This window comes from Phyllostomus discolor, chromosome 5 (genome assembly GCF_004126475.2).
Source record: "Phyllostomus discolor isolate MPI-MPIP mPhyDis1 chromosome 5, mPhyDis1.pri.v3, whole genome shotgun sequence".
Lineage (NCBI taxonomy): Eukaryota > Metazoa > Chordata > Mammalia > Chiroptera > Phyllostomidae > Phyllostomus > Phyllostomus discolor.
Window position 1 is genome coordinate 45,987,923 of NC_040907.2, and position 66,860 is coordinate 46,054,782.

Consider the following 66,860-nt stretch of genomic DNA (forward strand, 5'->3'; position numbering starts at 1 on the left):
TGGCTACCTCCCCAATGTGCCCCCACCAGGGATGAACACACAACCCAGGTATGTGTCCTAACTGGGATTGAACCTGTAATCTTTCGGCTACTGGATGATGCTCCAACCAACTGAGCCACACAAGCCAGGGCTATATGTGAATCTTGATTGGCTTCTGGATTTAAAAAATATATAAAAGAGATTTTGAGACACCTGGGAAAATGTGAATGTGACCAGATATTAGATGATGTAAAATTATTATTAATTTTCTTTGGGACATGCAATTAAAACATTGATGAATAAAGTGTCATGATGTCTGCAACTCACTTTCAAATGGTTTAGCAAACCACTTACACAGAGAGATAAATGAAGAAAGATATTAACAATTGGTGAATCCAGGCGAAGGATACATTATGGTTATTCATTGTACGCTTCTTTCAACTTTTCTATAGGTTTAAAATTTTCTAAAGTAAAAGTTGTTTTCTTAAAGACTGTTGACAGTGTGTCCCTTTCAAGGTAACTCATGTTCCATGTCTCCACTCCCCTTCAAAATTTCCTTGGAAAAAGTTGTCTATACTCAAAGTTTCCATTTCCTCTTTTTCTGTACTTTCTTAATTTTCTCCAAGCAGGGTAACTCCCACCTCTTTACCAAAACAGATCTTGGCAAGGTTGCCAAAGACATTCACACAGGCAAATCCAATAATCAATTCTCACTTCTCATCTTATTCAACCTATCAGTGGTGTTCAACACACTTGATAATTCTCTCCCCGTGAAACACTTTTTTTACTTGACTACAACATTGTTCTCTCTTGATTTTCCTCCTACTGCACTGACTGCTCCTTATGGTCTTCTTTAGTGGAACCAACTCATCTACACAATCTCTACCACTGGAGTCCCCCAAGTTCAGAGATGAGGCCTCTTTCTTACCTAGGCTCCTTCTCTTGATGATGTTATATAGTCCCTGGTCCATAAACACCATCTATATAACACTATGTGGACTTCTATCTTGAATTCCTACGCTCTTACACCAAATACCTGTTCAACATCTCAGCTTGAATGCCTAATAGGTATTTCAGACTTAACACCTAACATTCATACTTGATTGAACTCCTGTTAGACACGGACCCAATCTTTGAGAACATGCTCCTCTCAGTCTTCCACATCTCAGTAAGTGGCAACTCCATTCTTCCAATTGCTCAAGTCAAAACCTTGGAGTCACCTTTAACTCCTCTCTTTTTCTCCTATTTCCAATTCTTCAACATATTTTGTTGGCTTTATCCTCAAAGTAGACACTGGATCTTACACTTCTTATTGTCTCTACTACTACCACTATAGTCCAAGCCACCACTTCTCTTATCTGGCCTATTGTGGTAACCTTCTCAATGGTCTCTCTCCTTTACTTTTGCCTTCTCTATTTTATCCTACAAAAAAGCAGCCAAAGTCAATCTTTTATTTATTTTTATTTTTTAATTTGTTTGTTGTTGTTCAAGTAGAGTTGTCTTCATTTTCCTCCCACCACTCCTCCTCACCCCACAGATCCCCACCTCCCACCCTTGATCCTAACCCCCTTTGACTTTGTCCATGTGTCCTTTATACATGTTCCTTGATGGCCCTTCCCCTTTCCCCCCCAGTAGCCCCTCCCCCATTATTGTCAGTTTGTTCTTTATTTCAATATCTCTGGTTATATTTTGCTTGCTTGTTTGTTTTGTTTAGGTTCCACTTATAGGTGAGATCATATGGTATCTGTCTTTCACTGACTGGCTTATTTCACTTAGCATAATGCTCTCCATATCCATCCATGCTGTTGCAAAGGGTAGGAGCTCCTTCTTTTTTTCTGATTCATAGAGTTCCATTGCATAAATGTACCATAGTTTTTTGGTCCATTTATTTACTGATGGGCACTTAGGTTGCTTCTAATACTTGGCTATTGTAAATTGTGCTACTATGAACATTGGGGTGCATAGGTTTTGAATTGATGTTTCAGGATTCTTAGGGTATAATCTGAGCAGTAAAATTGCTGAGTCAAAAGACAGTTCCATTTTTAGTTTTTTTTAAAGATTTTATTTATTCATTTTTAGAGAGAGGGGTAGAGAAGGAGAAAGAGAGAAAGAGAAACATCAAGGTGTGGTTGCCTCTCACATGCCCCATGGTGGGGACCTGGCCTGCAACCCAGGCATGTGCCCCGACTGGGAATCGAGCTGGTGACCCTTTGGTTCACAGCCCATGCTCAATCCACTGAGCTACACCAGCCAGGGCCATTTTTAGTTTCTTGAGGAAATTCCATACTGTTTTCCACAATGGCTGCACCAGTCTGCATTCCCACCAACAGTGTACTAGGGTTCCCTTTTCTCCACAACCTTGCCAGCTCTTGTTGTTTATTGATTTGTTTATGATGGCCATTCTCACTAATGTGAAGTGGTATTTCATTGTTGTCTTCATTTGCATCTCCCTGATGGCTAGTGATGCTGAGCATCCTTTCATATGTCTCTGGGCCCTCTGTATGTCCTTCTTTAAGAAGTGTCTGTTCAGGTTCTTTGCCCATTTTTTAATTGGGTTGCTTGTCTTCTTAGATGGAGTCTTGTGAGTTCCTTATATATATTTGCAAATGATACCTCAGATAAGAGTTTGATCTCCAAAATATAAAAGTTAGTCTTTTAAAACATGTCAGGTCATATCACTCCTCTCCCAAACTCCTCCAATGTCTTCTTATTTCACTTAGGAAAAAAACATAGTTCTTGTTTAGAGAAATTAAAGACCTAAAGAAATGAAGACAAATAGATTAAAAAACTTTATATTGTTAGGATGTCAATATTCCCCCAAATTATCTATAGGTTAGACTCAATCACTATCAAAATTCCACTTGGCCTTTTTATAGAAATTGACAAGCTAATAATAAAATTAATAAGGAAATGAAGTTTTAAGGAACTCAGAATAGTCAAAACAATCTTGAGAGAAAAGGAACAAAGTTCAAGGAATCACCTTTCCTGGTTTTAAAACTTGCTATAAAGCTACAGTGAATTAAACTAGTATGGTACTGGCATAAGGATAAACAATGGAATTGTTTAAATTGAGAGTTCAGAAATAAATCTATGGTTAATGATGTTTGGCAAGGATGACAAAATAAGTCAAAGGAGACATGAGAGTCTTTTCAACAAATGGTGCTAGGTCAACAGAATGCCCACACACACAAACATGAAGTTGGAACCTCACCTTGCATCACATACAAAAATGAATTAAAAATAGATAGTAGACCTAATTGTAAGAACTAGAACTCATTAAAAATATATATAAGCATGAATTTTCATGACTTGGGGTTAGGAAGTAGTTTATTAGATCTAATGCCAAAAGTGCCAAGTGACCAAAAAAATTTAAGACAAAGATAAGTTTGGACGACATCCAAATTAAAAACTTTTGCCCTTCGAAGACTACAGTCGAAAGAGTGAAAAGACAACCCACAGAATGGGAGAAAATATTTCCAAATCACATATATGATAAAAATTATATCTAACATATGTAAAAGGAACTTATAATTCAACCATTTACAATCAATTTAAAGATGGGCAAAGGATTTGAATAAACCCTTCTCCAAAGAAAATATATGAATGGCCAATAAGCACATGAAAAGGTGCACAAAATCATTAGTCATCAGAAAAATGAAAATCAAAACCACCATGAGGTTCACAACCACTAGGGTGTCTGTAATTAAAAAGATAGATAATAACAAGTGTTGACAAAGATCAGGGGAAACAGGAACCCTCATTCAGTGTTGGTGGGAATCTAAAATGGTGCAGCCTCTTTAGAAAATAGGCTAACAGTTCTTCAAAAGGCTAAACATTGGGCTACTATTTAACCCAGAAATTCCAATCCTAGATATACACCCAAGAGAAATGAAAACATGTGTGCATGCAAAAACTTGTACATGAATGTTTATGGCAGCATTATTCATAATAGCCAAAGTAGGAACAACCTAAACATTCATCAGCTAATAAATAAATATAGAAATGTAGTATATACCTATAGAATGGAATGTTTTTTGGACAGAAAAAGGAACAAGGTATTGACACATACTACAACATAGATGAACCTTGAAAATATTATGCTAAGTAAAGAAGGTAGATACAAAGATCACATATTGTATTATGTCAGTATAGATGAAATGTCAAGGATAAGCAAATCTACAGAGACAGAAAGTAGATGAGTGGTTGCCAGAAGCTGGGGACAGGCAACAATGAGAGGTGACTGTTAATGGGTCTGGGGTTTCTTTATGAGGTGATGAAAATATCCTGGAATTAGACCATCGTCAAGGGCATAGAACACTGTTACTATTCTAAAAACCACTGAATCATATACTTTAAAAGGGTGAATTTTATGGTATGCAATTATATCTCAATAAAGTTGTCTTAAAAAATACAAAATTCTTACCTTGGTCTAAAAGAGTTTTCATAATCTGGTTTTACTTCCTATCACTTTCAGCACCTCCACTTTGTTCCTCCCTTCTTGCCATTTCCCAAACACTCAACCACACTACTGCCACAGGGCTTTTAAACTTGCTGCTCCCTGTGACTAGAATATTCTTCCTCCTCTAGGCCTATCATCTCTGTAGAGTTCTCCTCAAATACTGCCTTTTAGAATCCATGTTATAAAAGTTCTCTGGAAATAGCTCAATCACCCCCACTTCCAGCACTCCCTACTGCCCATACTCAATTTCCCTGTTCTGAGCACTTTTCACTACCTGACACACTTATTTGTTTGTTATCTGTCTGCCTATTTTAATATAAGCTCCATGAAGATAACATCTTTGTCTCTTGTATTCACTGCTACTGCTGTACCTCTAGAATTTATAAGTGTGCAGGGCATGTAGCACATGCTCAAAGTGATACAAGTGAATAACAGTGTGTTTCAATTGGTAGTTGCCCACTTTCAAGGTAGAAAGTCCCTGCTCCTAAGAAGATTATTAATAGCTCCATTGGCACTGAGCTCCATACAAGAAAGGCAATATACTACTACAAGCATGAGTTATCCAAATTATTGGGAGTAGACCTGGTAGCAACCCTAATAGTATCTATATTAGAAAGAGAAATATCCCAAATATTGAGATTAGAGATAGGAGTGTTTGAGTTGATGGGAATGAGATAAGAGATTATAAAATACACTCTGCCACTTTATAAAATCCTCCAAGCATCTCCTGATGGTCCTCTTATCTTTCTGATGGTTTTCTCTGCTACGTTGGTAAAGAAAAGTGAGGAGACAGTGGCAGAGGATGATTGCCGAAAGGGCAGATATGTAATTACCTTGGGAGAAAGAAGCAAAGAGAAACTTTTACCCTCCAATATCCCAAGTCTTTTTCCTCTTCAAGCCCTGGAAATGGCGATATATGTTCTATGTGCATTGCTCCACAGAGACCATATTACTTAACACAGAGCACACTCTAAACCCTAAGCTGCTATCTCATCCATTCCAACCCTTTGGTTATAGAAGGGGGCAAGAAAAGGTGTGGGTGTGCAGAGCCACAACTATGCAAATATAATGCAAAGACCTCCCAACAATGGTCCTGGAACATTTGTGCACCCATATGCAAAAAAAAAATTTGATCTATCTCATGCCATACGCAAAATTAGCTTAAAATCATCATAGAACAAAGTGTTAAACCCCAAATAATGACACTTCTAAAAGAAAACAAAGGAGAAAATATTGCTTATCTTGCATTAGCTAAATATTTCTTAGATATGACACCAAAAATATAATCCATAAAAGAAAAAAATGGTAAGTTTGACTTCATCAACAATGTTATTTGAGAGATACTGTAAGGGGAATGAGTAATACCCACAAGCCACAGACTGGGAGCACATATCTGGAAATCATATATCTGATAAAGAACATGTATTCAGAACATAAAAAGAACCCTCAAAAATACATTCACTGTACTCTCCCTTACACTAAATGGGCAAAAGAGTTGAAGAGATGGTTCACCAAAGAAGATATACAGATGGCAAATAAGCACACTGTATTAGTTTTATAGAGCTGCCATAACAAAGTAATGCAGACTGGATGGCATAAACAAAAGACACTTATTTCTCACAGTTCTGAAAGCGGGAAGTCCAAGATTAACAATCCTGTCGCCAGGGTTGGTTTCCTCTGAGGCCCCTCTTCTTCGCTTGCCAGTGGCCACCCATTTGCTGCCTCTTTCTGTGGTCATCCCTCTGTGCATGCATGCTTCTGGTGCATCTTCTTCTTAAAAGAACACCAGTTATATTGGATAAGGGACACACCCTAATGGCCTCATTTTAACTTAATTGCCTCTTTAAAGATCTTATCTCCAAAAATGGTTACATTCTGAGGTGTTTGGGGTTGGGACTTGAACATACGAATTTGGGTGGGGAGCACACTGAGATACCACTACATATGTATTAGAATAGCTAAAATTAAAAGACTAATAACAAATCTTGATGAGATGTTGAGCAACTAGAATTCTCATACATGGCTGGTGCAAATGTAAAATTGTTTTCCTGTTTTCTAAAAAGTTAAAATCACCCCTACCCATGTAGCTCAGGTTTTGGACTTCTTAGTATTCACCGAAAAGAAATTGCAGCACGTGTCCACATAAAGATGTACACTGAGGTCCATACAGCCTTATCAGCAGTATCCAAAAACTGGAAATGGCCGAAATGCTCACCAGCAGGTGAATGGATAAACTAATTGTGGTATATCCATACAATGAAATATTATTCCACAATAAAGAGGAACAAATTATTGATACACACAACAAAATAGATTAATATCAAATAATTATGTTAAGTGAAAAAAAGCCAGACACTCCCACCCAAAAAAGTACATACTGTTTGACTTCATTTACCTAAAAGTCTAAAAAATACTACCTGATCTATAGTAACAGAAAGCACAGGGGCAGTTGCCTGAGGGCAGAGGTGGAGGGCAATGAAGGGGCCAGAGAGGGTGAATTACAAGGAAGCACAAGGAAACTGTTGGGGGTGACAAATATACTTGTAATATTGATTATAGTGATGGTTACACAGGTATATTTATGTCAAAATTTACCAAATTGTACTACATATGTCAAAATTTACCAAGTTGTACTACTTAAATAATATGCATTTTATTTTATGTCAGTTTTACCTTAAGAAGCTTTATGTATATACACATAGTCCAAAAAACAAACCATTCTGATATTGAATTAATGGCACCCCAATGACTTCATCAAAATTACCTTTCCCATGCCAACCTGTTCTTTGCTCTGCCCCCAGAATAAACTTTTAAAAACATATAGTATTCCCATAACTCTTCTTCTTAAAAACTTCCATTGCTCCTCACTGAATATAATTCTCAGGACATTTTTCTTCATCTAATGTCAATTTCCTTTCTAGGCTCATCTTTGTCTGGTTTCCTTCAGGCTTTTCTATACCTATTACAATACTTTTCTCATTTAGTCTTTGACATTCAGTTTCTTTTGCTTAGAACGTCCTTACTCTTCTATGGCCTGCTCCTACCTCTCAGCCTGGAGAATTTCTATTCAACCTTCAGGACCCAGTTCAAGCAGAGCCTTTCCCATTTCCTCCAGACATGTTCTTACTCCTCATTGTTTTCAGGACTCTATACTTACTCTCGTTAATAGCTTTTATATTATAGAGCTTATTGTTGTTTGTTTTTAATTTGGTAAATTGAGATGTAACTTACATATAACATTATATTAGTTTCAGATCTACAACATAATGATTCGTTACTAGTATATACTGTGAAATGATCACCACAATATGTCTAGTTAACATCTGTCACCATACACAGTTACAAACTATTTGTTTTCTTATGATGATAACTTCTGGTAAAAGGCAAAAGATTTGTATGATTTTAAGAGAAAGCAGAGTATTGTGATAACTTTTAAGATCTACTCTCAGCAGCTTTCAAATATACAATACAGTATTATTAACTATAGCCACTGGTGTCTGTTTTTATATCTGTCTTCCCCATTACAGAAGACATGTGTCTCTTAGTTTTCCAAGAGCTTAGCAAAGTAGCTGATACATCACAGGAATTCAGTAAATATTAGTTAAATGAATGAAAGTACAGTGGTGCTTTGCATATTTTATGTTTTAACATTTTTAACAATAAAAAATTAGCTTTAATAAAGCATTTGAAGAATCTCCTAAAATAAGCACATAAATATTCTATGCATATAATGAAAATCATTTTTATAAAATGAATAAAATAAAATGATTTTGTGCTCTACTTAGGATTTACCACACAAACCAACTATCAGATGGTCAAAAATTTACCAAGAAATTCTGAAGTCATCTAGTAGGAAAACCTAGAAAGAGAAATGTGGTTAATTCATCCCTGAGACTAAAAGGTATATTCTCATTTTGATGTTCTGCGATTTATATATGCAACTCCCATTAATGCTAATGGGAATCGTGCACATAAATTCTCACAAACGGAGATGAGAACACATCCCTAAATGTGCAAAGCAGGCATACAAGCAGACACTGTAATTCCAGAGCCTAAGAAACTAAGCTCATAATTAAAATGTGTGGATCTCTTGGTGGCAGCCAATTGAGTTGCTAGCACACTTACAGGCCCAATTCATCACACTGTTTCTACAGCCCTCCAACCTCTCCCAGTCCTGGAAGCAACGGATGCTGGTGAGTGGCAGACTGCCTTGTCCAGGGGAAAGGTCTGTCAGCTGCAGAAGCCTCACAAGGCCAAAGGGGAAAGGCAATGACAAGGTAGAGCACTTTCTGGGGAAGTTGAAAACTTGCCAAAGATCCTTTTGTTTCCAGCTTCTACAGTTTTGGTCCTTTCACTTGACAGTAATATCTGCTTAGGAGAGAATTTCTGAAGCTAAAACCTTTGAATGAAAGCCAAATATTCTGTTCTGCAAGAGGCTATTTATAAATCTGGTCTATTCACAACATACCATACAAATGCTCTGCTTGGGAGAATCAACTGGTCAGTATTTCTGAAAATCCAAATCAACTCCAAGGGGAATTCAAACACATGATTTCACACGATATGTGCTCATAATCACTAGGTCTTTACAGACTCATTAAAATTTCCACAAGTTATTCTACATACTGCTGTAAATTTACATCTGATTTTAATCCTACCAAAAGCAGTAAGAATCTATATTGAATTTAGCCTAGGGAAAAGCACACTGAACTTGGAATTCAAAGGTTTGAATTCAAGTTCCACCTACTAGTGCTGAATAAAAAATCCCTATGAGCCACAGTTTCTTCTACTGGAAAATCAGAGGCAATAATCCTTGCCCCACCCATCTTTTAGAGCTATTATGAAGCTCACATCACATTCTTTTAGCTTTTTTGTAAGCATCATGGTCCTTCTCCTACTACACAGTCTCCTCCTACTAGCCTTTTTAACATGCTGTTCCCTCAGCCTTTGCACCTAGTTGACTCCTCCTCATCTTAGCTCAATCAGTACTGCCTGAGGGAAGTCTTCCCTCTCCCCGCTTGGTCACATCCTCCCTCCGCCCACCTTTACATTCTCATAGCATATGAACATCTCCTGAAGACTGGCACTTCTTACTTCAATGTTGGCTGTCTCCTTCAATGAACCATGAGAGCCATAAGCTCCATAAGAGCCAGGTTTGTGCCTGTTTATGCTCACCACTTTTTCTCAGCACCTGTCACAGTGCCTGACACATAGTAACTGCTCAATTAATATTTATTGACTAAATTAGCACATTAGTCATCTTATTCTAGTCATGAATAAAGCAAGTTAGCAGGCATTTACATCTTAGTAAACAAGAGGGTAAACTTTGAGAAGGAAGGGATTTTTAGCTCTTTTATTCACTGATATGTTCTTAGTGCTCAGAATAGTGCTATTCTGAGCACTATTCTGAGCACTATTGCTTGGCAAACAATAGTCATTCCATAAATATTTCTTGAGTAAATGAATGAAGAGATAACATATCTATAAGCTCAAGAAATGATGATAACATAGCAAGGCTCACTGGCTTACTACATATTCTTTCACTTATTTCATATCTACTTCATTAGGCAAAATCATAGAAGTCATCAACACAACCATTACTTCCTTACTGGGTGACCTTGGGAAGTTACATAATCTCCTTCAGATTCGTTTCCTCATCCCCAAAAATGAAAATAATATTACCTGTCCTGCCTTACACCGTGTAAGATTCAATGGAAATCATGAAAACCATAAAGAGCCAAATAGATGAATAGAAGTAAACTAGTATTTTTGAGGACCTACTATACAATAAGCACTAGACTAGGCATCGTGCTTAAGAAATGATAGAATAGTGGGTCCCTCCATGCTGATCTCCACACAGAAACCCCTAAAAGCTCATGCTTTTCCCTGTTCATCATTTTCCTACTTTTCTATTTATGATCATAAATTAAGACCACTCACATTCTCTCTTGCACTTTGAAATACAAGAATTCTGGAAACGACAAGGCACAGCAGGAAGTGGCCAAGACTGGATAAAGTAGAACTTAGAACTTCAACAAGAGATTCGGCAAAACTCTAAATGTAGAGAAGGGACAGGCAGTGAGGCATCTGAGATTATTCTCAGGTTAAAGGACTGAGGTCAAAACTCTTTGGGTAGTGCCACTGGATTTGGGGGTCAAAGACAAGCATTGCAATTTTGATGAACATTCTTTTGTGAACCTAGGAGACATTAATTGTTTGGCAGAAAAGTGCATAAGGAACTGTGACGGACAGTGGCACTATTGCTGCCTTTTCTTTATTCTACAGAATACTTGTAGATAGTCTTGAGCTAGTGGTGTGCTGGCATGCTGGGAGTAATCACAATATCTCAGGTGTGCCTACCCTAGAAAAAGAAAAGCCCTGTTCTCACTCTCCTCATCACAATCTACATGTAATGATCCACCAACCCCTCTCCCTCTCTACTCATTATCACACTACCCATTGAGGGCCCAACCAAAGCCCTCCAGACAGACCGTTGGCACAAGGCACTGTGGTCAATGTTTTCCATGTAGAAATAGGTCTGTTTGCCGGGGTGCACTTACATGATGTGATAAAACAAACCTAGAGGACTAGGCATGACTAACAGATGCTCTTATTTCATAATTCTGGGTTTCAGAATTTATTTACTACTTGAAGAGAAGTACACACATTTAATTACACACTCATATCAAGAGATTCTCATTCACCTAGGTTTGCTGACTAATCTCTTAAAGGGAAACCATGAAAATTTCTCCCTTTTAAGGCCGTTTTAGCTGGTGTATTCCCTTGACTCTAATCAAAAGAGCTCAAGTTAACACTCTAAGGGAGTCTCCAAAACCACAGCAAGTTTATTTTCTGAAAAAACTAGATTTAGAATGAGATTTTCCACCAGATCTATGAACATAGGGATTTTCAAAAATATTTCTGAAAAGAATGATACATGGTTTTCACAGGAAATGAGGCCTTTTTCTTCCAGTATTCAATGTGTATTTTTCCTGAAGTACAACTTGTCTTCTGTAGGTATGCAATACATATTTGCACTCCTATAAAGTTCATGTTATTTAAGAAGTGATTGTAAAAACTAATGGTTTTAATGAAGGGAAAAAGGGTTTGCAGAGTTTCAAGACCCCAGCAACAAGGAGAAATGAAAGAATTTATAATGCATAAATACATTTTAGTTTTGTAAGTGGAAATTATATAAGCTGATCAAATCATCATTAAGCAAATTCTAAACACTGCATAAAACTAGATTTTTAAAAATGATATTTTAAATCTATTATTACAAATGAGAGATAGGGCATGCATTTTTAATGTTATTATTTTTTAAAGCACAAAATCAAAATAAACAGTAGCACAGTTCATAACTGCCAAAAAGAACCACAAAAATAAGTTGTCACCCTGGTTGGTGTGACTCAGAGGACTGAGCACCAGCATGTGAGCCGAAAGGTCACCAGTTCAATTCTTGGTCAGAGCACATGCCTGAGTTGTGGGCCGGGTCCCCAGTTAGAGGTGTGTGAGAGGCAACCAATTGATGTATCTCTCACACATCGATGTTTCTCTTCCTCTCTTTCACCCTCCCTTCCCATCTCTCTAAAAATAAATAAATAAAATCTTTAAATACACACACACACACACACACACACACACACAAGAATAAGTTGTCAAATGAACAGCCAGCCACTCAAAACAAACATGCCTGTGTTCCCAATGCTGCGTGAATAACAACCTTTCTCCTGCAACTGATGTATAGCCAACAGCTGCATGTAATACAAATCATGTTCTCTAATTACTCTCCCTCCATGTATTCTCCGTGTACTGTGAAAACGCTCACTGTAAGAGAAATGCCTCTTCATTATACCTGCCGGTCTCTACACAAAGTTCAATCAGGAAACTCGACTACAGCAAAACTAAAATATCTCTTTGCTCTTCAAGAAACCTTAAATATAAGGTATAGGTGTAGTGGTATGTTTGAATTCTGGCTCTGTCAATTTACTAGCTATGTGATTTTAGCACATTTATTGAGTCTCCCTGAGTCTTGGTTTCCTCATCTATTCAGTGGAAATAATGATGCCTCTTTAGGGGGCTTGTGAAAATTGAGATGCAATAAACCTTTAAGCACAAATATTAAGAATCCAGTGAATGATAGCTATCAAACAAGTGATTTCACGAAAAACAGAAGAAGAAGAAGGGGGTGGGGTGGGGCTGAATCATCCAAAAAAACAATACAGAGTGTCCTTCAAGAAATTAAAAATATGATCTAACAATTCCACTTCTGGGTGTAAGGAAACGAAAGCATTATTTTGAAGAGATGTCTGCACTCCCATGTTCACTGCAGTATTATTCACCATAGCCAAAATGAAACAACCTAAGTGTCTGCTTGATGAATAAGTGGATAAAAAAATTGTATACGAGGTCTGTCCAGAGGTATCCAGCCATGTAATATTAAAAAAATCATCTGTTGAAGAAGATACAAGATACAAGAAACATTGTACATAGGCTTATGATGCGTCAGTCCACTTCAAAGTAGGCATCTTGGAACCTCACACAGCTCTCCCAAATGCCATAGCTGCCCCGTCGTATTTTCCTGAATCTCACTGATGGTCTGAAATCTTTCCCCTTTCAAAGGTGATTTTAGTTTTTGGAAAAGACAGAAGTCACAGGGTGCCAAATATGGGCTACAGGAGGGCTGAGTCACCTGGCTGATTTGATGTTTTGCCAAAAAACTCTGCACAGGACGTGATGCATGAGCAAGTGCATTGTCATGATGAAGCTGCCAATCACCAGCTGCCCAAACCTGCAACCTTCTGAATCATCTGAATCATTTCAATGGAGGAATGTTCAAACTTAATACAAAATTTAATGCAGATTCATTGCTCTACTCACTCAGTCATTTTGAATGCAACAGTCACACAGTACACATGCTCACACAATGGCACCTACCGCCCCCACTGACTAATACAGTGAAGCTATCATTGTTCACAAATGTGCATTCCAGTCCTTTCACCTAGGTTGCCAAGTTACATCGATGTTGTACAAACTGTTCTTGTTATATTAATGACAGCTGGACTTCTTCAGGGCAGACCTTGGACATATATAAGGAATATTGTGAAGCCTTAAAAAAGAAAGAAATCTGACATTTGAGACAACATGGATGGACCTGGAGGGTATTATGCTAAGTAAAATAAGCCAAACAGAGAAAGTAAATGCTGCAAGGTATTATTTATACATGGATTTTTTTAAGGTGAACTCATAGAAACAGTGAGTAAAATGGTTATTAGTATAACTGATTTTCTAAGTCAAAATACCAAACAATCTTTTCATTCCCCAAAGACAAACTTAGACAGGAATGTCACTAAAGTGTAGGTAGTTATTCTATAATAATAATAAAAAATATTTCTTTCAAAAAGACTTGGCATTGCTTTGGTCAGCACCAACTTCATGATTTATGATTCGGATTCATAATGTAATTAGCATGTTAACTATTGTTGCATAGGTGGGAGTGGGTGGGGCAGGGGAAAGTGGTGGTGGGGAAATGGAGACAACCATATTCAAACAACAGTAAAAAATCATAAAAATTTTTAAATAGAAAATTTTTTAAAAACAATGTTTAAAAAATTACCTTGAAACTAGGCAACTTAAAACAATAGTAATCATATACCATCTGTTGCGGTTTCTACAGGTCAGGAATTTAGATGGGGCACAGTGGGGACAGCATCAGCTCCATGATTTCTGTGGCCTCAACTAGAAGACTTGAAACTTGGAATCATCTAAAGGCTCATTTACTCTCAGCTGGTGCCGGCTGTTGGCTGGGCATCCAGCTGAGGCCGTGGGCCAGAGCACCCACACATGGTGTCACCTTGTAGCCTGGGCTTCCTCACAACATGGTGGCTGGGCTCCAAGGGCAACTGTCCTGAGAGAGCCCAGTGGAATCTGTGTTTTGTGACCAGTCTCAGAAGGAATGCAACGTCACTTGTGCTGCATTTTATTGGTCAAGGCAGTTCCAGATTTCTGTGCAGGTTCAATGCACAGATCCTACCTCTTAATGAAAAAAATGCCATCATTACATGGCAAGAAGAACATGTGCGGTGGAGTGTGTATTGCTGCAACTATCTTTGGAAAATATAACATGCCACAAGCAAGAAAAGAAAGACAGAGTTCTTCCTGCTGCCCAAAGCTTTAGCTGCCTCTGTCTCCATGTTAACTGAGGCTGCCATTCATTCGAGATCTTGTATAAAACACATTTTTCAAAGAATTTTATTCAGTTATTTTTTCAATAAAAGGGGAAGGCTGATTTTGTAAGAAGGCAGACAAACATGGCAAAATTTAGTTAGAACCATCATGGTGAAAATTATAGCTGAGATGGATTGACAGAGAGTTGGATTGTTTAGTTGGTTGGTTGATTCAAATCCCAATTTCCTTCTACCATGGATTTGAGGTGGCTTAATCCTATAATTGTAACTTTCATTGCCATTAGGTACCACTCTTTTTTGGTTTCTCTTTGGTTAAAATGGATTTTAATTCCCACCTTTCTAGTTTTATTAAGCTATTCTTGCCACCTAAGATAGTACATCTATATTTGTCAAGCTCTTTTGTTTCAAAGAATAGATATTTACTACATTGAGTTCATTTGTAAAGGTTGAAAAGGATAATTTTCTGACCTAGATATTGATAAAGCTATTCTTTATATAAACAAGAGCTAGAAAGAAAACTTTTAAAAAATATCAAAAGTTTCTTCTCTTTTGGAGCTTGTACAGTCTTTCTCACTTCCACTTCCTTCTGTGTTCCTCTGTCTCTTCCTTTGCCTTCCCTTCCCTTTTCCTTTCTTCTTCCCTTCCCTCTCACCCACCCCCAACCCCATCTTCTCTCAACAAGCTTCCTCTGGGTGCACAACACCCTACATGGCTGCCAGCTTCAAGTCTGTATCTGAAAGGTCCAGCACCTACCAGTGGTACAATCTCTGTGTCCCAGGAAGAATTCTTGAGAGAGAAAATCAAAGTGACCACCCACCTCCACTAATCATCTGTGACCAAAAAAGGCAGGGTGACCTGATTAAAAATACCATGTTGCCAAATCTTGCACATCAGCAGGGACTCTGTGCAGGGCAGGCACCCTCAAACATTGTTCTACACCAACTTCTTTCTTTCTTTTCTCCTTCCTTTCTCCCTCCCTCCCTCCCTCCCTCCCTCCCTTCCTTCCTTCCTTCCACAGTGCTTTTAATTTCCCCCTCCAAGTGGTATTCTTTCTCCCTTGTTCTCTTACTCTCCTTTACAATCAAGTTTCATGAAGGAATTATCTATGCTCAATGTTTCTAATTCTTTCCAGCTTATTCATTTCAAAAACAAGTGAATGAAGCATCTGACCTTACCATTCTGCTGAGACTGCCCTTGCCACTGTGTACTTCTCATTCATTCAGAAGGACGCCTGACAGTCCTCATCTTACAAGACATCTCTGAAGAGAGCGACTCAGTGAGCCATTCCTGCCATCTTTTTTCTCTTAATAAGCCCCTTATTGTTCCTGTCGAAGGGCCATCTTTTCCTTGATGGATTTTCTCTATTTTTATTATTTAATTAAGATCTTTTTATCATTTTTTCCTTCTCCCTTTTGGGGACTTTATTCTGATTCTAACTTGAACTAAATCTTCATCAAATTTTTTAGAAAATGTTTTATTGTGGTAAAAACAGATGTGTATAGCACAAAATTGGTCATTTTAACTACTTTCAAGTGTACAGTTCAATGGCACAGAGCACATTCACGCTGTTGTGGAACCGCCATGGCCATCCACCTCCAGAACCATTGCATCTTTCCAAACGAAATTCTGCACCCGCGAAACACTGACTCTTTGTTCTCCTGCCCCTGGTCCCTGGGAACCACTACCTTACTGTCTCTGATTCATTCATCCTTGATATTTTATTTACTAATATATGCATTTCAGCTATGGATTTTCCTCTAAGGATGTCTGTACTGCTATATGTTTTGATATGTAGTGCTCTCACTGTTATTGAAATATTCCATAGTTTCTATCACAATTTCTTAGATCTGTGTACAGGGTGAGGTGAAAGTTTACAGTTGTGGGTACAAAAAACAGAGTTTATTCTTATATAATATTATTTATTTATTGTTGTATTTTTTCCATACAAACAACTGTAAGCCTACTTTTGCCCAACCCTGTTTTTAGAAGCATTTTTGTAGTTTCCCAAGTGTTAAGAATTTTTATACTATCTCATGATATTCATTTTACAATATAACATAAGTATATTTGTTATGTTATATTGTACTGTGTCACATTACATCACTAGAGTATATGGTTTTCGTTCTTTAGAATATGTTAAACTTCCTGTTGGTGCAGTATGGATCGGTGTTTGCAAATGTTACATGTGTGCTTGACAACAATGCAAAATGTATCAGAAAACCCCGTTGTGAGTGACTTAAGCAACAAAGACCTTTAGCTGTCTCATAAAACTGGAAGTCTGAAAGTTAGGTGAACCAGAGTTGAAAGCTTAGAGCCGTGGCTTGATGGTGTCACTTCACACACAGGCTCCGCGTTTCGGTTCCTCTCTCGCTGGTCCTCGTGCTTGGTCACAGCATGACAGAGAAGTCACAGTCCCGAACCTCACACCCTCATGTCATTGTTACAAGCACAAAAGAAAGGGATAAAAAGCTTTCTTCTCATCAAGCTCTTACATTATCTAAGAACTTTCCCATAAAGCTCTGTATCAGGCATTGCTTTACATCTCATTGATCAAAACGAGTCTCATGGCGGTCCCAAACTGCAACGTCACGGGAAAACAAGAACAAGGAAAGAGGGGACAGGAAAGGCGTGATGCATCCTCCGACATGTCAGGAGCTTCCTTACCACAGGAAAGTGGCTTCCTTGGCCAGCAAACAGGAAACAAGCACCATCATTTCTTACATCTGCGACTGAAGACTTCAAGTCTAAACTTGACTTCATCTCCAAGTCAGCAAGCCAGAACTAGTTACACGGTGCTGCCCAGTCACAAGGGCGCTGAGAAGTATGGTTTCCATGTGCCCAGAAAACAATATTGCTGAATACAGTCATGATGACCACACCATCCGTGCAGCTTTTCATTTCTATAAATTCTAGTATGTTCTTTTTTTTGAAATACCCACTTTTAAAAATAGACCATTTTTAGAATCCTTTCGGGTTCACAGCAAGATTGTGGGGAAAGTAGAGAGAGTCCCCATATACCTGCTGTCCTTCCACATTCACAGCCTCCCACTATCAACACCCCAACACGAGAGGGGTGCATTGGTTACTGTCAATGAATCTGCACTGACTCACCATTATCACCCAGCATCCATAATTAACATTACAGTTCCCTCTTGCTCCTGTACGCGCTGTGTTTAGACAAATGTCTAATGACGTATATTCACCATTACAGTATCATGCAGAGTAGTTTCACAGCCCAAAAATCATCTTTGCTCCAACTATTCATCCCTCCCAACCTCCTTACCTCTGTCAATCTCTGACTCTTTTACTGCTTCCAAAGTCCTGTTTTTGTCAGAATGTCATGTAATTGAACTCACATAATAAGTATGATTTTTCATATTGGTTTATTTCATTTAACAATATACATTTAATATTCCTTGGTATCCTGCTGAGGATCAATTGACCATATACTTGAGGGTTTATTTCTGAGCTTTCTAATCTGATCCATTGGCCTATGTGTCTGTCTTTATGCCAACACTGCACTGTTTTGATTACTGTGGCTTTATAATATGTTTTGGAATCAGGAAATGTGAATCCTCCAAATTTGTTATTTAAAAAAATTATTTTTGCTATTCAGGGTCCCATGAGATTCCACATGAGTTTTGGGATGAGTTTTTCTATGTCGACAAAAAAAGATATCATTGGGATTTTAGTAGGGATCACATTGAATCTGCAGATTGCTTTGGTTGGTATAAACATCTTAACAATATTAATTCTCCAAAACCATGAACATGGGATTTTTTTCAATGTTTATCTTTAATTTTTTAAACAGCAACATTTTATAGTTTTCAGTGTACAAGTCTTTCAACTCCTTGGTTAGGTTTATTCCTAAGTATTTTATTCTTTTTAATGCTATCATAAATATAATTGTTTTCTTCATTTCCTTTTCAGTTATTCATTATTAGTATATAGAAATGTAACCGACTTTTGTGTTCTGATTTTGTACCTTACAACGTTGCTGAATTCATTTATTAGTTCTACTTTCATCAGAGTTTTGTAGTTTTCCTCATATACATCTTATACATATTTTGTTACCTTTCCATATATCTTTTGTATATTTTCTATACAATGCTCTTACTTCAGTATGGCTTCTGCTCTTCCTTTTATTGTGTATATCATTAGAAACATAATTATTTTACAACAGTTTTCAAATTAGTCCATTATTTCTGGTTCTTAGTATGATGATTCCGTTGGTTGCAACAGCTGATTCTCCTTCATGGAAGCCCTTTCCCTTATATGGTTTGTAATTTCTATTCCACTTTCGAAGGAGTTTATTCATCTTGTCACAGTCGTGGGTGCCCTGGGTTGTGAAAGTATAGGAGATACACAGTGTTTTCAGGCTCATTTCTGCAAACATGTTTTTCCCAATGGTGTCGGTGGTCCTGTACTAGTTCAGAGATTATGACTCCTATATCACACAAGTTGCATAAATTTGGGCAGCACACATACACATAGCACAAGCTTGGGGCTTTAATTTCCTTGTCAGATGACAAGCTTCTTTATCACACATCTGAGCCAGAGAGGCAGTTTTTGTAGTCTGTGAATACAAGAACTTCTAAGTTCTAGGCTCTACGAAGGGGCATCAATTCTAGCTTCCCTACTTTGTGTGCACTTCTTAGACAAATTCCTCATCTCTCTTTGGGAATCACAAACCCAACCCCCTGCTCATGGGTCTATCAGCTTCCCCAAGTCAACTTCTTCTATATAGGCAATGGGGTCATGCAGTGCAGCTGGTTTACAGGTACTGAAACCTCACTCACTGGCCTTTCATCTACATGGAGTCACCTGTGTGGTCTGTTTGAAGGTTTCAGAGCAGCAACTCAGCCTAAAGCATCTTCCTCAACCAGAGACCTAAAGCTTCCCTGGGATTAATTCCTCTGGGGAAAGCATTGACCTCTTCTCCTTACATTAGCAATATTCTAAACAGGCCTGTCTTGGCAACAGTACCCCTGGGAACATTTTTCATAATAACACTGGCACACATCTATTCAAATATCTTGTCCCCTCCTGTACTCATTTGGTAAAAATCAATACATTTGCATATCAGTGAAAATGAAAATGGAAGAAATCAACAGGAAGAAGAAAGAAGAAGAAGCATTTTACCAATTATTAAGGCATGAGTACTGAAAAATATTTTAAACAAAATTAAAATAAGCATGGTTCCTAAGACAGAGCTAGTATACTTCTCTTGGTTTTTGCCAATGCAGCGACCTTGCCTTTTTTAGTTACAGGACCCTTCTTTTCTGGGGTAACCCACTCATGTAGTTTGGGTAGGGATGATGCTGGAGGAGCAAATGACCCAGGCCTTGCTAACTAGTGTGACCCATTACACTAGCCTCAGCTGGCCACAGATGAGGCTTTTCTGCTGCAGCTGAAAGAAGATGGTCTCTTCCAGTGAGGTTAAGTTAGGAGGATTTGAATCTGTGGTTGCCTGTAGCTATTTCGCTCCCACATGGAGAGAACTTGGTGCAGAAGGACACAGGAGAGATGGCAGAGCCAACAGATGCAAAGGGAGTGCAATGGAGATGGTCATGTGCTTGCTAAAACCTGTTCTTCTTCCTTCTGGTAACACAGTGAGACTGTATTACTGTCTTCCTTGCAGACCATTGCAGCTGAACTTTGGCCCGTGGCTGTGATCTTCCAGGATCTCCTCCACTCCCACTCTTATCTGTTGGCTAGATGTAGAGAGTCCAGCACAGGAGTCTGAGGCCCTAGGAGTAGCAAGCTAGAAGTGAAATGGGCTTGAAGCCCTATATCTCCACATTAAAGGCCCCCCACTGAAAGTTCGCATTACACTATTATATGTACAGAAATGGATTTCTATTGTGTTGAAATTCAGAGATTTGAGATTTGGGGTTTACCAAAGCATTAACTTACTCTGATTAACAGAAAATACCAAGCCCTGATGACCTGGCTTGAGTCCATAGAGTCATCTCGGCTTGAAGCTAGCTACTCCCTGGAAAATCCTTCTCCTTAAGTTGGTTTGAATTGGGTTTCAATTTCTTGCAAAATTTCTTGCAGTGAAAAGAGATCTGACTAACACAAGAGGAAATATGTAAAATTTTTAGAAATCAATAATATCTCAGTGTAAAGTGAGTTACATCATTTTGCTTCCTAAAAAGAACTAGAACAATATCAAAATATGATGCACCTGACAGGTATTGTCGAATCAAATATATCTTGAATTCCATAGGAAAGAAAATTTTTCCTCCAATTCATATAATGATTTTAAGTAATAGTTACATTGTTAATTGTTGAAATATTATTCAATAGTCTTTTTGCACCTCCATCATTAATATATATTTCAATAATAATTTATCACTAAGACAGGTAGCTCAATATAGCTACCTGTGAGAATATAAACATACTCATAAACCCCAGCCTCATGAAATAGAGATAAAAAGGGAGCTTAGAGATCATCTAGTCCAACTCTCTCATTCTACAGGTGAGAAAATTATGGCCCAGAGAGGTGAAAGTACAAACCCACAAGTTCACACAGTGAGCAGGTAGCAAAAAACAAATTTAGAACTCAGATTTTTAAGAGAGGAAAAGAATGAAAGTACAGGAGAAAGAGGGCATGGATGATAAAGCAAGAAGCCTAAGATAGGAGGAGAAAATGAGATTCAGAGCATGAATAGAGGGATCAGCCTTAGACTGAAGGATCCATATCCCTTACGTTCAAACTGGGAGACAAGGGTGGACGTGCATGCAGATTAGCCTTTAGGGGTGTAAAGAAGTTGCATTTGCCATAAATACTGCAATTTACTGATTTATCACACTACCTCCCTGACCTCCATTGTAACAGGGACTGTATAAATATAATCTATGGCCTTTCCCAAATCCACAGCTTGCCAGAGGCCCATTCCCAATAACAACAAGTCCAAGAATTAAAATTAGGCCAAGAAAACTTTAGAACTATTCAAGTAAACGGACTGACCCAGTACATGAGGATGGGGTTTGTGGAGTAAATGTGTCCTGTGGGATGAAATGGGAAAGGTACTCTAAAGAGAGACAAGTCCCACCAACAGCCAAACAGCCGGTAACAAAGGCCGGGCTGCACAAAAGGTCTTTCTGGCTGCTCTTTCACACAGGAGCAAGAAAACCATGCATCTCTGCTGGGTGTGAGAGTGATGTGGCTGCAACATCTGTCACACCATTGATCGCCAGGCTGGCTTTATTAGTTCTGGGTGGCTAGGCTAGGGTCTCCTTTCTCCCTTACCTTTGCACACACGTCTCTTCTCAAACTGCGTGCTCAAGAGGGCATGCTTCTCTAATGGGCCATTCTTCAGAGAAGAGTATACTTGTTATCAGGGAATAACCCCACTTGACTCAAGAGCCTGTAAATAATTTCTTAGTTCTGACATAATTATTCACCCTAAAGGATTATCTTTAGTGCCAACAGCACCAGAGTGGCTAAGCCCTCATGGGAAATGAGGTTAGCTCTGGAATTAAAGATTTAACAGGAAGAGTCCAAAGATTTTCACATTTTCATCTAGGATAGAAAGCCCCCCAAATTAAGAGGAACACGGTAGAAACAACTGCTCTGAGGATGGTGTACAATTCCCTGACCTTTGGGCTTCCTGTACATGGACATTGGGAGGGCAACACAGCCTCATGAGCTTTGAAGGACCTGATGTGCATCCCAGGTCCTCTCGTCTCCACACTTCCCCAACTTCAGTTACACCCATGCCCTGATGGCTTCCTGCCCATGGCCCACTCTAGAATCCTGACTATCATACCCATCTGCCTACAATACTCTTCTGCGTTAGTGTCCCACAGGCTCAAAAAATATGTATTTTGGCATCTACTCTATGCCAAGTCATGCCCCAATCTGAACTTACTATTTTCACTCTCCTCAAAGGAAAACTGGATGAAATTTGGGGGCCTCCACCAGAGTTTTAGATGGGCCTAAAGTTGGAAGCATCCACAGTGTTGGGTACTATTAGAAGCACCTCCACTTCTGTATCTCATTTCATCTTGACACTGATCCAATGAAATAAGAATCATTACTTCCATTTAACAGGTGAGAAAACATATACATAAAATGGGTATTTTCAAGATTTTTAGAGTTTAAAGACATTTCAAAAAATATTTCAGGGAGTCCCATAGGATCACTATTTGAACAAATATGAAAAATGAAAAAAATCATTGACTATAATTTTATAAAAGATAAGCTATGTTACATGAAGAAAACTTAAATGCATATTACCAAGTAAGAGAAGCCACTCTGAAAAGGCTACATATTACATGACTCCAGCAAAAATGTTTCCTTTATGAGTGTAAACTGTTCTTTCAATTCAGTAAATGTAGCTTTATGGCAATTGGCATTATCCTTATTTTTCTCATTTTCCTGCCAGTCAGTGAAAGCCTTTTCACAAGCCCTGAATCTGGGGACCATTCCCTTGAGTTACTTGCTCAGAACCCCTGGATTAACTATGAGAGCTTAATGGTGTTTGAATAAAGAGCCAGGCTACACCTCTGTTCTCCAGCCATCTTCCCAGATGCCCTGGGTTAGGCAAATTAAATTATGTTGCCTTTCCTTAAAAGGTGTGAAACAGAGTATCTTGGACTTTACTTTGGGGAAGCTCTAGCTCACCCAGGGGGTTGCTTTATATCTAAAAGAAAAAAAAAAGAGTGATCATCTGTGGCCTTTTCAGAAAAAAGTTACCTCTGGGATATCCAGTTTCTTCAGAGATAAACTGTAATTTCTGGAGAAACAAATATTTTTTCATAACTATATGTTGTTAAGATTATAAGTTTATTTATGGTATTATAGGAATCAATCAGAAATTAATGGAACAGAGCTTAAAATTTTAGCTTTCAGAGTAAACACAAAAATAATTTTTAAATTATAGACTAATGAAAACTTCTAATTTGTCAGAAACAGTAAAAATTTTTTACATGTTAAAAAATTATATTTTTTAAAACTGTAGCCCTGGCTGGCGTAGCTCAGTGGATTGAGCACGGGCTGCGAACCAAAGTGTCGCAGGTTCGATTCCCAGCCAGGGCACATGCCTGGGTTGCAAGCCATGACCCCCAGCAACTGCACATTGATGTTTCTCTCTCTCTCTTTCTCCCTCCCTTCCCTCTCTAAAAATAAATAAATAAAATCTTAAAAAAAAATCCTCTTTAAAAACTGTAACTAAATTTGGAAATTAAATACTACCCACTATCTCCTGATACCTAAATGTGCTTGAAGAAGTCAAATAATACTGCTTGCTAGACCTAGCCCTGTGGACTTGAGACTCATTAACATTAAAAAATATATAATTTAGTATTTGGAGTGACAGGTATATTATGCAATTAATTTTTGGTAATAAAATATCATTCAGTGAAGAAAGCAAGGCCAAAATCAGCAATCAAGGTGAAATAGGTAGAAAGGTAGAAAGAAAACTGTAAGCAGTGATGTAATTAACATATTTGGAGTTGTGATTATTTTGATAATTGTATTACATTTTTGGTCAAGTTAAAAACAACTTAGGAAAAATACTAGGTTGAGTCAAATAAAATTTTTATTTTTGTAAGTCAAAAGATGATTAAATATCACAAGTCCATATAATTCAAACTAATATCTCACAATCCTCAGTATATTTTAATCAGGTTTTTGGAAAACATAATGTTCATTTTTATATATAGGAAAATCAAGAGGTCCTGTGACTTGGCTTTATGCCTGATTATCACAGGGGGATCAATAACAGAACTAAGACTATAACCTAATACAATAACAGATTTATTAATTACACTAATCAGTAGCACTCACTGAGCACCTACCACATATTTTTTTTAATTTTTTTTTCAGTGAAGAATATTACTTGTGCAAGTCAGAATCTGATACCAATTAAATGGTGACAGCTTTGCCAATAAAGAAGAATATGCTCTTCCATGGCTCAGAAGGGAGACTGCCCCAGTCGACAGGTCCCAAAGACACATGGACCTACCACATATGAATACACTCCCTGCAAAGTTGTGGAAATGTGCGTATTGTGATGGTGTGGGGAGGGGGTGGTGGGAGGAGCAATGTCACATGTGTCACAGGGATCTGGATATTTGAAGTGTGACAAGCAGAGAGTATTGCAAAGGCACAGGGAAAGATGTGAGACAACCTCTTTTTTCTTTTACTTCCATTTTCAAGGTCAAGTGTTTGTTTCTATTATCAACAGAAACTGTTCAATGAAAATGTGCTAACTTAATCAAGTTGTGTAGTACAGAAGGCTTAGCCAATGGTTTCGCAGGCTAATATCAACAACCAAAGCACTTTCCACCAGGAACTTTTCAGCTTTAGTGAAGAGTTTTATGAACTGACATTGTGGCAAAATATTAGCTTTAATAATGAATCTGCTAATTCTTCTTCCCTGCCTGTCTTGTTCAACATTACATTTCCATTCCAGCAAATATGCCCTCAAATAAATATTTGTTAAATGAACAAATGAGCTGGCATTTGCTCCTTGATTATAGCATAATAATTCCTATCAGATAAACTGTGTTCACCATGCTTATTTATTATACATAAACTTTTAAACAAATAGCACATCATCATAAATTCATCAATTCTAAAATCTTCCCCTACCAAATAACACCATTGTCTCTCAGAGTTTTTCAAAAATCAAATCCATGTAAAATATTAAATTAATAAAATGTTAGCAAATTATTTTAAATACAGAGTAAGCAAAAGTAGGTTTACAGTTGTTCATATGGAAAATAATACAATAATCGATAAATAATACAAGAATAAACTGCATTTTGTGTACTTACAACCATAAATCTACTTTTGCCCCATCCTATATTTAAATATTCTTTTATTGAAACAGTCTAATTTATATATTAATTTATATATATCTTTTATACTAGAAATATAATCAGAGTTATGAATATACAAGAATTCAGTTTCCTTTTATTGCCTGTAATACAGTACTGTATGGCTATTTCATAAAATTGCTGTAAGAATTAATGAATTATATGAGAAAGGATTTTAAGTATTAAAGAGCCTATTCTAAGTGAAAACATTATTATACTAATTCTATATCTTTGTCCAGTTATAATACACAAGAATCACTTTATAAGGCTGCTTATATATCAACTTCCAATAGTCTAATTAAAAATGTTTTAACCTATATTTTAGGCAAAAAAAGAGAGTCTAATTGTAACATGTTATCCAATGATTAAAAATAAAAGCATTGTCAATTTAAGTATTTCAACTGCCAGAGTTCTATAGGCCAGATAATAATTTTAAATAATAGTTACATTGTTAATTGTTGAAATAATATGTAATAGTCTTTTTTCTCCTCAATCATTAAAATCTTATATAATATTCCAATAACAATTTATCACTAAGACAGGTATTTTTCTAAGTAATGTATCACCAAACCACATTTTGTTTCTGGTGTCATCTGCTGAAATCAATCCATGTTATAAAATGACACATTGGCTAAAAACTTGATAAACTTTGGAATGGAGTTCACTGACATGCAACTAAAAATAGGCCCTTTTTAATTTTTTCAACAAATTGAATATGAATATGGTGATAGAAATACATTAGGATAATAGAAATTCACCCTACATTAGTTTTTAATGAATCTTAGATATCACAATTCTTTTATATTCCAAATTTTAATTAGTCTTCAAAAATAATAACTACCACCCCTTGAGCGTCACAACACACCCGATACTGTACTAAGCACTTTACATGCTTTACTTCACAAAACCCTCACAGCAGCTTACGCAGTCCTGTGCACATTAATTAGTATGCCTCTTGGATAGCAATGGAAACTGAGACTCAGAAGATAAGAAATTTGCTGTAAATAGGAAAACCAGGAATTAAATACCTCAAGTTATTATCTGAGTCCAAAGTCCATAGTCATAACTAACCATCCAATTTTAAGAAAACCAAGTTCTAAATATGGAGAAATAGAAAGTCAACAAAGTTAAAATACAAAGAAAGTTTGGCTACAGAGAAAAAAAGATACTCCTGATCATTAAAGAGAGAAGGAAATGTAAACTACGCTAAGTCTTAAAGATATATTTATAAATCAAATGAGACAAAGGAATTTTCTTTTTTTCCCCCCACACGTAGGGTGTCTGCTCACAGGAAGGGCACGAATCCTGTGCCCCTCATACTGCGACCCCAAGCTCCTGTTGGGTTTGTTGTAAACTGAGGAGGCTATTTTCATTTTTAAGAAAAATGAAATTAATTTCTTTTGACAATATTTTAAAGATGATTTCAGAGAATAATCCTTTTCAGAATTTCTTCCTGAACATGTTTTCAGTCTAACTAAAAATTCAAGGTCTTTTAATCATCAAGTTTTTCACACCTGTAGAGTGGTTTCACAAAATAATGTACATACTTTCTTAAAGCATTTCATAACAAGTTATTGAATATCTGTGAGGAAAGAAAACACAGGTATGTAAGCTTTACACTGTCATTTCTCCTCAATGGGAAATTAAGTTATTTTCAAATGATCAAAAAATTCATGACACAATTAAAACACAGCAAACAAGAGTCACATTTTATAAGGCAGCAATTATGTTCATGTGCTACCGGGATAATTGAAAGACAGAAGACATTTCATTCGTTAATAACACAGAATTTCTTCTAGCAGGTTTCCTAGAGCTCATTAGATATTCCCTGGCTGATTCTCCTAAGTAATTAGATTTTAACAGGATTTTCAACAGATCAGAGCACTCTCTGTGGGTGCCAATAGAAGAGTCCCCCTCTGGCCTTACCAGCAGGGCAGAGCAGATAACATCCAGACTGGGAGTTAATAGGACAATTACTGGCCTCTTTTAAATGAGTTACATTAATGCACTTAAGCTAAATGGCTCTGCATATGATTAAATATTAACATCTGCAAAATATGAAATGATATGCAATCAAGTTTTGTTGTTTTAATTTCCCCAAAGAAAGATTTCTATTGTTCATATAAATGCCTTTAAGTACAGTGTATTAAACATTTTTAGGGTATACTAGTAGAAAGTTGGAAACCATTCTTCTCACTTAAGAGTCCTAAAGTATACTGACTTTTAGGGTGCCACTTCTGGCTATGATGGAGTAACTAAAAAAAAACAGACAAATATATAAAATGATAGTTTTCAGACATTGGACAACAGGCAGCCCAAGACAATGATCCCTGAGAGAAGGGAAAATAAATAAACTGGTTTCCCTGAGTTGAGAGACAGGGTTGAGAGTCTGGGGTAGGCAAAGTGGCTGGAATTCACAGGACAGAGTGCCAGGGAGGACGGAGTCCCAGACTACCGAAGAAGAGTGCTCCAAAGGTCTGCAGAGGGTGCCCCTCAAGTCTTATCCTGAGAGCTGATCAGCACATGCAAAGGAGAAAACTAGCCAAGGTGGGAGAAAGAACCACTAGGAAAAAGCAGGTGGAACAATTTTCAGAGCTCACAGTGGGCTGGGAATAGTTCACATTCCCAGCTGCCAGAGTTTTTTAAAAACACCCACCAAAACACCTCACAACATATAAGGCAACAGGTAGGTAAGTCAGAGGATATTGTCTCAGTAGTAGGGGCAAATTAGCCCTAGACTAAAAGTTGCTCCGGTCCTACCTAAAAAAAACCTAAAGTCAAATCTGAAAAGAATCAATCTATTTCCAAATTATTTGAATGTCACAGGACAAAGCTGAAAATTGTTTACAAGAATACAAAAGAATCCAGCACTAAGCAACATAAAATTTACAATGTCCAGTACCCAAATTCACTAAGTCATGAAAGAAGCAGGGAAACATGACCTGTCATGAGGAAAAAAAATACAACCAAGGCCAACAGAACCCCAAATTAAACATCAGTCACTAAGAGAAAAGACAATAAAACAGCTGTTGTAAATACACCAGACAACAGAGAAAATCAGGAACATGGTGAGGAAAGACATGGAAGACACAAAAATGACCCAACTCAAACTCTTGAAGACGAAAAATGCAATGTCTCAGATAAAAACTACGCCGCTGGATAGAATTAGCAGCGGTTTGACTCTGCGCACTGCAAAAAACACAGACAGAGTGTCAGTGAGCTGTGGCACAACTGCAAGCAGCTTAATATGTGAGCAATTGAAGCCCCAGAAAGAAGAGAGAGAAAGAAAAAAATATCTGAAGATATAATGACTGAAATTTTTACAGTTTCGATGAAAATTATATACCAAAGAAATATGAAGCTGCACCAAGGCACATCATAAATTAAATAGTCTAAACTATGCTCACTTTTAAATGTGCTTTAGATATATTTTAATTACCTCTGGCAAAACCCAGTATATATTGGTCCAGACCTGATCCAAAGGTAGTCTTGTACTTGAATCCTATGATATTGACCCAAAACGTTTTCGAAAAATAATTTTCAACCTAACACAAAGTCAATTTTGCCATTAAGTATGAGGTATTTCAGAAGTTTTATCGTGAATTCCATTCTTTGCTTACTGATTTTATAAAGAGTTGTTTCCTATTCTTATTGTCATTGTAAGGTTACTAGCCTTATACTCCAAAACATTACTATAAAATATCAAATTAGGCCCCAACAAGTGCAGAGGCAGAACCTGAACCAGGCAAATACGTGCTGACAAGCACTACCTCTATCCCTTACTTGGCTTTTATTCATTTGGGCAAAATAGAGCATGCGATCAGTAAGAATCTTCCCACCTACAGGGGCCTCACACAATCACCAGCTACTTAGTGGCAAGTTCACGTCTTCACACACCAGAGAGAAAGGATCCTGTGCACTCACAAAGAGGTGCCCACCAGCTGTAACCACTTTTTCCATGGGAAAGAAGCTAGAGGTTTTAGGACTATATCATAAAGAAAAACTTCTTGGTATTGGAATGAATTCAAAACAAAAATAGAATTTTCCCTTTTTAAAAGATTTATTTTATTTATTTTTAGACAGAGAGGAAGGGAGGGAGAAAAAGAGAGAGAAAGACATCAATCCGTGGTTGCCTCTTGCACACGCCCCACTGGGGACCTGGACCACAGTCCAGGCATGTGCCCTGACTGGGAATCAAACTGGCGACCCTTTGGTTCACAGGCCAGTGCTCAATCCACTGAGCCACACCAGCCAGGTTGAATTTTCTCTAAAGTCTTAAATTCAGGTTCTGTTATGACTACATGGTATGGATATAATCCTAGTAAAATCTGCCATGTACCTGATCTGTCCTTTCTATAACTCTGTGAACACTTGATTGTTTGACACGATACTCAAAAGTTTTAGCTGAGCCACAAGTTCCACCAGCTCTCAAAAAGCAAAGCTCAGAGTATGTCTACAGCCCCCAACAATGTAGTGATATTCAGAGAGCCTTTATGCATTCAGTTTCACCTCCCTATTTCTATTTGTTCATATATAAGTTTAGTTCTGTAATTCTATTCTCCCTCATGGAATTTTCAAATGTCTGTGTCTTGCTTTATGTACTTTAAGTACTACAGAGTTCTTAGGTCAAAACAGAACTTCTTCCAATATAATTACACTTTATGGGTATTTGGAGAACTAGTTATTTTAAAGAATTCCTTGGATAAAGTAATCATTTTCTAAAATTTTGGTCAAGTCTGATTTTTATATATCAAATTTGTCTTAAATATAGTACACAAAGTAAATTGTTAATAAAGTATATTTGTAAACCCAACCCGGGTAGAAAGGAATACCTTGCATAACTTACTGAGTACTGTCCATGAACACTGGGAAATGTTAGTGTCACAAAAGTACATACAGATAACAAATCAGACCATGAGTTTCAGAAAATGGGTTGAATCAACTTGGCCAAATAGATTATATTGGTCATACTGAAATCCACCTGAAAATTAGCATTTGCACAGAGCTCAAGGAAATCAAATTGGCCTAAATTAATTAAAAGGGACTTTCATTTCCCTTTCCTTACCTCCTTTTGAGATTTTTCAGGCCTGTTTTACAAAATAAACTTGAATTACTTGGTAGTAAGCATATTAATAGATTAGATTGCTGCAGTGGACATTTAAATATGTCCTATTAACACACAGAGTGTTGAAACTAAGGAATGACAAGGGTACTACACATGAAAGAGGGTAAAGGATAAAACTTCCATGGTCAATTGTGTGATTTTTTAATCACCTTTAGAAAGCAGAACCAAAACCTTTGAGTTGAAATTACAGGAAGACAAGCTAGGCCCAATATAAAAGACTAAACTTTCTGAGCATCTGAACTAAACAAAGATCAAAGACCTAGTGTCCCATCACTCTAAGTGTGCAAACATCCACTGACCATTCGGCAGGGATTGTTTAGATTGGATTCAAGTGTTGTACAGAAGACTGGATTAGACAGCATTGAGAGACCTAATCTTTAAGTCTTTCTCAACATTCACAAGATCTGATTCTATGATCCTAAGTGCTTTGGTGGTTTTCTAAGGAACTTCCTTTGTCTCAATTTCTCCATAGGATGACTGTAATACCTGTCCCTTTACTGTATATAGGAAATACTAAACCAGCAAAGACCAAGGGTACTTCTGGTTCTATCACTAAATTGTTGGATGACTTTGAACCAGTCATTTAACATTTCTTGGTTTTGCTTTTTCATCAGCAAGTGTGATCTTGTCTCAAGAGTTCACTCCACTTTATAGAGTTTGATTCTCCAAATCTCTGACTCTTGGCTGTATGCCAGCTTAGCACCTTGCTAGAATAGCCAAAGATCTTTCCAACACCCTGAAAAATGTAAAATCTCTGACATTATAATTCCATGTTCCTGATGTAGGAAATCCTATACTCATAACTAACTTCTACCTGTTTGCCCCACCAATACCCATTTATAGTGGCCAATCAATCACAAAGGAGAGCCCCAGTTACCAGTCATCTTCACACGCCAGCTCAAACATTCAGCTTGCAGATTGTATTACTATTACCAAACAGTTTACATCCCTGATAAGAATCACATTGCCCCTGCTCCCCAAGCAACCCCATGTGCTATAATCCTAAGAAAAAGCAAACAAATGAGCTCCAGGTTCAATTTTTTTTAAAGTTGCCATTATAATATTTTAAAATATTAGTTGTATATTGCTTCTAAAATAATAGAGAGAGAATATTACTAAGATATGTTAAATGAATCACTTTGTGAATAATGCTAAATGCAGCACTGAGGTATAACTGAAACCAATTCTTACAGCAATGCATCACAATGGACCGTCTGGCCATTCGCCCACACCTTACTCTAGGTTGCCGAATTCAGAAGTAATCTGTTTAAAATGAGAAAACTGCTCATGTTCTCTGTCCTGTGTCTACCTTATAATATTCTTTTGTACTCCAATTAGAGATGGGCCTTTATAGATTTCTTTCTTCTATTAACCTTTCATGCACGTGATCCAAATACTCTGCTTCAAAAACATAGAATAAAACTGAACTCTTGATTTCTTGCTAGAAGGTTGGTTGGTTGTAAAATCTAGTTTCTGAATGTTTGAAATCATCATGGAAAAATCAACATTTCTTGTTGTGCAATGTCAACTTCATGCTATTTTCTGCCTCCAAAGGATGTTGTTTTCTTAAGGGGATGAGGCCACAATCATTACCCAGCTTTCCTATCTGTCATCCAGAAACACTCAGGTAAGGAAAAAAGAATCTAAATAACAAGAAAAGTCTGCCCTCAGTAACTATTAGATTCAGAAATTAATAAAAAATAATGACATATGCACATATGCATTGCACCTCAAACATTTCAACATATAACCCTCCATATCACTTGATGTACTGATAACCTTATGAGGTAACATAAGGCAAGAACTGCCATTCACAGAAAGGAAAAATCCGATGGAAATCACTTGCCTCATCACACAACAAGCTTGCTGTGGACTGAACTGTGCCTCCCTCCCCCTCCACAGTTCCTATGTTGAACCCCTGACGGGGAATGTGACTATTTAGAGAAAGGGCCTATACAGAGGTAAGCAAAGGTAAATGAGGTCAGAAGAGTAGGGCCCACATATGATAGGATTAGTGTCCTTGTGAGAAGAACGCTCACTCCATCTCTCTTAGTGCATGCAAAGAAGAGGTTGTGAGGGCGCAGAGCAAATGGTGGCTGCGTGCACAGCAGAACGAAGCCCTCACCAGGTCCCGACCATGCTGGCACTCTAATCACCACCTCATAGCACCCAGAACTGTGAGGAAATAAGTGTCCATTGTTTAAGCCATCCAATATATAGTATTGTTTTTTATGGCAGCCTAAGCTGACTAAAACAGAGCTAATGATCATGAAACTTCTCCTAGAGCCAAAGTCTTTTAACTCTGTCTTCTGCTGCATCAGTACCGTACAGTGGCCGGCACTGAAGTACTGAGTATGATCACATAAATTTCAAGCAATTTTTCCTGAACTTGTTGTGGCTGCCCCAAGAACTGCTGTCTCTTCATTTTTCCATCAAGTAGTAAAAGTATTGTTATCCTGAAGATGCCCCTCAGAGGGGAAAAATGGGAGCATCATCATAACTGTGTAATGAAGCCTGTGGCTTTCTCCCTAGCAATAAACTTTTGAATGGATTTCTCTGTTCAAAATTTCCACCTGTTATTGGGGAATGATGTTTTCCTTATGTTTAATGTTTCTTTGTATGAAGAGAGCTAAGGCCTTATTCATTAGCCTCTAACTGGTACAATAAAATTTGTAAAGACTAGCTAGGCATGCTCCAACGAGTTCAACTCTTCTTTCTCTTGAGATGAGCCTGTCCACAGCAAGCATCAGTTCTTTGCTCCTCCATATTAAAAATCTTACCTACAGCCCTGGCCGATGTGGTTCAGTGGATTGAGTGCCAAACTGCAAACTAAAGGGTTGCAGGTTTGATTCCTAGTCAGGTCACATGCCTGGGTTTCAGGCCAAGTCCCCAGTAGGGGGTGTGGGAGAGGCAACCACACATTGCTGTTTCTCTCCCTCTCTTTTTCACTCCCTTCCCCCCTCTCTAAAAATAAATAAATAAAATCTTTCTAAGAAAAATCTTACCTACGCAGTCCTTCCATATAAGGAAACCCAGACCTAGTGAGTAAGTGTACCTTATGTCACTCTGTTAGAACACCCATTCAGTTCCCACACTGAGCCAACTAAGCCTGTATCAGTAATAAAGGAGGTGTTTGGCTGCAGTAGTAACTCCTTTCTTTTTTAATTTCTTAGATTATCCACAAAAAGGAAAAGCAGGATGTTATTTAATGCAAATCCTTTCATAGACCACTAGTTTCCCTGTAGGACAAGGCCTTACCCCCTACGATCATTACTATTTGAGAGGCCAGGAGAAAACATGGACCTTCATGGAGGCAGAATTATCCTTGCAAAGACTGCAGTAAATGTTTGTTGAAGGAGAGAAAAAAATGGAAAGAGAAGGTATACCGTATATACCCAGTGTTAATGGAAAGCCTATTTCTGCCATATACATTAGAGAAATTGTTCAAGAACAGTTCATCCATGTGAAAATATTAGCACTGTAATTCTGCCAAGGTCAGTAAGACCTAGTGATTTGCTGAGATATCACCTTCATTTCACCAGGTAAATAAAGGCTCCTTTTTCAGTATGTCCTATCCAAGAAGGCACTCCACAGCAACAGTTAAATTATGAATACAGCACATATGTTCCATACCATATCATTTACAGCACAATTTAGCATAGACATAATGCTTTGTAACAAACTACAATACCATTCACAAAATGCATTTAAATAGCATAATTTAGTTCATTAAATTCAGTCATTTACAGTAAATCAAAATCATCATAGGAATTGAAGAGAGTACACAGTTGTTTGTTTGAATAGTTAAGCTAGGTAAGTCAATTTCTTTTTGAAGGTCAAGGACAGAGTTGTTTCCATTTTCTGTTATAAAAAAGATACAGCTGGTGTCAAAAGATAATTTAATGTCATCTCAAAATGATCCACCCTCTTTTTATTCCTCCCCCTCTCTCTCCCCCGGTTGCATATCATATCGCTGCCACTCCTGAAACAGATCCAACTCCCTGAAAACATTTTACATACTAGTTAAACAGAATGTGTCTGCAGATTTTACAAAATCTCAAATGTACAGCTTCTTCAAATTCCGTACCAAAATATGTACATTTGGCCCTGAGAAAGGTTCAAACACTAGATCACAGTACATGTAATTGTTTGTCTATCTGTTGTTCATACCCTACTATAAGCCTCTCATGAGTAGGTGCTTGGTCAGCCACATTGGGATTCCTACAGCCTAGCACACTGTTTGTAAATTCCTTGAAAGCAATGCCTGGTTCTTTCATTTATTTATTTTTATTCTTCATAACTTCTACCATAACATTTCACACATAATCCATAGATATTTGTTAGTTAATAAATCTTGTGAGAGGGGCTTACCTCAGGATATATTTTATAAACAGACAAGTTCACTATATTTTTTGTTGTCTTAGTAAACCAGTGCCGAGGTAATGACGACAGTAAGAAAAGAGTTCAGGACTAACACGAATTATTTAACCTGTTCTCACTGTTTCACTGTCCAATGTACTCTGAGCAGGACTGTACTCCAGGTGGACACACCTATGTCTTCACTTGACACAAGTCTTTCTCCTAGCCTTTGCCTGAAATGCTTTCACCACACACTCAGTGACAATCAACAGCAGCAGGACTTCAGCTCTAGGACAGCTGCTTTAAAGCCACTGCAATCTAGGGAGCAGTCATATAGGCCCAGCATGTACCCAGGACATTAATAACCTTATGTACTCCTTGCACTAAGCATTATGTTAACTGCTGAGGATATAGACTTAAGTAAGGCCTGAACTCTGTCCTCAAGCTGCTTCTAGTAGAATCTAGTAGGACATACCAACAGCAGTGCAGTCCCTGAGGTGACACAGAGTGCTGAGAGCAAGCACACCACCTTGATAGAAAGATACCAATTCCCAATCTGGCTAGTGTGGTCCAATGGACTGAGTGCTGGCCTGAAATCTAAAAGATTGCTGGTTCGATTCCCAGCCAGGGCACATGCCTGGATTGTGGGCCTGGTCTTCAGTTGGGGGTATGCAAGAGGCTACCACACACTGATGTTTCTCTCCCTCTCTTTCTCCCTCCCTTCCCCTCTCTAAACATAAATAAATAAAATATTTTTTTTAAAGATAAGAAATTCCTTCTACTCGGCACTATTCATCTCGCAGGAAAAATTGATTTCCATCCTCAGCTCCTTTGAGAGGGCTAAGGACACACTACAGGGAGTATAAAGGAGAGCTGCCAGGTGGGGTGGGTAGGGTGGGGGTGCCTTCTCACATTCCCTGCCCTCAGGTTACCTTATTTTGTATTCAAAGTAACCATTCTTGACAGTATCTGAGGATTGCTGAGGTGAGTCTTGCTGGTTTGAGGAACCATGTCCAAGTCTATGACCACGAACAGCCTCTGATGATATTAACTCCCTACACTGAAAGCATGAATAGCTCCATAAAGCCCAAGCTATGAAGTGCATACTCAGGCTGCATTAAAGATCTCTGTAGCCTGGCTTCAGTCATGTTTCTCTTTGTGACACAGACTGCTAGTTTCCTCCAATTTCTGTCCCATCCTCTTCCATTGGTAATAAAATGTTTAGCTGGAAATGAGGCCACTCCGCCCCAAAAGTTTATGTTTCCCAGTTTCCCCTGTAGCTAGATATAGCCATGTAACTAAATTCAATAAGCCCTGGCTGTGTGACTGAGTGGATTGAGTGCTGGCCTGTGAACCAAAAGGCTGCCAATTCAATTCCCAGTCAAGGCACATGCCCAGGTTGTGAGCCAGATCCCCAGTTGGGGTCATGCAAGAGACGACCAGTCGATATACCTCTCACACATTGATGCTTCTCTCCCTCTCTTTCTCTGTTCATTTTCCTCCCTCTAAAAATAAATAATCTATTAAAAAAAGAATTGTTAAGTTTAAATTCAATGGGGTGCAAGTGAAAATGTCAGGGGGAAATATCAGGTGACAACTTCTGGGAACCTCAAGAGACAAAGGAGGCATTTCTCATCCTGCTGATTGGGACATGAATGTCACAACTTCTGTCAGGGGCCACACTCCAGGGATGGGGAAGCAGAAAGTGGAAGGAACTGGGTCCCTGAGGACTTTGTGGAACAGAGCTGCCATACCAGTCCTGGACTGCCTCTCTCCAGGTGTTCAACTGAAAGAGAAATTATTTTCTATCTTATTTCAGCCACTAAATTCAGCCACTATTTGGAGGCCCCGTTATTTGCAACCTCACTTTCTCCTGGGTCCTCCTCTAGCAGGCCTGCTGTGAGCCAGGCACTGTGCTAAGTCTCGAAATACATCTCATTTAACCCTCACGGATACCCTATTAGCTCCTATTATGAGCTCTATTTTACAGATGAAGAAACGAAGACTTAGAGAGATAGATTCACGTGCTCACAGGAGGCAAAGCTGGGTTTTGGAGCCCAGCAGTTTGTCCTCAGAGTCTACAACCTGTATCTCTGTGCTCCGTTTATCTGCTTCACACTGAGCCCCTTTCCCTGTTCCTTGTCTTTACTCCTGTTACTCCCTTGGCACCTGAAATGACTCTCTGTCTTCCTGTTGTCCTTTCCTTTCCAGATGCCGCCTGCCAAATGAAGGCCCTGATGCAGAGTGGAAATAAATCACTCCTTGAACTAGTCCGTTGCACCTTGACGATACCTCTGTTACATCACTTTGCATAGCCTGCCTTGCAATCCCATTAGCTGTGTTATGTGCTAGTCTCCCCAATATATATTTAAGTTCCTGATGACAAAGGATGAGAAACATACTTTATCTGTCCTTGTATTTTCTATAGTAACTAACAGGGAAATTCAATAAATGTTATTTGAATCACAAAAAAAAATAAGAAAAGAAAAAGAAAACCTCATCTAAAGACATGAGTTTCTGATTATTTTAAAGATGAAAGACAAGTGGAGAGTTGTTATTCTAAATCACCGAAGTCCTATAACTGCACGTGCAACAGAACTCTCCACAGTGTTGGGAATGTTCTAGATCTGTGCTAACACAGTAGTCACAAGCGACACATAACTATGGAGCACTTGAAATACGGCTAGTACAATTGAGGAAATTAAATCTTTATTTCACCTCATTTTAATTAATTTAAATTTAAACAGCCATATGAGGATAATGGCTACCATATTGGATGTTGCAGCTCTAAAGAGTCTATGTAAACGTCTTAGAAAACAGCTCCTTCATGCTTTGTATGGAACTGATGCTCAGGACATGGCTGGTGTGGCTCAGTGGATTGAGCATTGGCCTGTGAACCAAAGGGTTGCCGGTTTGATTCCCAGTTAGGGCACATGCCTGGATTTCGGGCCAGGTCCCTAGTGGGGGACATGAGAGAGGCAACCACACATCGATATTTCTCTCCTTCTCTTTCTCCCTCCCTTCCCCTCTGTAAAAATAAATAAATAAAATATTTTTAAAAATTGATACTCAGTAAATGTTTGCTATAGCACTTTGAATTGGATTAAGTGACTATCAACCTCAGTAGACATAATCTATGAAGACTAAAAAACAACAGACTGAGAAAGAGAGAAACTTCAAGAAATTCAGGGACAGCATGGAAAAAGACAAAGTTGAAACAACAAAAACCAAAAAAGACACACCAAAGATCAGTATTTGCAGCAAAAAAAAAAAAAAACCCTCAACTCATTTTGTCCTTGCACAAGCAGAGTCTGGAAAGGGTGTGTCAAAGATGGGTAATCATGTGACATTAAAACCCCGGTTTTAAAAGGCTGGGCTAATATCCATTTGCAAAATTCTCCAGAAGACACTGAGGTTTCTCATGCCACCTTAAAAAAAACTACCTGTGAAATGTTGAAATTGAGTCTCACTAGGCTGGAAAAAATGAGTCCAAATCACTTTATTTAACAATTATTAATCACATGTCCTGTTTTTAATTTGGTGTGGGAAATGACAGAAACTCACCCACTACTGGTTATATAGCAAGTCAGAGAAAAAAAAAACAAACCAAAAGAAACTTATATTAGCAGGCCAAAATCTAAATTTTAGGCCCCTTTAGAATTTTTCACTCTTACTTTCACCCCACAGAGGTGGAGCACTAAAAATACAGTGAGGGATCCAAACTGTTAGGGAGTTCCTCCCAGCCTGGCCACTCTGGGTGTGACCTTTCACCAGGACCCTGGCATAAGGCAGAGTGTCATCGCCTGGAGCAAAGCCAGAATGTAAGATGAAAAGCCACATGCGGACGATGACGCAAGGGAAACAATCATGACTCTCATATTGAGAGCCAGAAAGAAATCTGAGGTCTTATGCACACTAGTCCCTAAGCCTGGGTGTTTTATTCAGCATAATGTTTCCCTTAAGGTTTTATTTTTCAGGATTTCTAGCCACAGGAAAGGGAGCATACTAGCAATCAAACTTTGGGTGTATCACTGCACACTACCCAGAGAGGGGTCTAGATGGCGTTGTTCTGAGTGCCTTCAGTAACATAAACGGAACCTTTCACAAAGTCTGCAGGCTTGACATCCTGCAAATGAAGGAGGAATATGTCCTCAAATCCCTTGCAATAGGAACCCACTTAGGAGGCAGCAGCCTTGACTTCCACATGCAACAGCACATCCACAGCAGGAAGAATGATGGTGTCCACAGCATAACTCTGCAGGGGACCCAGGAGAAGCTCTGGCTGGTGGCTTGAGCCACTGTTACCACTGCAAACCCAGCTGCTGTCAGTGTCATACCGTCCAGGAACACCCACTAGCGAGCTGTGCTGGAGTTCTGCTGGAATTCGCTGCTGTCCCTGCAGCCACTCCAGGTGCTGACGCTTCCCTTTGGGAACCTTCACTAACTAGATTTAGGCCGCCTCCCGGGAGCCACAGCTTCTGGGGGTTACTGGTCCCAGGACTGACTGCCAGCCTCCCACAAACACGTGTTACCTTAGCCTGCCTACCACTCTCTGTGTATCACAGATTGTCCTCTATGCTCTGTGGACATTGCCATCCCTGCAGCAACAAAGGGGCTCACTCAGCGGGTCTGATGTCATGGATGCTGGCCTGGGAAGTTATGCGCATGTGTGGTACCATCTCCGGTGAACACCCATGGGGTCCTGCCTGATCTCTACTTCTACAGGGATCCTGAAGAGATTGAAGGGAAGGGTAGACCACTGAAAGGGCTTGGGCGTTCAGGGTGGATGGCTGCTCCAGCTCCTGCATTCACTGCTGCTCAGCCTGAGGTCGCAGATGGCTCTGTAGGCGCAGTGCCCTCTGGGCCTGTCTGACAGTTCCCTACTGAAGCCCGGAGCGCTCAGCTGCACTGAAGACGGGCCTGCAGCCCCCACTGCTCAGGCCGCCTCTTGGGAAGGAACAACCAGTGAGTGGTCTTAAGCTGTTCCTCCATAGACTGTTCAATGAAAAATGGAAATAGGGTGAATGGAAAATAAATATCAGTCTCTTCTCAAATAAAAATTTTTTTGGCTGTAAAGTGTTTGTACTGCTCAAGGGCCCATGTTAGTCCAACAATTTTTTTTTTTAGTTCCCACTATGTGATGGCAGCACTAAGTGCTGTAAGCACAAAGAGGAATACAATGATGCATGTACAAATATTGGGGCGTTCGAACAATGTCTTATGGGGAACAGATATTTTTAAAATCACTGCCATGCTTTACATATGCTATTTCAGTTAAGCCTCAAGATCCTGTATGTGCTGGTATTATATTTTCTGCTTTTCAAATGAAGAGGTTAAAGCTCAAAGTGGTTAAACAATCTGCCTGTTTGCACAACTGGAATTGCCACAGCTCAGCAAATCAAGCCTATCTAAATCCAAAACGTGCGCCCTTCACGCGAGGCTACTCTTTTCTTCCCCACCTCCCAAACACAACTAAAAGACAACATACTCAAAGATTAGCCCCAAGTGCAGTCGAAAGTGACCTCACAGGGTGATCTGATCATAAATTCCTCACTGGGAAGGTCATGATGGGTAGTCATGCCCCAGCCATACAACTTCTTTAAGGAAAGGTTTACCTTTGTCTGAAGCAATGGTAAACCTGTATTTTATTTTTATTTTTATTTTATTACCTCTGAAGCAAAGGTAAACCTTTATTTTTCAAAAATAAAATTCTATTTATTTATTTATTTTTAAAAGATTTTGTTTATTCATTTTTAGATAGAGGGGAGGGAGAAACAGAGGGAGAGAAACATCAGTGTGTGGTTGCCTCCTGTGTGCCCCCTACTGGGGACCTGACCCGAAACCCAGGCATGTGCCCTGACTGGGAATTGAACCTATGATCCTTTGGTTCACAGGCCGGAACTCAATCCACTGAGCCACACCAGCCAGTGCTATTTATTTATTTTTAGAAAGAGGGGAAAAGAGGGCGAGAGAGAGAAACATTGATGTGACAGAGAAACATCAACCAGTTGCCTTGACTAGGGAATGAACCCACAACCCAAACATGTGCCCTGACCAGAAATCTAACCAGTAACCTTTCACTTTGTGGTAAGACACCCAACAAACTGAGCTGTGTATACCATTGAGGGCTAGGTTAACACACCTTTGAAATACATTGTAAACACAATCAAGAGAGCATATAATCTTAACTATTTTGAAATTCAATCCCTGCCTTGCTTTCTCCCATCCTAATGTAATCTTCCTTATGTTCCCACTTTAATTTCAATGCATACAAGCTGCAAAACTATTATTCTCCAGAGAATTTGAGATCTTATTCCTTGGCAGACATCCTCGGTTTGACTAAAATAAACTTTCACAAAAATTCCAAAAAAAAAATTAGCCCCCAAAATAATAAATATCAAATCTCTTTAGAACCTGTAATAGTTTGGTCTCTTGCACATTAAAGTGACCACTACTAATAATAACAATGACTTATTAAATGTTTATTGTACCCAAGCACTTATTATTTTATCTCTAGTGTCAGTTAATCCTATAAAGCAAATAGTTTAGTTGGCCATGGTGCTACAGGTACTAAAGGAAAGAAACACAAACTCTAGATTTTATACTAGGCCTCGTCCTGCCTGGGGGAGTGGGAGGACCTTCTTCCTTGATTACCTAGCAGAAAGGGGTGAGTTTGGAAGAGGAAAATTATTAAGATGCCAGAAAGAATGAACCAGATTTCAAGTTAGAAGAGAGAAGGCTTCATAAACATGAGATCTGCAGAGGTCCCCAATAAATAAGTTATGGGTTAACACTGCTAGGAGGAGTGGGTAGCACAGATTTAGAGTCAAAAAATCCGATTTTAAACCCTGGCTCTGTCCTTACTATCTCAATGATTCAGCCTCTTTGGACCTCATTGTTGCTTTTGTATCTGCCAATATGAATTATTCAATTTGCTAGTGTTAAATGCTTTGCAGAAAAAAATGACAGTCTTAAAAACCTACAGTGTACCAAAACCTGAACTAGAATTGGACACTGTGGTGAGACTGAGAAAGTAACAGGTAAAAACACCCTTAACACTAACAGGAACCATGAGATCATTTTTAATAGTATCCCCTTTTAACAGAGGAGTAAATTGAAGCGTGCAGAAGTGAAGGGCTTTACCCACGGTCACACGACCAATCTGTACCAACAGCTTATGCAACTGAAAAGTTCAGAGGTAGATTTTTCTGACTTTCACCTGAACTTGATCTAGAGGCACCATCTACCTCTATCCCTCAGCTTTACTCTCTTCCATACTGTTATGCCACAAAGAGGCAACACGTCATTCAGTAGCTCCATGTCTTTGTCCTCCCAGGTTTCAGTCTAGCAAAAATGAGAGTGGCTCTTCCCAGTGGCTGCCAAATGAGCTTTGGGCATTGGAACAGCTTAAGTCATGGGTTCACCCCTGTGTCAGCTGTCACTAGGATGGTAACTATGTGAGGTGATGGGTGTGTTGTATCACTTAACTTGACTGTAGTAGTAATTTCACAATATATATATGCATATCAAATCATCATGTTGTACACTTTAAATATATACAATTTTATTTGTCAATTATACCTCAATAAAACTGGGAAAAATAATAAAGGAATTTTTTAAAACACAATGTTATTAAGTGTATTTGAGTCCTGGCTGGTGTGGCTCAGTGGATTGAGTGCCAACTTGTGAACCAAAGGGTCCCTGGTTCAATTCCCAATCAGGGCACATGCCTCCTGGGTTGCAGGCCAGGACCCCAGTGGGGGATGCGTGAGAGGCAACCACATACTGATGTTTCTCTCCTTCCCTTTTTCCTTCCTTTCCCCTCTCTAAAAATAAATAAATAAAATCTTGGGGGAGAAAAGAGTATTTGATACTCTGATAGATCTATTTCTGGTGAAGCTCCACCAACTACATGGGAAAGACATGGTTCTGCAAAAGACATGTGGATAGCTTCCAGAAATTATGAAGAGCAGAAAAAAAATCTATTAAAAGATAGAATTAAAAAGTTTTAAACAAATAGCAAAATACCAAATGAGGAAACAGACATTGTCATATATTATTTTGAGTGGGCAGTTTGGTAATATCTACCTAAAATTCAGATGTACATTCTAGTTTCCAAATACTACTTCAAGAAATTTATCCAACAGATAAGTCACACCAGGGTGTAGAGATGTTATTTAGAGGATGATAATTGCAGCATTGATTGTAAGAGCAAACATTGTCCACTAATATGGAAGTTGTTAAATTATGACATTCATAGAGAAGAATATTGCACAATTATTTTAATGAGGTAGATCTACATGTTTTGATATGGAAAGAAGTCTGTGATATGTGGTAAAGGGAATGAAGCAAATTGAGGAAAATAAGTAAATATGGTTCTGTTTGCATAATACATAAATATTGGAAGAATATCCAAAAAATGTATAACACTGTTTACTGTTGGGGACGAAGTACTAAGGAGTTAGGAGTGGCAGGGAGAAGAAATTTACGTATTCCTTTACACCCTGTCTGTTATTGTTTACCTGAGTACACATGATTTTTATTACTTTAAAAAGTTAGTCTAAAAAACACCTGTCATAGCCCTGGCTGGCATAGCTCAGTGGATTGAGCGTGGGCTGTGACCAAAGTGTCTCAGGTTTGATTCCCAGCCAGGGCACATGCCTGGGTTGCAGGCCATAACTCCCAGCAACCGCACATTGATGTTTTTCTCTCTCTCTATCTCCCTCCCTTCCCTCTCTAAAAATAAATGAATAAAATCTTTTTAAAAAATCCTTAAAAAAAAACACCTGTCATTTAATTGGAACATGACTCACAATGAGCACCACTGGATCTAAAGGAACACAAATACTTTTGTTTATTTGCGCTAAAGAAATGTATTGAATTACTAAAAACACATGTAAATGAAATTTTACCACAAAACTTTACATACTCTACAAAACTCTCCCATACTTACAAAAAGTATGCAAATCTTCTTGTTAAGAAGCAATATATTTCCGTGTTAATCTAGCAAATTATCTGAGCTACTGAATCAATGTGGTTCATTTATTTACTTTGTTTATCGGGCAGACCAGCCCATCACAAGATTTTGCTACCATAAATTGGCCCCTGGACTGACTCGTTCAGGCAGGCAGCAACTCCATCAAACCCAACAATTAATCGGGCCGACCTCCTCCATATGTCATGACGACTGTTCATTAAAGCGATGCATATGGCTCTTACCTCCATGCGCTAGCATTTTGCTCTTAGTCATGGTCCAACAAATTTATAAACCTAGATCCAGTGCAACAAAGAAAAAATAGTATAGAAAATATTATAACAAAGCTGACAGTTTAAAATTAGAAAAGAAAAAATTGAGAGATGTTGCCGTTAACAACAGAAATTATGACATAGCAAATGTGTTGATTGCCTTCTATGTGCAAAGCACAAGACTACACACTAGAAACATGAAAAGACACATATGACATTGTTCGTGTCCATAGTCTTTCTTTTTGTTTGAGGAGATAGCAAATATATTAAAAAGAAAAAGTGATGGCATACGGTTATCCCTGGTGAGTGCCATATATTTCTAATGATCAAAATTCCCATTTGAGATGTCCAAAGCATCTTAGGAATCATGAGTAAGTGGGGTGTATCATACTGCACGTGAGATATATACATATGAACTATCATTAAACTTAGAGTATGGCTGTGGACTAAATGTGTTCCCTCAAAATTCATGTGTTGAAATCCTAACCTCAAGATGATGCAATTAGAAGGGGAGGCCTTTCGGAAGTCATTAGGTCATGAAGGTGGAACCCTCATGAACAGAATTAGTGTCCTTACAAGAAGAGACACAAGAGCTTATTCCAGCTCTCTGCTCTTTCCTCCGTGTGAGGAGCAATGAGAAGCTGGGAGTCTGCAACCTTGAAGAGGGTCCTCACCAGGTGAGACAATGCTGGCTTGCACCCTCATCTCAAGCTTCCAGTCTGCAGAGCTGTGAGGAATAAATTTCTGTTGTTTGTAAGCCACCCAGTCTGTGGTGTTTTGTTATAGCAGCCCAAACTGACTAAGACAAGTATATAGAAGTTAAGCATACCATTTCCTAAAATAAGAAATGAATATTACCGAAATGAATTGATAATGCCTTCATAACTTCGGTATTCAAAATACAATTTCCATATGATTTGTTTAACAATATACCTAATACAAAAAAAAAAAACACTGATTTAGAGGAGACCCTTGAATTGTCACTGTGCATAATATAAGATCATAATCATAACCATAATAATAGCTAAGATGTGCCCTGGCTGGTGTGGCTCAGTGGATTGAGTGCCAGCCTGTGAACCAAAGGGTCACCGGTTTGATTCCCAGCTAGGGCACATGCCTGGGCTGCAGGCCAGGTGCCCAGTAGGGGACTCTCTAGAGGCAACCACACACTGAGGTTTCTCTCCCTGTCTTTCTCCCTCCCTTCCCCTCTGTCTAAAAATAAAATACATAAAATCTTTTAAAAAAATAATAGCCAACATTTATCTAGTACTTTCTATGTCCCAGGTAGTAAATATATATGCATATATAGTACTTGGCACATATATATAAATTTTATATATAAATATATATTTCATCCTCACAACAATTCCTTGATGCAGGTAAGTTTTTGTTTGTTGGTTTGTTTTATTTACTTACATGGATGAGAGATAAGTAAATAAGGGCACTGAGAAGTTAAGTAATTTGCCCAAGGTCAGTGTCCAGGCCAGATTTCAAAACTGGGCACTCGGAGTCCAGAGGACCACTATGATGACTGTATAATACGTATGTTCTAATTACCACTTTGCTCATATTTTTAAAAAGAAAATATAAAGCAAAGAATAGTAAATATATGATTTCTTCCCCTATTCTGAGATTCTTCACTTCTTTGGGGCCTCAAGCCATGCCTTACACATAATAGACAACCCATAAATACCTATCCTATGCAAGGTTGAGCTCTGGGGTTGAGAATAGTGTTTGTGACTCTGTTCCCCACCTGTCTTAGCAACCCCTGACCATCCTGCTTTTCCCTAGTATTCTAGTACAGAGGGTGGCTCTCTTTCCAGAGTTCCAAGCAAGAAAAAGAAAGGTTGGATGAAGCAGAAAGTATAAAATAGAGCAGAGCACTGGTCTGGGAATCAGCCCAAACACTGTTTAGTTACACAAGTCGGTTCACTCCTCTTAGAAATGAATGTTCATGTATGTCAAATGAAAAAGTTGGAGTAAGGCCCTGGCTGGCGTAGCTCAGTGGATTGAGCATGGGCTGCAAACCAAAGTGTCGCAGGTTCGATTCCCAGCCAGGGTACATGCCTAGGTTGCAGGCCATGACCCCCAGCAACCACACATTGATGTCTCTCTCTCTCCCCCCCTCCTTTCTCTATCTCCCTCCCTTCCTTCTCTAAAAATAAATAAATAAAATCTTTTTAAAAAGTTGGATTAGGTGAGTGACTTTCAAATTGTGCTCAGAAAGGAGGAAGAAGGGGAAGCATATGAACAGGTGTGACCCCTTTGGCTTCAAAGGGAATGGCTCCCTTTAAACCCCTCTTATATACTAAGTATATAAGATTTTGTTTGAATAAAGGAACTCAAGGATTTACGAAGTCTGAAGAACACTGGATTCAATCAAATTCTTAAACGCTGTCTCATTTCAAACATTGTATTGCTCCTGACTGCACAGGCACACTCCAATATGTCGGACTATTCGTTCCGACCTGCTCAACAGACATTTTAACTGAAGCTTGGAATTCTTTCCATCACTACAAATCTAGACCTAGCCTTTCAAAAAAAGAAATTGATTTTTCCCCTCCACTCATATTTATCAGTCCACTTTTTTGGAAGCTCTTCTTGCCACATCCTTAAATAAGTAAATAGGATAACTGTGGTAATTGCATGACCTGCAAAGTGTACAGAAATTCAAGGTTAATGCTCTCAGCACAAGATTTTCGCACAAACAGCAGAATTCCACTAACCCTTTGCTGAGGCATCAGTTCAATAATAAGAGAAAATCATGCCGTTTATTGAATTACTCAAAAGAGAATTATCAGAGGGTCCCCTGATAGTCTAACTATGGCTAAACTCTATTCCAAAAAGAACTGGTCTTGAAGAAGTTCAGGAAAGGCCCTTATCAGAGACACACAGTAGAAGAACCAAATATTTATCAACAATATAACAAACTATACATCCAAGAATTGGTACAATCCTACCCCAAATGTTGTGCTAATTCCTGTTTCATTTTATAAGTGTGAACTTCCTTTCACATGAATGAAAAGAATTGTTACTATTAATCCTATCCATTTCCTGAAATTCCTGTCGTCAGTTTTCATTAAGGACTGTCAAATACATACATCATTTAGGGACTTTTAAATTTTATTGAAGATGTGTTACATATGGTTTAATATTTCAGTTCAGCAGTGGCAATCAGCAATAAGCATTACTCCAAGAGTGGGATTAATTAAATATTCTTGCAAACACAGTGATCCAAATAGCAAAGAAAAATCCTGGGCACTGAGCCCAGATTCCCCACCTTCTCTTATGGTGCAGCTCATCTCTCTCTCAAATAAACTAGACAACCAACAAATCTTTCATCATTATTAGTGAATGTCTAAATGTGCAATAAATGATCAAAGTCTCCCACCAAGTATTCTATTAAATTTTTAAGTAGAAAAAAATTACACAAAATCAAATAGTTTCCAAAAAGGGTATTTTTAAAATGAAGGAGATACATAGTGGTCAGAAATAAAAGATAATTTTACATAGTAATCAGAGGTTTTCCTCTAACTTGACACTGTGCCATTCTCCAGTGACAAACTGGGAAATGGTGCTGTTGTATAGTTATCAATCTGTCTTTGTTATGTTAGGAAAGTTTAAAGTATTTCTCATCTTTGTATGTTACAGTGACTGTGACTCTCAGCTCCACAGAAACCAAGAGATCCAGAGCAAACTTGTGGTCTTGGTTGCAAAAAGATTACTGATGACACTCCAACCTTGAATTTTAACCTTAGAGCTGAATGCCTCGGTTTTCACAAGCTTAATCTATTTTAATGGTGAGGTGGTGGGAGAAGCTCCAGGCAGAATATTTACAAAGCATCTTATTCATCAAACATTCATAGCTACTCTTCATTCTTTTCTCCACTCCCGGCAGCAGCTACTTGGTGACACAATAGCTGTATTTAGCCCAATCAAAAATGACCTACCAACAACCATTTCCTGTCACCAAAGCTGCATTTCCGAAACACAATGCACCTCAAAACTTCCATCTTGTCACCCTCTTAGAAAATAGATCAGATTTGTGGTTGGGAGGGAGGGATTGGACTAAGGTTATCAAAAAGAACAAACTTCCAATTATAAGATAAATAGGTATATAAGGGATGTAAAATACAATATGTTAATATAGCTAATCCTGCTGTGTGAAAGTTGTTAAGACACTAAATCCTAAGAGTTCTCATCACGAGGAAATCTTTCCTTTTTCTTTTTCTTCTTTGTATCTATATGTAATGATGAACACCAAAAGCAAAGGTAACAAATGCAAAAATAAACAAGTGGGACCACATCAAACTAAAAAGCTCTACACAGCAAAGGAAATCATTGACAAAATGAAAAAGCAACCTACTGAGTGGAAGAAAATATTTGCAAATCATATCTGATGAAGGGTTAATACATAAGAAGATGGATGTTAACTGAACTTCTACTGGTAATTGTTTCATGATATGTAAACATAAATCAAATCATTATGCTGTATACCTCAAAGTTATACAATACTGTATGTCAATTATATCTCAATAAACTAGGGGGAAGCACCGTCTTTGTTCAATGGGGTGGCTATTAATAAAGTCTTTGAAGCTAGAGCAGCTGACAAAAGAAACAAAAAGCAAAAAAGCAGCAGCAACATCACATCTATGCAGCCTTGACAGTTGTCAAAGCACAATCAAATACATTACATGTTTTTATCTTCCCAACAAATTTGTAAGATGGTTATGATCTTGAGTCACTTAACTTTTGTGAACTTTAGAATCCTCACCTTTAAAATGGGGATAATATTTTACAGGATTGTTGTGAGGCTAGAACAAATAACATATGTAAAGTACTTAGTTCACATACTCACCTGATAAATGCTGGTCAATTTTTAAATTATTATTATCCCTACAAATAGAGGATGCATCACTTAGAAAAAGTAACCAGTCCAAGGGCATTCAATGAATAGATTTTATTGAGTACCTTCATAGGACTGTAAATATAAAAATGTGTAAGATCCCATCCTGCCTTCTATCTAGAAATCAGACTCACCCTTAGTAGGAAGAACAAATTCTAGAACCAAGTACTCCATTCACTCTATTCTGAGCCACATCCAAAGAGGGAGAGCTAAACTGAGACCCATGTCAACTATTCCCATGTCAACTATTTCTTAGATGAAAAACTTTAGTACTATGAAGTAGATTTTTTCCACTGTAGTTAAGGGGACTCAAACTCAACATGCCCTCCTCAACCCAGCTCTCCTCAGAGTTAGGAAATCCTTAACAGTAAGATTTTCCTCCTTTAAATGGAGAATTCCTTACTTTCTTTTTTTTTTTAGACTTTATATTTTATTTATTTTTAGAGAGGGAAAGGAGGGAGAAAGAGAGAGAGAGAGAGAGAGAAACATCAATGTGCGGTTGCTGGGGGCTGTGGCCTGCAACCCAGGCATGTGCCCTGACTGGGAATCGAACCTGCAACACTTTGGTTCGCAGCCCGCGCTCAATCCACTGAGCTACACCAGCCAGGGTTCGAATTCCTTACTTTCTATAATGCAGTACAGTTGACTAAAAATACTTTAATCTAATCTAACTAACTACCTATTCTTTCCTAAAACCTGTGACATATGAATTGCTAAAATTATTTTACAGAGAAGGAAAGTGACACACAGCCGTGAGCAATCCAGACTAGAACTAGATCAATAGCTTCATACCAGTTTAATTACCAGTTTAAAGCTTGCCCACTAAACTACACTGAATCTATACAAAAGAGTTTGTACTCTTACCTAGATGTCCTTCTATTTTTTCTGAGTTCCTGTGACGTACTCAAATTCTCCTAGGCGTCTAATACTGAACCTTGTATTTGAGAGATTCCCTCAGGTAATATATTTATTCAATAACCCATGCAACATAATACAATATCACCTTTTCAAGTATGGCTATGACTTTTACACAGACTAGATCCATAAAGCGAAATGAAGAATGATACTTTGCATTTGTTTAGCAGTCTCTCAAAGTGCTTTCATATATATTATTCAGAGAGGGAGAATGAAATTTGAATTTAAGAGTAGAAAGGATATTAGAGATTCTCACATCCAGTGTTTCTTAACCTTCTTTGGGTCACTTGCCCATTTGAGAATCTGACAAAAGCTACAGTTCTCATATCCAGAAAAATGTACATATATACATATAAACAAAATTTTGCATAGTTTCACTGAACCTAAAAAGTAAAAACAAACTAAGCAAACAACTAGAACAGGAACAGAGTCACAGAAATGGAGATCACATGGAGGGTTATCAGCAGGGAGGGGATGGAGGGAGAATGGGGGAGGGGAGGTACAGGGAATAAGAAGCATCAGTGGGCCCTGGCTGGTGTAGCTCAATGGATTGACTGCTGGTCTGTGAACCAAAGGGTCGCTGGTTTCATCCCCAGTTTAGGGCATATGCCTGGGTTATAGGCCAGGTCCCCAGTCGGGAGCACATGAGAGACAACCACACATTGATGCTTCTCTCCCTCTCTTTCCCTACCCCTCTCTCTAAAAATAAATAAATAAAACCTTTTAAAAAATGTTTAAAGCATAAATGGTAGATACAAAATACACAGGGGGAGTTAAGAATAGTATGGGAAGTAGAAAAGCCAAAGAACTTATATGTATGACCCATGGACATTAACTAAAGTGGGGGAATGGTGGTGGGGGTGAGCACAAGGCAGAGGGGAATAAAAGGGAGGAAAAAAATGGGACAACTATAATAGCATAATCAATAAAATATATTTTAAAAAATTTGCATAGTTTCAAAGGGGTTCTGGGATCACCCACAGATTAAGAACTGCTCTAATTTGCCCTGGCTGGTGTGGCTCAGTGGATTGAGTGCCAGCCTGTGAACCAAAGGGTCACTGGTTCTATTCCCAGTAAGGGCACATGCCTGGGTTATGGGCCAGATCCCCTGTGGGGGGCACATGAGAGGCAACCACACATTGATGTTTCTATCCCTCCCTTCCCCTCTCTCTAAAAATAAATAAATAAAACCTCTTTAGAATGAACTGCTCTAATTTGCAACAGCTTATTTATTTATTTATTTATTTATTTATTTATTTATTTATTATTTTTAGAGAGGGGAAGGGAGGGAAACATCAATGTGTGGTTGCCTCTCATATACCCCATACTGGGGACCTGGCCCTCAACCCTGGCATGTGCCCTGACTGGGAATTGAACCAGTGACCCTTTGGTACATGCAGGCCAGCTCTCAATCCACTGAGCCACACCAGCCAGGGCTGCAACAACTAATTTACAAATGAGGAAACTACAACTTACCATGATAGTATCCACATGAGGAGGCAGAATAAAGATTATTATCCACATTTTCCAGATCTGGAAACTAAGATCCAGATAGACTGTAAGAGTTGCCCAAAGTCTTACAGCCAGTTAACAGCAGTAGCAGAAACGGGGACTCTGGACAGTCCGGTTCTCATTCTTCTAGGTCATACCACCCTACCACTGCACTCTGCTGGAGTTCCTTTTTCTATAGCCCACAATTAATTTACCCTCCATAACACCGGTAAATCCTGACCTCCGGAGAAAAGGCTCCAAATGTACATATTATTCTATTAGCAATAGTAACTTATTTCTTAGAGATTTCAAAAAGGTTATAGTCATTGCTAACACATTAAATGTTGAAATCTAGAGTTAAGTTGTAAACAACTCTGTAAGTTCTACATTAGTGTTAAAGACCAGTCTGGTCAAGTTCTTTTACCAGCAGATGATTATACCTAAATATAAGCGAAGAAGGCAAAAATGTTAACGAAGAATAAGCAAAGAAGTGCTTGGAAGGTATTTCCAAGCACTTCTCTTGAAAGGGTGTGCAGAAGTGGTATTAGCACATTTAGAATTATTAATAAATAAATTAATTATTAATAAATATGTGTTGAATGAGTAGATGAATTTATTAATACATAGCATTGAGTTTCTCAAGTATTTTGTTTCCATGTATAAAAATTAAATTTAAACTAAGAATAGACTCAAATACAGTATTTTTTCATTTGAGGTCTAAGTTAAACTAATAATACCATATTCAATACTAAACTATACATAGCACAAATATGCTTTAAATGTTTAGTCAAATTATATCAAAACAGACCTGGCTGGTGTAGCACAGTGGATTGAGCACAAACCTGAGAACCAAAGGGTCACTGGTTTGATTCCCAGTCAGGGCACATGCCTGGGTTGCTGGCCACGGCCCCCAGTAACTGCACATTGATGTTTCTCTCTCTCTTTCTCCTTCCCTTCCTCCCCTCTAAAAATAAATAAATAAAATCTTTTTAGAAAATCATATCAAAACAATTTATACTGCTAAAATAAGGGTTCTGGTGAATTTTATTGTAGTTTATACATTTTTCCATAGCAATAAATATATCTAAAATATTTATTAGGAGGAAAATATATGTGTGTAAAATATTTAGATATGCCAAGTATATTATAACATTTATGGTGAATGTTAAATTTTTGCAAGAAAATGAGTATTATTAACATTTAATTTAACTTCACTTAGGAGCAGTCTAACTTGCTACACTCAAGATTTCCATTCCTAAAGAATAGTCTCTATTTGTAAGTCAAAAGGATCTAGAATATATGCTAGAGTCCTGAGCATTTTGGTAGTTAGGGAAAAAAAATCAAAGATGCTACATTTTAGCTTTGTTTATTTATGCTGGCTTTAACAGACTTCAAGGCTGAATTTTACTGTTTTATTATCATAGTTTTTCTGTGATAACTGGATAGATTAAGAATTTTCTACAAAACAAATGCTTAATAAGGCAATAAACCTGTTGAAGGAATAAATTAGCAGGCAGGTTATGCTTTTAGGATATCTACACTACAGAAAAGGTATTGTACTTACTCTACCTAGTGATTAGGTTTATATTGCAATATGACTCATAAGACTCACTGTACTGAATAAAAATTTAGGCAATTAGTGATCTTATTTCTTAGGAAGAACTGCTCGCTATCATATATTAACACCGATCTCGCTCAATTAAAATTGCTCACAGTCAGCAAAAATAATTTCTGCACTGTAATGAAATAATGAAATAATTATATGCAAGGGAGGACTTGTGATCTTTTTAATTATTCTATTCTTCATTTTTAAAAGGGCTATTTGAAAACGTACTCTTATAATTGATTGCTATAAATCAGTCAAACGCATTCTAAGGATCATAAATATTCTAACTTTTAAAAGACAAAGAAATGCTAAATATTCAATGGAATACTTCAATATTCAGAAAATTTAATCTTGGGGTAAAGGAGAGACTGCTCTTTGGAAAATAAAAAAGTAAATTTGTTGTCCTGTGAAAAATGAAATATCTTGAATGTCAGTAACAGAAATGGAATTAACGAGAGATCTTTTTATTGTTTTTTAAGGTCATTAGGCTGTGAATTCTATAATTATGGAAATTGTCAGTCCGGTTCTGTAAGAATGTTTGCTCCCATCCATAAGGTAGTGGAATGTTCAATCAGTCTCTCTCGTGGGAAAGTTAGGTCATAACTGTAAGTGTACCAGCAAAATTGAATTAAGCAAAGAGATTTCATTAGTATTTATAGCCAGAAGGCATCTGTAAAAGTACAGGGCAAAGAAGTTATGTGGAAGTCAAAGGAGAAAAAAAAAATGGGTTTCTAGTGACAAAGGCGAATCTGAAAGAGATATAAGTGTATAATGAATAAGAGCTATTGAACGCTACTGCAAAGAGGGAGTTGCAAAGATGTCAAACATTGATTTTCTTGTGTATGCCTTTGGACTACATATGTAATTGTTTGGATTTGCTGTCTTCGTGGTACAACAATGTTTGTAGTCAAAGGTTAAAAAGCTTTATGTGAAATAAACTAAAAACTGAGAAACATGTTGGAGGATTATAGTAATTCTGCACTCAGCATTTCACTAAGAGGTTTCTATATTTTCTTGCAACATTTTTAATGAAGAAAAATTATATTTTGCAGACAGAATATAAGATATTGTGTTATTGAAAATTATTTGATTGACTTTCAGCATCAATTATTTTAAATTAAACTAGGTTTTCTACTTCCTTATTTTATTGAATGGGTATCCTTGAACTACATATCTAATTTCAAAAGTACCATTAAACCATACTTATTTTTTCAGTGCAATATAATGAATCTAATTAAGGCTGTTGATAATTAAAATCTGATGTTACTCCTTTAAAATAAATACCTCCAATAATATTTTTTCACTATTAAAACTCCAGAAGATAACTTCCATATTTTAAAGTCTATATAAGCATATATATTTAATAACAAATAGCAAACTCAAATAATCAAATAAATAATCAAGTTAATATGGTCACTAAAAATACTTTTTAAAATGTTTTCAGAGATTATTTTGCCCTTGAATATTAAAATCAATAAGGGCAAAAAATTATTTGCCCTTAACAAATAATTTAAGCTATCAAATGCTCTTTTTAAATAATAGACTCCTTTGTTTATTTTATCTAATTTTATTTTATTATTTAAGATCTTGAGTCATACTTATTAATATTACTTTATTTTTGTTCCTGCCTTAGGAAATTTTAAAACAACAGCAAAACTCTCCGGGTGAATTTTATTGGACTTAAAACCACAGTGGCCACAAACTGAAAAAAAAAGAAAAAGAAATGAGATATTTTAAGCATTAGAGGCGGACAGCGGTACAAATAAAAGGAACAGTGTAACACACGGCAGAAGCCTATCGTTTTACCAGTGCAGAAAATGCTGGACAGGAAAACTACAGAGAGGAAAATTTCTGCAGGACACATAAGTTTCAGTGTTTATTTTCAATGTCTCACTTTTAACGTTACTAAATATTTAACAGCAAAATAAAACAGAGTGACAGCGTTGAGTCTATATGAAATCCAATATATTTTTTTGCCAGTGTTTCGGAAGCCTGTAGAACGCAAAGAAGATAATCTGACAGAAACGGCAGCTCCTCTCCGGGGTAAATACTTGTCAGGAGCAAAACATAATTCAATTGCACTCTTCTTTTCTGAAAAGGTTGCTTGTGGAATATCCATCATAAAGTCATTTCTGTTTCTTAAGAGCTATTAGTGCCTGGCTCCTTGGCTTCATTAAGACACTCTTTCTTAATATATTCTTTTATTTTAGACTTCATCCCACTTCTCGGCCACACGGTGCACATTGCAATTTCTCGGCTCCTAAGGGAGCAGTCAGCCACGCCCCGCAATGACTGGCACGCAAGGGCAGGAGAGCCCTGGAGAGCAAGGTGGCCGGATTGGATTCGTTGGCACTAAGGCGGAAGCATTTCTTAAATCCTAGAGGTTAAAAGGTGTTTGGCAAAGCGTCCCAGGCAGAGTGCTACATCATTTTGCTGACACTAACATTACCGAGCTCCTCATTAGGAGGGCATTGGTCTCCCGGCCCGTTAATCTTCCCCAATGTTCTGGTGGAGCTCAAGAAGCCACAAGTTTTGAAAATCCCTGCTGCCAGACCTCAATGTTGCCTAAGCAAGCATTAAGAGATTATGGTAATAATAGGTGCGCTTACACCAAATAAAAGGTTTCATTAATCAAGCCATATTGAGATAAACCTGTCACTGGACAGAGGAGACCAGAAATCAAATGCTGTGAAAGTTCTGACAGATTGTTAAATAGAAACCCTTTAAAACAGAATTTAATTTACTGTGATATTATAGATATTTATGCATCAATAGGCAAGTGCAGATTGAGTTCAGAGGTCAGCTCTGGTATTTGAAAAATAAAAGCACGGGATGAAACAAAAGGTGACAGTTACCTTAGTCTGGAATTAGGGTTCATTAGACCAAATGGGAAGGTTCTAACTGGATTCGTGTCGGGAAGTGAAGCAGGGTGTGTGACGTGGTGTGTGATATTGGGTAACAGGTAAATCCAATTAAGGGATCTTCACTCTGTTCAAGGCTTGTCCACAAACTTTAAAAAAGGAAAATCCAAGGACCGTTGGTTGTCTGTGGTGGTCCTCTCTCACACCACAGTGGGTGAACATATTCTCTTTGTGGCATTACGGTTAGGAGTGCTGGATATGGAAGTCAGACAAACTTGAGTTCAAATCTCAGCTGTGCAATTTACAGCTGTACAATCCATATTCTTGTCAGAACAGCAGGGCTATTGAGGATTGAGATTAAGTTGGCAAAGTTAGCACTGTGGTTAGCAGTACCCAAGAAACCACAGTTATTAATTCTTCTTACTCCTTTCTTTCTCTCCCTTTGCTTCTTTCAGTCCCTTTCTTCTTGCCTTTTGTCCCCTCTTCCTTAATTTTTCTTTTCCCCCTGATTATCTCACCGCACCAACCACCAGCACCAGCAGTACATCAAGGCCTCAGGTAGCCTCTGCAGTGAAGGGCCTGCTGACCTTTAGTGTGTGGGCAGGGTTCGAAAAGACATTAGGAAAGGCCTGTTCATTCATGTTGACTCATTCATGAAAGACTTGCGAGTTCCCTTGGCTCTGTAATGTCTGCAACTTGCTTGTTCAAACTGATAGAATTAAGTTGTAGATTCTACCAAATTGATCCACAGATGCAATCTTTCCTCTTTTAAAATCAGCACTTTGCCACAAATTTTGTATCCACTAGTACCTAGAAATATGTGGCAAATTACTAAGAAGATTTTTTTAAAGAATCTTATACCTCAAATGTTTTCTTCTTATAGTTTGGTATATTTTAGTCTCCTACTTCATGTTTACAATACTTGTATATACGTCTCCTGAGTTCTGTTTTGTATTTTAATGTTTCTTTCTTTCTAGTGTCTTTGACCCATTCCATTGATTCTGGTTGAAAGAAAAAAAGTCCTTAAAATTTTTTAAATAATGTCTCGATGAGTAATAGTTGTAGAAAGGGTCTCTGTAGAAAAACAGAAAGCACCTTACCAATATATGAAAGATTGCCCTGGCTAGTGTGGCTCAGTTGAGTGGAGTGTTGTCCTGTGAACTGAAGGGTCACAGGTTCAATTCCTGGTTAGGGCACGTGCCTGCGTTGCAGTTCATTCTCTAGTCGGGGTGCAGGGGAGAGGCAACTGATCTATGTTTCTCTCTTACATCGATGTTTCTCTTCCTCCCTTCCCTTCTCTCTAAAATCAATAAGCATGTCCTCGGATGAGGGTAAAACGGAAAATAAGAAAGATAATAGGCAGGAAGCATACAATCATGTTCCTACCACTCATCCATGTCTAGAAAACAGCCCAAATTCAAAATGCTACAAAGCAGCTGTGTGTCTTTGAGAAAGTCATTTGTTCTCCCTGAGCTAGGCGCACCTCTTCTATACTCTCCGTATACTCTCTGGGAATACCTGTATCGGAACTCTTCCCACGTTATTGAAATTATCTGCCCCACCACTAACCTATAAACTATTCATAGGCAGAAATATCTTATTTGTCTTCGTATCCTCTGGCCAGCAGCAGTGCTCTTGACAAATGTTTGCAGAATTGATCAAAAGTATTCATATCTAGGCCTGAGTTAAATGACCCATTGAAATCCCCTTCATGTTTATTAATTGAAAGTGGCATAATTGACCTGTGTGTAAAGATAAAATGACTCGGACTGCTTGAAATGATTTAATACCAAACAACAACTCTCACAAAACTTCTCTTTAAATGAAAGTCTATTCAAACTGTAATTCTCTCATTTGAATTTGTTGGTATCATTTTCAACTTACTCTCCACTTATATTTTAATGGAGCCATATTCAAAGAAAAATGGAAAAAGAAAAGAAATATGTTTTCATTCTTAGCCACCACTTCCTCCAATAAATAAATCATTTAACTCTTATGTCCTCAGTTTCCTGTTTAATAAAATGGAAATACTAAATACAAGTCAAATATAGATACAGTGTCTGTTTCTAAGGACCAAATCTCATCATAAAAACATCCACATTTTTATTATGATTGCTTTTAAATTGAGAATACTCAGTTTTTGTCTTGTCAATTATATTAGTTATCTATTGCTGTGTAACAAATTACCTCCCAAATTCAGCAACTAAAAACAAAAAGCATTACTTCACAGCCTCTGGGGTCAGGAACTGAATGTGGCTCAGCTGGGTGGTTCTGACTCAGGGTCTCTCGTGAGGTTGCAGTCAAGCAATCAGCTGGTGCTGCAGTCATCTGAAGGCTTGACCAGCACCGGAGAGCTCACTTCCACGCTGGCTCACGCACGAGGCTATTGGCAGCAGGCCCTAGTCCCTCCCTGGTTGTTGGCAGACGGCTGCAGTCCTTGCCATGTGGACCTCTCACAGAGCTGTCTGAGTGTCCTCATGACCCGGCAGCTGGCTTCCCCAGAGTGAGGGATGCATGGGAGTGCAAAGCAGAAGCCACAATGTCTTCTGTGAGGAAACCTCAGAAGTGACACACCCTTATTTCTGTCATATTCTATTGGTCACATGGACCAACTCTGATACAATGTGGGAGGGGCTATACAGGGCCAAAATTACCAGGAGACAAAGGAAGCATTAGGGACCATCCTGGAAGCCTGACAACCACACCAGTAAAAATGAGTATCCAAACCCATGGAGTAGAGAAGCAGTGAAGCGATTTTCCAGGGGGTAGAAAGTCAGAGTCCAAGTGACTTCCTCAGAACTGAGATTAACCTCTGTGCTAAGACACCTCACATCACAATTAATTAATTAATTAAGTGGATGAACTTGGGATTCTTACTCCTTTTCAAACTCCTCTGTCCTGTGGTTTTTATATCCAGAACTCTTCATTGTATCATTTATTCCCTGAATACACACACACACACACACACACACACACACACAAGTTCACCCTCCCCAGCTTTCTGTATAACTGCAGTCCTTGGGGTTAGGGGAAAATCATATTTCTCCTAAGCAATAACCAACATCAATAACCAAGGTATGAAATAAACCCACATCGACAAATGTAGAAGCTAGCAGACACAGACTGGATATTCAGTGGGCAGCACTTAATTTTATTATACCAGCTTTTTCAATACCTTAGCTGGTGACACAAGAATCAACATGAAACTAGATTCTTTAATGCTCAGTTGGAAAGTATAAAAGTCTGAATCCAGCCCTGGCTGGCGTGGCTCAGTGGATTGAGTGCGGGCTGAGAACTAAAGTGTCGCAGGTTCGATTCCCAGTCAGGGTACATGCCTGGGTTGTAGGTCATGACCCCCAGCAACCGCACATTGATGTTTCTCTCTCTCTCTCTCTCTCTCTCCCTCTCTCTCTCCCTCCCTCCCTCCCTTCCCTCTCTAAAAATAAATAAATAAAATTTTTTAAAAAGTCTGAATCCCTGTGGCTCTGAAAAATCCTTCTCCACCAATGATCACTTCTCCTCCCCCCACCAAAAAGATAATTTTCCCTACACCCTGTATCCTGCTTGCTGAAAATGGAAACAGAATTGAGAAGTGAGTTCTAGCCCCAGCTCTGTCATTAACTTTCTGTGTAATCTATAGCAAGTCACTTGACATCTCTGGTCTTGAGCTTTAAAGCCAGGATTGAATCAAAAGAATTCTCCCAGGGCTAAAAAGAAACCCTATAATTCTGATTCATCTGTGATTCCAGATGAATGCAGTTTTCTTACCCTTGCCTGTTGTCATTTGTGACTCTAATTGCTTTGATTTTCTACTACATTGTGTCAGAACGCAATAAGACAATGGGCATATCTAAACGATATTAGGCCTTTATCCACTCCGCTTCTTCACAAAAATGCTTCCAGACAATACTCTGTAATAGTCACTGTGGGAAGCTCAGCAAAAATGAAAATAATCAGTAAGGAAAAAACTTTTCTGTGACCGATGAAACCAAACTGGAAATAAATTTAGGTGCATAGATATAAAAAAACAATTTTTAAAAAATGGTTTTTAACAAAAATGATTGCTTGTAGACCAAAATAGGAAGGTGTCCTTCCCCAAAGGATTCACTCTTCACAGTCTGGCAGCACAATGAAAGGTAGAGGAGTGTGATCCCACAGCAGCAGAGGAAATGATACTCTCATTGGCAGGCAACCAATTTGCCTCCAAGGAGGTACAGACATAGCCAAGTCAAACCAAAAGTTATGAACGTCCTTGAATTCCCACAGAATTGTAGTGCAAAGAGAGGGGTCTCATCTACTAAGCTTGAAGAAGAAAGGGAAGCCCTTCAGCAAGAAAAGAAAGGAAGAGAAGAAGGACATGGGAAAGAGAAAGGAAGGTAAGGAAGAGAAAAAAGGGTAAGGAAAAGAAACAAAAATATCAGGAAAATGCAAGAATAAAAGAAAGGAGAGAGAAAAGCGGGGTTGGGAGTGGAATTGTCTGGCTAGAAACTCGTCAAGGAGGCCTTGATTGTCTTGTTCAATAAGATACGGCTACCCTCTGCCACAGTGCCTGGTACAGAACAGGGACTTGGTGCTTGGTGGATAAATGAAAGAATGAGAATAAAGACACACACAAAAAACAGTTCTGAAAAAGTCAGTGTATTCACTTGCTTCCATCTGTATACTGACTCTAGCCAAGAATCTCACAACTGAACAACAGATGTGAGCAAGGTGAGAAACAGTAAACAGATCAGTACAAATTTATTACCCTTCTGAAAAAAAGAATGAAAACAAATGTCTTACTGCTACATACATTGTCAGTTTTTCAAAATTTCTTCTGTATTTGAATAACCTGTATCAGTTAAGCACCTCATAAATATCTTAGGATCTCATGTAAAAAAAGATAATATTTTTATTTATATACAGTTCAAAAAAATTTAATGGCCCTATTTTTAAAAGTGCTTTATTTGGACATAGTATAGTCATTTATACTATTTCTCAGAGCTCCACCAATACTTCAGTATTAAAATCAAATTGTCAAGAAAAGTCAATTGAGTAAAAAACCAGCATTTAAATGTTTCTTGGATTTTTTAGCCTTCTATACAGTAAGTTATTAGTTTACCAATTTGGTTGTTTTTGGTTCTAGTTGGTTAAATACTGACACAAGATCAAATTGCACTGCACTTAGAAACCTCAGTTCATTCCCCTTCTGCAGATTATTTTAGATCCTGGTCTAACACAGCTATCCCTTCAGGACCAGTTGGATTGCCATAGTAATTGCTCAGTGACCACAGTTATTGCAACTTTGACACAGGAATGACCACGGTTCTAGGTCAGCTTTCATTTCACCGCGAAATGAAGACACATTAACAAAAGTGGGACTACATGCACACAGCCTGAACCATAGATACAACCTCTGTTATAGGGAAGAAATAGAAAGAATAACACCCACTTCAATATCACACAAAGACTCAGACTAAAAATACTATTATTTTGTTCTTCCATCATTCCTCTTTTGAGAACATGAAAAAAAGCACTTCCATAGAGCATTTTAATCAGATATGCCTTTGTTTAAAGGAAGTATATTCCTAAGTGAAAATAACCAAACCACATAGCCTGTAAATAATCCATAAAATGCTTTATAAAATAAATTTCAAATTATCTAACTTTATTTCAGTTTAAAATGTGGTTGTTTTTAATAGAGAAACTATAAACATGTAATAAAATAAGCTAGATCATGAGTAATTAAAATTGATCTGTAAAATGAAAAAAAATTTAATTGAATAAGGCATCAAATACCTATAAATGCTATCCATGCCTACCCACATGCTGAGTAGAATAAAGGTGAGATGAGATACTTAAGGATATAAAATATAAGATAGTATTCAAACAATAAGTTTTATGTGTTCATATTTTATTAAAAAGGGAACTAACGAGCCCTGGCTGGTGTAGCTCAGTGGATTGAGCACGGGCTGGGAACCAAAGTGTCCCAGGTTCGATTCCCAGCCAGGGTACATTCCTGGGTTGCAGGCCATAACCCCCAGCAACCGCACATTGATGTTTCTCTCTCTCTCTCTCTCTCTCTCTCTCTCTCTCTCTCTCTCTCTCTCTCTCTCTCTCTCTCCTCCCCCTTCCCTCTCTAAAAATAAATAAATAAAATCTTTAAAAAAAAAAAAGGGAACTAACTTTTAAATAAGCCAATATTACATTCTAAGAGAGGGCCAAAATATCAATTTGTAATGTAATTTCAGTCTTGGCTGGTGTAGCTTAGTGGACTGAGCACCAGACTGTGAAGCAAGGGGTTGCAGGATTGATTCCCAGTCAGGGCACATGCCTGGGTTACAGGCCAGGTCCCCAGTGGGGGACACATGAAGGGAAACCACACATTGATGTTTCCTTCTCTCTCTTTCTCTTTCCTTCCCATCCCCCTAAAAATAAATAAAATCTTCTTTTTTTGTTAAAAAATAAGTAATTAATGTCGGTAAGTTTCCTTATGTACATTTGTATTCTTTTTTTTAAGATTTTATTTATTTATTTTTAGAGAGGGAAGGGAGGAGGAGAGAGAGAGAAACATCAATGTGCGGTTGCTGGGGCCTGTGGCCTGCAACCCAGGCATGTGCCCTGACTGGGAATCGAACCTACGATGCTTTGGTTCGCAGCCCGCGCTCAATCCACTGAGCTACGACAGCCAGGGCTTAGATTTGTATTCTTATCTGAAGCTTTTCAATCCATATTAGTAAATATATTGTAATTGTAACTACACATGGTGACAAATGTTCACTGGATTTATTATGGTAATTATTTGGTAATATATACAAATATCATGGGAGGAGGGAGATAATGGGGGCGAAATGGGAGGGGACAAACAAAGGAACACAAATAGAGGACCCATGGGTATGGACAAGCTAGACATGAGATACCACATTTTATATGATTGCATTTATATGAATGTCCAGAATAGACAAATAGGCAAATCCACAGAGACCAAAGGTAAATTAGTTGCCAGGGGATGGATAGAAAAAGGAATTCTCCATTGCTCATATTGCTAATGGGTATGGGGTTTCATTACCAAGTGACAAAAAAAATTCTGGAATTTACTATGGTGATAACTGCATGACTCTTTGGACAAACTAAAGACCACCAAATTGTATATATATGTGTAAAGGATGATTTTATGGTATGTGAATTATACCTCAATTTAAACTTTAAAAAATACAGATTAATTAAAGATACAGATCTCCAATAGGATAAATAAAATTCAGGTTATAATCAGCACAGTGTAAAAAACCACAGAACACCAAATAAAAACAGAAATATCCTCAGAATATCCAGAAGGAAAACATAGATTATTCAAAAAGGAATAATAATTAAGCTTGAAATGGATCCCTCAACAGCATAAATAGAGAACAGGAGAAATTAAATATCTTCAGAAGATCAAGGAAAAATATCTATGAACAATCAACATTCTACCACACAGGAGACAGCCCACATACTCAAAATGTCCAAGTCAATAAAGTTACTGGTGAAAATGAAAAATATGTTTTTCATATTCTGGAAAAAATGGACTTTTTAGCCAACCCAATAATATATGCATACAATGGAATATTATTCTGCAATAAAAAGTGAAGTACTGATATATGCTACAATATAGATGAATCCTGAAATCATTATGCCAGGTTAAAAAAACAGATTAAGACTATATACAATATGATTCCATTCATATGAAAATCTAGAATAGTGAAATCTATAGACAAAGAAAGTAGTACAGTGGTTACTTAGGGCTTGGGGTTGGGGGAGATGAGTATATAGGAAGTGAGAGTTAAAGGATATGAGGTTTATTCTTTAGGTGATGAAAATATTCTAACATTGACTGTGGCAGTAGTTGCACATAACTGTGAACATACTAAAAACTGTTGAATTCTACACTTTAAATGGGTGTGTTGTATCATATGTAAATTATATCTCAAAAAAGCTCCTTAAAAAAAAATGAAGGTAAAATAAAGACTTTTTCAAACATAGAAAAGCTAAAAGAATTCATCACCAGCAGACATGACCTGCAAGAAATATTAAAGAATGTCCTTTAGGGAGAAGAAAAATAATACCAGATAGAACTACACATCTCTCAAAAAATAAGTAAATAAAGAAATAGATAAATAGCATCAGAAATGGTAACTACATGAGTAAATATATATTTTTCTTTTTAAATCTTATTAAATACAAAATAAAATAATAATAATTATGGGGTGTATAACATGTAAAACTAAAATGTATGACAACAGCACAAAGGCTGGGCAAAAAGGAAATGGAAATATACTATGATAAGGTTCTTATACTATATATGAAGTATTATAATATCACCAAAATGAAAATTGTGATAACGATAAATATTATAAATTCTAAATCAAACACTAATATAACAAAAAAGTTATAACTAAAAAGTTGATGAAAAAGATAAGATAAAATCATAAAAAATATCCAACACAAAAGAAGGCAGAGAAAGGAGAAAGGAAGAACAAAAAAGATGGAACAAATAACAAGATGGCAGATTTAAACCTGATCATTATCAATAATCATATTAAATGTAAATGGTGTAAAAACCAATTAAAAAGCAGAGATTATCAAATTGGGTAAAAAAACAAGACCCAGCTATATGCTATCTACAAGAATCACACTTTGAAAATACAAACAGATTGAAAGTAGAATGATGGAAAAGTCCTCAGCACAATGACTATTGCTAGGGTTAAAGAAGGTCATTTCATAAAGATAAAGGGGTCTACTCATTAAGAGGATATAACAATTCTAAGCCTTTGTAAACCTAATAACCAAGCTTCAAAATACATGAAGAAAAATCTAATTGAACTGCAAGTAAATAAATCCACAATTATAGTCATAAATTTCAATATTCCTCTATCAAAATTAATAGAAAAACTAGAAAAAAATCAGCAAGTACACAGAAGACTTGAAAAGCACTATTAACCAATCTGATGTAATTGACATTATAGAACATGCCACTGCATAACAGCAGAATACATGTTATTTCAAAGTACACATAGAACATGTAACATGATAGGCTGTATCTCAGCAATAAAATGTTTCAATATATTTAAGAGTATTCAAGTCACATAAAGCCACCACAGTAAAATTAAATTAGAAATCAGTAACAAAAGAATATGTAGAAAATCCACAAGCATTTGCAAATCAGACTTTTAAATAATCAATAAGTCAAAAAAGACATCCAAAAAATTAGAAAGTATTCTGAACTATATAAAGTTGAAAATACAACACATCAAAGAAAAAAAAAGAATGATTTCAAACCAATGACTTCAGTTGTCAACATTGAGCTAGAAAAAGAAGAGCAAAGTAAACCTAAAATAAGCAAAAGAAGTAATAAAATCTGAGCAAAACTTAACTAAATAGAAAATGTATTTCTATTCTAATACAGAGAAAATCAATGAAATGAAAAGATGGTTCTTTAAAAAAATCAGTAAAATTGATAAACCTCCAACCAGATTGATCAGAAAAATTTAAGAGTATGAAATAGAGAACATAGCAACTCAGATAAATGTCACAAATATAATACATGATGTAGAAGAGGAAAAAGCTAGTTATGAAAGAATACATACAGCCCTGGCTGGCGTAGCTCAGTGGATTGAGCACAGGCTGCCAACCAAAGTGTCGCAGGTTTGATTTCCAGTCAGAGCACATGCCTGGGTTACAGGCCACAGCCCCCAGCAACCGCACATTGATGTTTCTCTCTCTCTTTCTCCCTCCCTTTCCTCTCTAAAAAAATAAATAAGTAAAATCTTTTAAAAAAAAGAATACATACAATATGATTCTGCTTAAGTTAAAAAATATGTAAAACTTGTATGTGAGTGTAATGTACATAATAAAAGGATAAAAAAGTGCAAGGAAAATATAATTTTAAAAACAGAGTTGTAATTATCTGTGGAAAAATGGTAAGAAATGGTTCATTGCAAACTTCAATCGTGGTAATGTTCTTTTAATCTGTGAGTTGGTTATACAGATGTTCATTTTATTCTTTATAATTTATACATGCATTACACATATTATTTTATATGTGTAAAATACGTATTTGATAATAAAAATTTTAATAAAATATGTAGGTAACTACTAAAATGATAGAATCAAATGTATGACTTCCAAAGCAATAAGAAAGGAAAGAAAAAGAATACAGAAAACTTAAACAATATAACAGAATTCAGGAAAATAGCCAGGCAAGGAGAAGGAACAAAAGAAAGCTTAGGTAACTAGAAAGCACAAAACAATATGATGACAATAAATATCAATAACTGAAATTAATATAAATTGATTAAATTTGCCAGTAAAAAAACAGATATTCATACTGAATTAATAAGATAAAACTTTGCATATACTATATTTACAATCAAAACACCTGAAATATAAGAATATATCATAGAAAAACTGAAAGTAACCCCAGCTGGTGTGGCTCAGTGGGTTGAGCACTGGCCTGCAAACTGAAAGGTTACCAGTTGGATGCCTGGTCAGGGCACATGCAAGGGTTGCTGGCCAGGTCCCCAGTTGGGAGCACACAAGAGGCGACCAATCCATGTTGCTCTCACACATGGATGTTTCTCTCCCTCTCTTTCTCCCTCCCTTCGCCTCTCTCTGAAAATAAGTAAATAAAATCTAAAAAAAAAACAAAACAGAAAGTAAAGGAGCAGAAAAGTTATTCCATTCAAATTGTTACTAAAGGAAAACTAATGTAAACTAGTAATATCAATTAAGATAGGCTTTAAGGCAAATATGCACAGGGACTAAGAGAATCACCACATAAAAACAAAAAGAAAAGTTCAGCAGAAAGCTCTAACAATTCTGAATTTCTATGCACCTAAAAACATGGCCTCAAAATACAGAAAGCAAAAATGCACAAAG

At 37.6% G+C, this 66,860-nt stretch overlaps 1 non-coding gene and 1 pseudogene across 1 annotated transcript; one reads left to right on the plus strand and one right to left on the minus strand.

The window, feature by feature from the left end:
• Positions 1-24,467: 24,467 nt before the first annotated feature.
• Positions 24,468-24,598, minus strand: LOC114498304. The gene has a single exon (XR_003684737.1). It is a non-coding gene; the product is annotated as a small nucleolar RNA SNORA24 (small nucleolar RNA).
• Positions 24,599-28,523: 3,925 nt separating this feature from the next.
• LOC114496959 lies at positions 28,524-39,921 on the plus strand (annotated as a pseudogene).
• The last annotated feature ends 26,939 nt before the right edge of the window (positions 39,922-66,860 follow it).